The 72,089-nt window shown below is 36.0% G+C and overlaps 1 protein-coding gene across 1 annotated transcript; it reads left to right on the plus strand.

Moving 5' to 3' along the window:
• The first annotated feature begins 2,931 nt into the window (after positions 1-2,931).
• Positions 2,932-50,537, plus strand: TMPRSS11D (transmembrane serine protease 11D). Its single transcript, XM_068541984.1, has 10 exons — positions 2,932-2,970; positions 3,344-3,494; positions 5,383-5,501; positions 23,205-23,272; positions 36,544-36,701; positions 40,009-40,047; positions 42,703-42,880; positions 45,262-45,521; positions 46,637-46,779; positions 50,376-50,537. The coding sequence occupies exons 1-10, from the start codon at positions 2,932-2,934 to the stop codon at positions 50,535-50,537; spliced, it is 1,317 nt and encodes a 438-aa protein (XP_068398085.1).
• The last annotated feature ends 21,552 nt before the right edge of the window (positions 50,538-72,089 follow it).

The following is a 72,089-nucleotide window of genomic DNA, read 5'->3' on the forward strand; positions in this document are numbered from 1 at the left end:
TTAATTATGGCTTGTGAGATTAAGGTCATTTGAGCTCCACACCCTTTGTTTATTGAGTCACATGTCTCATGGTGCTTTTTAGCCATTGGGTTTAATATGTTTTCCATGAACTGAAGCAAAGATGGTTCTAAAGCCATTCCCATGGGAGGCTCATCCAAGCTAAAGCATATGCTGACTCTAGCCTATGGTTTTTCTTTTTTGGTATTTTGGCTTCCAACTTAAGCCTTGTTTTTCAGTAACTTCTCATTCTACACTCATAAATCTTGATACTTCTATTCACCTCTGGAAATACAGTCAGTTTTTTGTTTTTGGGGGTTTTTTTAAACATCTTTATTGGAGTATAATTGCTTTACAATGGTGTGTTAGTTTCTGTTTTATAACAAAGTGAATCAGCTATACATATACATATATCCCCATATCTCCTTCCTCTTGGGTCTCCCTCTCACCCTCCCTCTCCCATCCTTCTAGGTAGTCACAAAGCACCGAGCTGATCTCCCTGTGCTATGCAGCTGCTTGCCACTAGCTATCTATTTTACATTTGGTAGTATATATTAGTCCATGCCACTCTCTCACTTAGTCCCAGACTACCCTTCCCCCCACCCCATGTCCTCAAGTCCATTCTCTACATCTGCGTCTTTATTCCTGTACTGCCCTTAGTTTCTTCAGAACCACTTTATTTTTATTTTTTTTTTTAGATTCCATATATATGTGTTAGCATACGGTATTTGTTTTTCTCTTTCTGACTTACTTCACTCTGTCACCTTATTTTTGATAAAGAAGGCAAGAATATACAGTGGAGAAAAGACAGCCTCTTCAATAAGTGGTGCTGGGAAAACTGGACAGCTACATGTAAAAGAATGAAATTAGCACACTCCCTAACACCATACACAAAAATAAACTCAAAATGGATTAAAGACCTAAATGTAAGACCAGACACTATCAAACTCTTAGAGGAAAACATAGACAGAACACTCTATGACATATATCACAGCAAGATCCTTTTTGAACCACCTCCTAGAGAAATGGAAATAAAAACAAAAATAAACAAATGGGACCTAATGAAACTTAACAGCTTTTGCACAGCAAAGGAAACCATAAACAAGACAAAAAGACAACCCTCAGAATGGGAGAAAATATTTGCAAATGAAGCAAGTGACAAAGGATTAATGTCCAAAATTTACAAGCAGCTCATGCAGCTCAATATCAAAAAAACAAACAACCCAATCCAAAAATGGGCAGAAAACCTAAATAGACGTTTCTCCAAAGAAGATATACAGATAGCCAACAAACACATGAAAGAATGCTCAGTATCACTAATCATTAGAGAAATGAAAATCAAAACTACAATGAGGTATCACCTCACACCGGTCAGAATGGCCATCATCAAAAAATCTACAAAAAATAAATGCTGGAGAGGGTGTGGAGAAAAGGGAACCCTCTTGCACTGTTGGTGGGAATGTAAATTGATACAGTCCCTTGTTGTTGAGGTAGGGGGTCAATCAGTATGAAACTTATTTGGGTTGGCTTGCTTCCAGCTCTTCTTTTGACTCTCCCCTGCTGAGTACCCACTGATATTTACTGAACTTACAAATGCCAAACACTGTGCAACTGTGACCACATGTCATTGGCACAACAAACCCAGTAGGAAACAGAAGAGTAAACTGAGGCTCAAAAAGTCAGCAAGTGTCAATGGGCCAATTTTATCCTACTAGAAAATTACTACAGTTAGTCATTCCCAAATGTTGGACTCTGGACCAGTGTCACTGAAAGTCAGTTTTGATTAGCATAGCAAAATGAACAAAAAAGAACAATGTAGTAAAAAGACATCATTAATCTAGAGCTAAATTATTCATCTAATTTGTTATTATGAGATTATGTCCTTCCTACTTTTATCAATTTAAATGCCCTTTTATTAAAAAATAATATTTGAGCATGGTCAATTTTTGTAATGTTTAATGTGTTTATTCAACAAAATTGAAAGTTGGCAAGTCTATGTCCACCTCCAAAAATCTTCTGAAATGATACTGGTCCCATAGCCATAGCGTACAATGTGCAGGTGGTACAATGTAAAATACCAGGAGATGCCCTTTCATCAGTATGTGAGTTGGGTAGGGCCCAAACAATACCAGGCAACCCTGCTGCGAAAACTAAAGTCTGGGAATCACTGACTCTCAGAGCATTCCCTTCCCACTTATACCAGAATGTTAGCAAAACAAATAGAAAAAATGGAAATCTGACTATATTCTAGCTAAATGTAAGTGCTTTTCAGTTCTGTTAAGGCTTTTAAATCTAAAACACACCCAGGAGTTAACACATACAACAAATATTTATAAATATCATAAATCTATGGACCACCTATATATGCCAGGTACCCTACAAACTGTCAGAAACATATGCATGAATACCATCTTTATCCTCAAGGTTCTCACAGTCTAGTGGATAACCTATTTAATAGAAATATATACTTTATACACTTAACATAACCTCACTGATCTTCAAATTAGCCTTGTGAGGCAAGTATTATTCCCATTTTTTCAGATGAAGAAAATCTCAGATAAATGACAATATGATCTCCAAGCAAACAAGGGATAAAACAGGAATTCACACTCAGCTCTTCTGGTGACCTCCCCAGTGTGAGTGTGTGTGTGGTAGGGAGAGAGGCCATGAGGAAGTACTTGGATTATATGCTTAATATAATACCAGATACTGTTAGTACAAATCTATTGGCTTACACTGCTGTTGATGATTTCATGGGTGAAAAAAATTACGCAAATCCTCTGCTGCTGGTACAGTTCTAATTAATTACAGGTGCTTATTACTCTCCTGGATCTCAGCTCTCAGCCTCTAGACATACCCCCATTTTAATAACCCGGAGAATATTACAGTGAGAAATGCTACTGTTCTGACTCCCTCCACCCCTCTCCCCCTAAAATGATCTCTCTTCAGCACATCCCTGAGGATGGTGCCCAGGTAAGGGAGCTTACTAAAGTAGTGTCCAACATAGGGTCTTAGAAGGAGTTGTAGTAAAACAGAAATAGTTGTTATTCTTGAGAACTTCATCAGCTGGCAGAAGAAGGAAAAGTAATTGCAAACCAGAGGTCAGATTTCCTTATTCTTCTATCAAACTATCTAAATGTCAACATTTTAGTGCTGAAAAATAATTGAAAGAAAAACCATTAAGGAGAGTGTTGTTCAGTTAGATTTCATTTCCAGAACTATATTCCTATCAAGAAACAATCAGTTTTCTATAATAGAGCCATGTGCAAACTAAGAGACTTCTTACACATGGAAGGCAGAAAATGATCATGAGAGCTGAAATGATTGCTTCTCTGAGTGAAATGAGTGGCCTTTGATCTTTTCCCTTGTTCTAAGGCCAACACGGGCGCCATCGGCCTCAAGATCTCTGAATCCATACATAGTATGTTTTGTTGTCGTCGCCGTTGTGGTGATCCTGGCAGTGACCACAGCTCTACTTGTCTACTTTTTAGCTTTTGGTAAGTACCAGAAGATTGGAAATACCACTCTTCACATGAATTAACTAAATGTACTTTCAGATTAAAAGTTTGGCATTCTCACTTTTATTGCCGCTTCTATTTCTTAATACAACATAATTATATATTTTATTCATATACCCCTGAATATATGTTCATGTCTATATTTTCTCTAATTCAGTATTTTTTTCTCTTCTTTTTCTTTTGGCCTTTTTTAGTATACTAAACAACATTAAACCCAGACAAGAATTATTCTAGCCAAGGGAAAAAACTCAATATTTTTCTGATGCTAGAGTTCACTTGTTTTGTTTTTTCATTAATACCATGATTTCCTTCTTCATTTAAAAGTTGCAAAGGACCTTAAGTTTCAACATCTAAAAGTTGGATGTATCTAAATATTTGTTAATTCACGACCTGTCTCCTGAAAATAATCTTAGGGGCAGAACAATTATGATAAGAGATGAATTTGAAGTTAAGAAGTAGAAAGAGGTTAAAAACAAACTTTAAAAAGGATTCTGTCCCTTTTTGTTTCTCTTAGTTTCTTTAATTTTTCATTGCATCATAAAAATAGGAAACAAAGAAATAATATAAAGAATGCATATACCCTGCTCATTCACAAACAACTTAATATCTCAGTGAATATTCTTTCAGATGTTTTAATGTAGATAAAATGTGTCAAATTTCACTACATAATATATGTTATAATCTGTTTTCTTCACTTGAAAAAACACTTTGACTTTGTTTTTTTTTTTTGATTTTGCTATAATCCTGTTAAATTATTTAAATCATTGGGGCAGGGCGGGGCAGAGTGTGAAGGCATATGGGTATGTGTGAGTGTGGAGACTGAGCAAGAACAAATTTATTTATTCCAGTAACTAGGAATAATCTTTTCAGTCAATCTAATTATAAAGTTGTGGCTAAATTTTGCTTCTGACTACATTTTGCTATCAAATCACCTAGAGACAAATATGTCCAAAGTGAATTACGGAAGAAGGAAAAACAAACATCAAGTTTCAGATTAAACTAATGAATTTTCGCTCTTAACGGCACTGTATTGTCACACTTAAACACAAAGTGCGAAGCCTAAGTAAGTCCTCTTCAAAGTGTATACCAGTGACCACTTATGGCTCCAGAAAGACTTGTCCTTCTGCCACAAAGGACCACACAACCCTATCCCCAGGATCTCAAATGCTTTCCCTGATTGAGGTATTTCTCTGCATAAATTATGTATATGAATGATCAAATGGAAGCAGGGAATTTTTTCCCAAGACAGGTTAGGTTATGTCCATGTTCATAATGTTTCTAAGGTAAGGACAAGTATGTTTTAGGAATTTTTATTTCCTTCACATAGCTTAATATATCCATTGGTAGACCCTTTTTGATGGAAATAGTTCACATTGAACAACCAGATTAGCTTTCTTGTCAGAACAGTTATTTTCTAGCTTAATCCAGAGAACCAATAAGTCACTAATTCCTCTAAAAAGAATAGTATTTGAAATAATTTTTAAAACTATTCAGAATTACTTTATTCCTTAATGATAAATGAATAATAGTGTATTATAGACATTAATATTTCCTGAATGAATAAATCTGTAATCACAAATCTCCCTAAAATACAGTAAGAATGAAAATTATGATACTACTGAACAATTTAATTTCTCAAATAATGCTGCTCTGATTTTCATGCATTTTTAACAGTTCCAGCATTGCCAGTCTTTTTAAAAACTGAAAGAAAAGTAATTATAGTTACATTATATTAAGTTTAGAGTTTTCTTTCAAGGGAATCAAATTTTTTTAAATTGTATAACATAGCCTCCCATAATCCTGTATAATATACAGATTAAAGTACTTAGTAATGTGAGATTGATTCTGCCTTTTCTTTGTTTTACAGATCAAAAACATTACTTTTACCGTAGCAGCTTTCAAATCCTAAATGTTCAATATAGTGATGAGCTAAGTTCATCAGTTACACAGAAATACAGGAATTTGAGTGGAAATATTGAGTCTATGGTAAGTTAATATTTGCATTTCCTCTTTATTATATCGTAAAACAATTATGATAATAAACTTAATATTTTGTGATACATTTGCAACTCCTAGATGCTCTGCATATTCTCCTCCCCGAATGGTGAAAGATGTGTTTCGTTGTGCTTTTTCCAAGTCAATTTGCTTGTACACTTGTTCTTGTTCATATTTTCTTACATCATGAAAGTTTTAGGTCATGAGTAAACATATTTTTTATGATTATGACTTCAGATTGGAAGTCTATTGTTTATTCAATTTGAGCATTTTTCCTACCCTTGAGATTGTCTTTTTAAATCCTTTTCATTTTGCCTTCTTTCCTTTTTTCTTATCCAACTAAACATACAGGTAGTAGGTGTTAAAATACATATTAACATAGTTTGGAGAACGTCATACTTTGGTTCAATGATCGACATAGAAAATATACAAAGAAAGCCTGCGCTCTCACTTGACAAGGCCCCCAGGCTGCTTACCGGGAAACCTCATAAGCAGACCCTTAGCACTGGTTTATCATCACAGACCAGGGTTTGGCCTTCAGCCCTGCAGAGTCAGAGCTGAACAATCTCAGGGTTGCTCACTTACCCGTATGTTTTCTAAGATTCCTAAGGTTATAAATTAGTCCAATGGTTCTAAAACTTTAGCAAAATCACCTGGAAAGCTTATTAAAAATAGAGTTATAGGCCCCAGTGTCAGAGTTTCTGAGTCAGTAGTTAGAATTTGCATTTCTAACAAGTTCCCAGGTGATGCTGATGCTATGGTCCAGGGACCACACTTTGGGAACCACTGAGTTAATCTATAATGAGAATTATCATGGCTGGGGGACTGAATCATCTGCTTGTCTAACACCCTTTTCCCCTAGGGGCAAACTACACTAGGAGCCAAGTATTGAGAAAAGTGCTTGGTGAGCATTAAATTAGAGCAAGGGAAGTTAGTATATTATTTAAATGTTTAATCAGAATAAACAGCTGAATCAGAATAATCTGGGAACAGAATCTAGGCCAGGAGGCAGAGGTAGGGTTAATATTGGGGAACACCAGTTTATTATGTCAGAAGTGGGAGCCTCCTGTTCCTTCAATAAACTTTTATTAAACATCAATCCTGTCAAATGCTGTGGACATACAAAAAGTGGAGTAGATATTGGATCTGCCCTCATGGAGCTTAGTCTAACATGGGAGATTAAACAAGCTTACAAATATTTACAATATAAGGTATGCAGTGAGTATGTGACATGAGAGCAACGCAGATGTAAGTTTGTGGTAAGAGGATAAATGATATCCAATTATGGAGATCAGAGACAGTGTCTTATAAAAGATGACTTTTCAGGTTGGCTTTTAGAATGAGTAGGGCACACCACAGCTAAAATATGAGCCAAGGCATAGAGAGGAGAATGTGCTTAGCTAAAAAGTTTGGGTTTTATCTTGCAGAGAGAAAGTCTTGGGCTAGAGGCAGAATGATGCAAACAGGATCTGATAGATTCATGTTCCGAATGTAAAAATTAGACTATAAAGAGAAGAGCCTGCACACAGTAAGGCTAGTTAGAAGCTCATTACGGTGGTCCAGAAGAAAGCCAAGGGGTTAAAACTTGAATTAAGGCATATTCCAGAAAATGTGGAAATGCAGATAAAACTTCCATTTTAGGCTTACCAAAGCAATCCACCTCCCCAACTTCCTACTTTCTCTTCCCAACCTGCTCTTAAAAAATCAATAGGAATATTTAGTTATATCATTTGCATCATGAGAGCCCATTGTTTAGACTTCAAACCAAGAGACTTTTTTTTTTTTTTTAGTATTTAAAGAATATCCTTAAATTTATTCACATTTATTTAAAAATGCCAGTTTTTAAAAACTTTGGTACTTTGTCATTAGTACCACTGACTGCCCACACAGTTTAGATGTTGAAAGGTGCTGATTTATGCAATAATCGGTGCTTGGGTTAGTAATACTACTCTGAGGCTGGACCCCACAAATACACACACAAATGCAAACTACGCAGACGAATACAAAGAGCCTGTGAGTACCTTTGTCTTAGGCAGAGGGCAACCTGCAAATCTGAACAGATTTTCTTGTGATTAACACTGCAAGAGACATTCTTAAATTTCTTGAAGAAGATACTAGAGACAAACATCTCAGGAGGCCAGTCTGAGGACAGTTATTCATAATGAAGTCCTCACATCCACACAAAGACATCATGTAATGTTTCAGCTATTTACCCAGTCTAATAAAAGGAGCAAACTGAAAGTGTGTATATCGAGAATCCCAGCTTCATTATAGGGAATTAGAACCCAGCTATTTGTCATTAAAGCAAGATGCCAGGGCTTCCCTGGTGGCGCAGTGGTTGAGAATCTGCCTGCCAATGCAGGGCACACGGGTTCGAGCCCTGGTCTGGGAAGATCCCACATGCCGCGGAGCAACTGGACCCGTGAGCCACAATTACTGAGCCTGCGCGTCTGGAGCCTGTGCTCCGCAACAAGAGAGGCCGCGATAGTGAGAGGCCCGCGCACCGCGATGAAGACTGGACCCCACTTGCCACAACTAGAGAAAGCCCTCGCACAGAAACGAAGACCCAACACAGCCATAAATAAATAAATAAATGAATAAAAAAAAAAAAAAAAAAAAGCAAGATGCCAGAGACATCCTCAGCCCTAAAGAGGTCACTCAGTTCCTGCCAGACAGATCAGATATGTTAGGTCAGCGCATCCTTCATAGAGCATATGTAAAATTGCAAAAGACTGATATGGAGAGAAACGGCATAAGGCATAAAGCACAACGTACATATTCAACAATGTGAAAAACATAAACTAAGTTTCTTTTCAAAAGCACTACCAGCACATTTGAAAGATATTCAGTAAGTCTTTAAAACCCAATCCCAATGACAAAAAAATTATACAATCTAATTTGTTATTCTTAAATTACTCTCAAAAGTGGTCTATAAATTGTAATGTATAAAGTGTTATCAAAGTGAAAATAATTTTAGTTTTGTCTTTTGTTGTAAAGATAATATAAAAAAGTAGAAAAGTCAGGGCATTCAAGAAATATAAAGAGAAAGAAATATGCACAAAATCTCAATACTCATATATCCACTATTAATATTTTGATGTTCCAAGTACTTTTCATGAAAACTGCATAATCGTCCATGCACAAACACATACTATTTTCTGTCAATGGAATAAGACTATACATGCTTGTTTACTACTACTTTTTTCTCAAAAAATATGTCATAGAGGTATTTTAATATCAATGAAGAAATACGCCATTTTAAATAACTAAATAGCATTATAGTGCACAAAGGTACAATATTTTATTTAACCAGTCCTCTGTTGACAGATGTTCAAATTGTTTCCAGTTTTTCACTATTATACCCAATATTCTGATGACCAGTCTTGTTGATACATCCTTGCACACCTGAGTGATTATATTCTTGGGACATATTCCCAGAAGTAGAATTATCAGAATATAGGGTGTATGCATTTTTTTATTTCTCTCTAGAGATTTTTAAATTTCTTCTTCAATTTTAATAAAGATTTTATTTTAGAAGCATTTTAGATTTATAGAAAAGTTGCGAAGATAATATAGAGTTCTCATATACATCATACCCAGTTTCCTCTCTGATTAACATTTTATATTACAATAGTATATTTATTGCAATTAATGATCCAATATTAATACATTGTTATTAACCAAATTCTGTATTTTATTCAGATTTCCTTTGTTTTTACTTAATGTTCTTTTCCATTTCCTGATCCCATCCAGGATAGCAAATTACAGAGTTGCCATGTCTCCTTAGGCTCTTGTAGACTATGACAGTTCCTCAGATTTTCCTTGTTTTTGATAACCTTGACAGTTTTGAGGAATACTAGTCAGGTATTTTGTAGAAATGTCCCACAATTGGAGGCCTTCTGATGTTTTTTCTTACGGTTAGACTGGGGTTTGGGGTTTTAAGGAGGAAGACTATAGAGGAAAAGGGTCATTTTCATTACATCATATGAAGTGGGGTACATAATATCAACATGACTTACCACTGTTGACCTTGATCACCTGGCTGAAGTAGTGTTGGCCAGATTTCTACACTGTAAAGTTACTCCCTCCCTTTTCCATATTATACTCTTTGGAAGAAAGACACTATGTACAGGCCACACATAAGAAGTGGAGGAGTAACAAGTTATGCTTTGAATATTTAAAGAATATTTGAAATTCTTCTGTTTGTCTAGTTTCTCCACGTACTAATTCAACCATTTGTTTATATCAATATAGTGATCTATGCATTTTTAACATTTATTTTAATTTCTAGATTGCACTCCAGAAGTGCCCCAGTTTACATTCTTACCACCAGTATATAAGTATGCATAGGTATGCTTATTTCCCCCACAGCATTAACACTATGCATGGTAAATCTTATTAATTGTTGCTAATTCAATAGGTAAGAAGTGATATCTCACTATTATTTTGGTTTGCACTTCTTTGATTACTGGTAAGATTTAATCTGTCTCCCTATAGTAATAGGTCATTTTTATAATTTCATTTGTGAATTGCCTGGTCATGACCTTGCCCATTTTTTTACTGGAGGCTTTGTGTTTTTATATAAATCTGGGGGAAAAAATTCTTTCCTTGTTAAAATATTAAAATTTGCCTGTCATTCATTTTCATATATTTCTCTAACGAGATTTGACTTTCAACCTTGTTTATAATCTAGGGTTTTTTTTTTACTACCATATAGATTTAATTTTTTAGGTAGCCAAAATTATCAATTTTATCTTTGATTCACCTGTAATTTATTTTTTAATAAGATAGAGATCCAGCTTTTTCCCCTAAAAGAGCTAGGTGGTGGTACCAAAACAGTATATTAAATAGTGCAATGGATTTATTTGTTGTGCCGTCTTTATCATACACTAAATTCCTCTTTTTCTTTTTTCTGTACTCCCCTCTCTTTCACTGATTAGTCTTTGCCTGTACCAGTACCCAGCTATTTACTGTGGCTTTATAATTAAACATCTGGCAGAGAAAGATTCCCCTTGAAATTCGTCTGATGTATGATTTCTACAGTTAATCTCATTTATTCATACTTCTGTAGAAACACTTTGAATAATACTCTAATATAGTACTTTATAGTTCATAAAGCACTCTTACATATATCATCTAACCTTCAACTCACAAAGGGCATGTAATTTTTATAGATGGGTAAGTGAATACTGTGAGAGATTAAGAAACATGACAAAGGCCATTCAACTGGAAAGTGATAGAACAAAAATTCAAACCAAGGTCTCCTGGTTTCAAGTTCAAGAATCATACCACTTACCAGTGGTACCATGAGTACCATCATTATCCTTGTTCCATAGTCAGCAGTGTTATACTTAATGAGCAGTGGAATAATTCCAGAATTTCTATTATATTAAGCAATTCACTTTTCTGGCTCACAGTTTATTCATTAGTAAAATAAAATCATTGATCTAGATGATTTTTATAGTACATTCTACCTCAAAAAGTCTATGATTATGTGATTTTCACACAAGATATCCATGCCACCCAGTCACCTGTTTTTCTCATCCTGCTTCTCTGGCCACTCCTTCTCCTCTGTATCTATTTATAGATTCACCCTCCTCTACACTGACATTAAATGTTGAAATTCCCCAACTCTTTGACCTATGCACTCCTCTCCTCTCACATTATTTTCTATCTCTAGATGATCTCATCCATGACCATTACTTCTACCAACACTTATATACTAATGACTCATGCTGTCGTCAGCCCAGACTTTTCTTCTGTACTTCAGACCTTTTCCCCCAACTGCCAGCTTAATATCTCTACTTGTCTGTTGTAAAAACATCTCAAATATATTATGTCCCTAAATCAAACTCATGATCCCTCCATACCATACTAGCCTTCTTCCCATAATCCTAACCCCATTGATGATAATACCATTTATTCAGTTTTCCAAACCAGAAACCTAGGATTCATCCTTGACATACTGCTCTCTATCATTCCAAATATCCAATCTATTACCAACCCCTGTAGGTTTTATCCCCTGTATTTCCCTCAGATCCATTCATTTCTCTCCATATTCTGCTACCACCATAACCATCCAAGCCATCACCTCTACACTGAAGTGCCAAAATAGGACCATAACTAATTTACGTTATTTTGCGCCTAAAATTGTTTATCCACATGCAACCAGAGAGATTGTTCTCAAATTGCAAATCTGATTTTATTATCCTCTCATTTAAAACACTTCAGTGACTTCCCATTATTATGATAAAGACCAAATGCTTCACACACTAACAAGACTTTCATGGTCTGGCCTTTCTATATAACTCTAGCCTCCTTGTTTTCTAGGCTACAACTGTCCTGGCCTTTGATTCCTTAAACACAATCTGCTTGTTCCTACCTCAGGACTTTGTATGTGCCATTCACTCCACCTGTGAGGCTTTTCCTTTCTCTTCAACCAGCTAACTCTGATTCTTCCTGAAGATCTCAGTTTCATAAGCATTCCTCTGAGAAGCCTCTCTAATCTCACTGACTGGATCAAATCCCTCTACTATATTGCTGCACTTATCACAGTTATAATTCTGCTTAAATGTGGATGATAATCTGATTAGTGCCTATCTCCCCCATTAGATGTAAGCTCCATGATGGCAAGGACTGTCTATTTTCTCCACCAGTGTAACCCAGTGCTTGATAGAGGAAGCGTGAAGCATAAGAGGTGCTCAAAAGCTGTTGAATGAGTGAAAAAATGAACAAGGTGATTTCGAAATAATGAGAGCATCTGTTTGCAAAATATGTGTATCAAAACTATGAGTGCATTCTGATTGAATGGGCCTCTCCAAATAAAACAAGGGACTTCAATCAGGATTCATACCTAGGATCAATTGAACCACTGAAACTCCCCTTTGGCATCAGGGATGGTATTGCAACAGATTCTGCAAACAATTGCCATTTTTTCCAAAATATACCTAAGGACTGTACCATGAAAAAAACTAGGGCACAGGAAGAGAAAGACAGCAGTATCAATTTGCAATTAATCATATCACATCCCTTTTACCATCAGGGCTTTTAGTACAGCCATTTAATAAGCACTGATTGTTGCCTAATGCCTAAAAGAGAATTTGGTACATAGTTGGCATTCAAATATTCGTTGAATGAATGAATAAATGATACATTCTATCTGTTGGTTCCTGTGCTAAGTGCTAGGGACACAAAATAAAGATGTCATTGCAGTCAGGATGAAGCCCACAATGGTCTCCAAGATGGAGTTGTCATACCAGGGAGGGATTCACAATAATTTTATTGGAGTCATGGAAGAAAATACATAAATGTCACTCTACATGTGTTTTTCTCTTTTACGAAAAAATTTTTAAACAAGAAGAAAAAGAAAATAGGGAGAGAAGGAGTGAAGGAACAAATGAACAAACTTAGCTTTGTTACTATTTAACAAATGGATTGACACTGGCACCTTTGTTTGGTTTTATGTCAAGTAGTTCCACACAATGTGTGTGAAAATATCTTGAGGGATGGGGTGGGCAGTAACACAGTAGAACTGACTGGGCATCAGCACACTTTTACCGGCTCTCAGTAGATTTAAATGATACACAGCTTCCACTGGATTTTAAAATTATATTATCTAGCTCTAAAAGTAAACTAAACCTCCCCAAAAATTAATATGAGGACTGAGAAGAATCCTGCAAAACACAAATAAATTTAAAAACCTGCAATTTGAAGATAACCCTCATATGCAGTAATGAATATGCGATATACAATAATGAATAAGTAAATGAACAGTTAGTAACATAAGAACTGACAATCTTCTATTCCTGGCTAAAGCCATACTGCCAGGTTAAGCAATGCTTCTTAGAAGATGTTTAAACACACACACACACACACACACACACACATCCTGTCCCTTGAAGGTATAAGTGTGAGAAATTAACTGCTTTTCAAATAAATAAGAGAAAACTTTGGAAATACATGTTTAACAATGTGTCCAGCATTAGGTGATTGAGTTCAGTTGTTTTGTTTTACTGAAAATTAAGGGCTTAGACATGCACACATAAAAATTTGGGAGACAAAAATTACCTACCATGTTTGGTTGATTTTGAACACATTTCTTAAAATATGTATATAAATATAATGAAACTCCTTTGATTTGATTTGAAAGGGTAGCCAATTGAAATCAGGGAAGATGGAAAGTCACTTGCTGAATTTCAACAAAACCCTTGCATGATTGGTGGGACTGACAACTTAGTGTCATGATTTATTAAGTTCTGCTAATGAACTTCATGCATCTGGAGCCACATAATTGTGTGGAAACTTCTTCAGTGCTTCAGACCAAGTGTTTAGATTAAACTTAGAATCATACCTTTGGGTCATTTTATCACAGTGTTTCAAAAATTATAAATTCTATCCAGTCATATTGTTAACACTGAATATATTGCTATTAAAAAATAAATGGAATAAACTACCTAAATGTTTGTTCTGTAACTCAGCCTTTTTAATTTTTAACTTTGGCAATATTTTATAATTCATATTGTTAGTAGAACAGTATTATTACATGTGTATAATTTATAAACGTGGTTTGGCCACACATGCACAAAATGTATTACCCATAAGAGTGCATAATCAAAAATATTTGAAGAGTATTGTAGTAATAGATAGATTATATTGCCATGTATTTTATCTTTTTCTTGAAAACTGAGTTTCCAGATCTTCTGATTAAACAGAAAAGAAAGTTTGTAACTGAAGGGTGACTGAAATCACAAAAACAACATTATTACTATTATTCAGCTCATGAATATTATGAACAAAACTGTAACTATTGAGAAATGTTATGAGGTAGGTATGTGAGAGATGCTTCCACCTCATCAGTTGTTCATGTAATTTCATCATTAAATACTAAAATACAAGACAAAACAAAAAATATACCTACCAAGTAAGAAGGTACTGAAAATAAGAAGGTGATTTACTTTCATGGGGTAGCTAATAAGATCTTTTCCCCCTCAAGATGAAAAATATGTGACGATTATAGACATTCTATGTGTAATGTCTTACCCTTCATATGACCTCATCTATTAACCGGTTTAATGATGGTTACTTTGTTAGAATTTACCTAAATAATCCATGTCTCACTTCAATTCTTATCGATTATGAATATTATTGAGGTTTGAGGATTCTAGGCCATTCTAGAATTCAAAGATAGTATTGTCAAGAGACCTTCAAGATGGCAGAGGAGTAAGACATGGAGATCACCTTCCTCCTCACAAATACATCAAAAATACGTGTTCATGTGGAACAACTCCTACAGCACACCTACTGAACGCTGGCAGAAGACCTCAGACCTCCCAAAAGGCAAGAAACTCCCCATGTACCTGGGTAGGGCAAAAGAAGAAAGAAAAAACAGAGACAAAAGAATAGGGATGGAACCTGCACCTCTGGGAGGGAACTTTGAAGGAGGAAAAATTTCCACACACTAGGAAGCCCCTTCACTGCTGGAAAAGAGGGGTGGGTGGTGGGGGAAGCTTTGGAGCTACAGAGGAGAGTGCAGCAACAGGGGTGCAGAGGGCAAAGCGGACAGATTCCCGCACAGAGGATCGGTGTCAACCAGCACTCACCAGTCTGAGAGGCTTGTCTTCTCACCCGCCAGGGTGGGTGAGGGCTGAGAGCTGAGGCTCAAGCTTCGGAGATCAGATCCCAGGGAGAGGACGGGAGTTGGATGCGTGAACATAGCCTGAAGGGGGCTAGTGTGAAACAACTAACTGGGAGGGAGTCCAGGAAAAAGTCTGGAACTGCCTAAGACTCAACAGACCATTGCTTTGGGTCACGTGAGGAGAGGAGATTCACAACACTGCCTAAACGAGCTTCAGAGACGGGCACGAGCTGCGGCTATCAGCGCAGACACCAGAGATGGGCATGAAACGCTAAGGCTGCTGCTGCAGCTACCAAGAAGCCTGCGTGCAAGCACAGTCCACACCTCCCCTCCCGGGAGCCTGTGCACCTCGCCACTGCCAGGGTCCCGTAATCCAGGGGCAACTTCCCTGGGAGAACACACAGCGGGCCTCAGGCTGTTGCAACGTTATGCGGGCCTCTGCAGCTGCAGGCCCGCCCTGCATTCCGTACCCCTCCCTCCCCCAAGCCTGAGTGAGGCAGAGCCCTCTAATCAGCCGCTCTTTAACCCGCTCCTATCTGGGCGAAGAACAGATGCCAGAGGGTAACCTACATGCAGAGGCAGGGCCAAATCCAAACCTGAACCCCAGGAGCTGTGCAAACAAAGAAGAGAAAGGGAAATCTCTCCCAGCAGCCTCAGGAGCAGCAGATTAAATCTCCACAATCAGCTCAATGTACCCTGCATCTGTGGAACACTGGAATAGACAACAGATCATCCCAAAATTGAGGTGGTGGATTTTGGGAGCACCTGTGGACTTGGAGTTTGCTGCATGAGACTGATTAGTTTCTGATTTTTATGTTTATCTTAGTATAGTTTCTAGCACCTGTTATCATTGGTGCATTTGTTTATTGGTTTGGTTGCTCTCTTCTTTATTTTTAAATTACTTTTTTTTTACTTTAATAATTTTTTTAATTTTTATTTTCATAACTTTTTTATTTTATTTTATTTTTTTCTTTCTTTCTTTTTTTCCTCCCTTATCTTCTGAGCCCCGTGGCTGACAGCATCTTGGTGCTTCAGCTGGGTGTCAGGCCTGAGGCTCTGAGGTGGGAGAGCCAGGCTCAGGACATTGGACCAGCAGAGACCTCCCAGCCCCATATAATATCAACCGGTGAGAGCTCTCCCAGATATCTCTGCCTCAATGCTAAGACCCAGCTTCACTCAACGACCACCAAGCTCCAGTGCTGGACACCCCATGCCAAACAACTAGCAAAACAGGAACACAACTCCACCCATAAGCAGAGAGGCTGCCTAAAATCATAATAAGTTCACAGAAAACCCAAAACACACCACTGGACGAGGTCCTGACCACCAGAAAGACAAGATCCAGCCTCATCCACCAGAACACAGGCACCACTCCCCTCCACCAGGAAGCCTATAAAACCAACTGAACCAACCTTACCCACTGGGGGCAGACACCAAAAACAACAGGGACTACGAACATGCAGGCTGCGAAAAGGAGACCACAAACACAGTAAGTTAAGCAAAATGAGAAGACAGAGAAATATGCAGCAGATGAAGGAGCAAAGTAAAAACCGACCTAACCAAATGAATGAAGAGGAATAGGCAGTCTACCTGAAAAAGAATTCAGAATAATGATAGTAAAGATGATCCAAAATCTTGGAAATAGAATGGAGAAAATACAAGAAATGTTTAACAAGGACCTAGAAGAACTAAAGAGCAAACAAAAAGTGATGAACAACACAAAAAAGGATATTAAAAATTATCTGGAAGGAATCAATAGTAGAATAAATGAGGCAGAACAATGGATAAGTGACCCGGAAGATGAAATAGTGGAAATAATTACGGCAGAGAAGAATAAAGTAAAAAGAGTGAAAAGAATCGAGGATAGTCTCAGAGACCTCTGGGACAACATCAAATGCACCAACATTCGAATTATAAGGGTCCCAAAGGAAGAAGAGAAAAAGAAAGGGACTGAGAAAATATCTTAAGAGATTAGAGTTGAAAACTTCCCTAATATAGGAAAGGAAAAAGTCAGTCAAGTCCAAGAAGTGCAGAGAGTCCCATACGGGATAAATCCAAGGAGAAACACACCAAGACACATATTAATCAAACTTTCAAACATTAAATACAATGAAAAAATATTAAAAGCAGCAAGGGAAAAGCAACAAATGACATACAAGGGAATCTCCATAAGGTTAACAGCTGATCTTTCAGCAGAAACTCTGCAAGCCAGAAGGGAGTGGCAGGACATATTTAAAGTGATGAAAGGGGAAAACCTACAACCAAGATTACTCTCTCCAGCAAGGATCACATTCAGTTTCGAAGGAAAAATTAAAACCTTTACAGAGAAGCAAGAGCTAAGAGAATTCAGCACCAACAAAACCAGCTTTACAACAAATGCTGAAGGAACTTCTCTAGGCAGGAAACACAAGAGAAGGAAAAGACCTATAAAAACAAGCCCAAAACAATTAAGAAAATGGTAATAGGAACATACATATCGATAATTACCTTAAATGCAAATGGATTAAATGCTCCAACCAAAAGACATAGACTGGCTGAATGGATATAAAAACAAGACACATATATATGCTGACTACAAGAGACCCACTTCAGACCTAGGGACACATACAGGCTGAAAGTGAGGGGATGGAAAAAGATATTCCATGAAAATGGAAATCAAAAGAAAGCTGGAGCAGCAATTCTCACATCAGACAAAATAGACTTTAAAATAAAGACTATTACAAGAGACAGAGAAGGACACTACATAATGATCAAGGGATCAATCCAAGAAGAAGATATAACAATTGTAAATATTTATGCACCCAACATAGGGGCACCTCAATACATAAGCCAAATGCTAACAGCCATAAAAGGGGAAATCGACAGTAACACAATCATAGTAGGGGACTTCAACACCCCACTTTCACCAATAGACAGATCATCCAAAATGAAAATAAATAAGGAAACACAAGCTTTAAATGATACATTAAACAAGATGGACTTAATTGACATTTAGAGGACATTCCATCCAAAAACAACAGAATACACTTTTTTCTCAAGTGTTCATGGAACATTCTCCAGGATAGATCATATCTTGGGTCACAAATCAAGCCTTGGTAAATTTAAGAAAATTGAAATCATATCAAGTATTTTTTCCGACCACAACGCTATGAGACTATGTATCAATTACAGGAAAAAAAATGTAAAAAATACAAACACATGGAGGCTAAACAATACACTACTAAATAACCAAGAGATCACTAAAGAAATCAAACAGGAAATCAAAAAATACCTAGAAACAAATGACAATGAAAACGCAATGGCCCAAAACCTATGGGATGCAGCAAAAGCAGTTTTAAGAGGGAAGTTTATAGCAATACAACCCTATCTCGAGAAACAAGAAAAATCTCAAAAAAAAAAAAAAAACAACATAAACTTACACCTAAAGCAATTAGAGAAAGAAGAACAAAAAAACCCAAAATTAGCAGAAGGGAAGAAATCATAAAGATCAGATCAGAAATAAATAAAAAAGAAATGAAGGAAACGATAGCAAAGATCAATAAAACTAAAAGCTGGTTCTTTGAGAAGATAAACAAAATTGGTAAACCATTAGCCAGACTCATCAAGAAAAAAGGCAGTAGACTCAGATCAACAGAATTAGAAATGAAAAAGGAGAAGTAACAACTGACACTGCAGAAATACAAAGGATCATGAGAGATTAATACAGGCAACTATATGCCAATAAAATGGACAACCTGGAAGAAATGGACAAATTCTTAGAAAAGCACAACCGTCCAAGACTGAACTAGGAAGAAATAGAAAATATAAACAAACCAATCACAAGCACTGAAAATGAAACTGTATTAAAAATCTTCCAGCAAACAAAAGCCCAGGAATGGATGGCTTCACAGGTGAATTCTATCAAACATTTAGAGAAGAGCTAACACCTAAACTTCTCAAACTCTTCCAAAATATAGCAGAGGGAGGAACACTACCAAACTCATTCTACGAGGCCACCATCACCCTGATACCAAAACCAGACAAAGATTTCACAGAAAAAGAAAACTCCAGGCTAATATCTCTGATGAACATAGATGCAAATATCCTGAACAAAATACTAGCAAACAGAATCCAACAGCACATTAAAAGGATCATACACCATGATCAAGTGGGGTTTATCCCAGGAATGCAAGGATTCTTCAATATACACAAATCAATCAATGTGATATGCCACATTAACAAATTAAAGGATATAAACCATATGATAATCTCAATAGATGCAGAAAAACCTTTCGACAAAATTCAACACCTATTTATGATAAAAGCTCCCCAGAAAGTAGGCATAGAGGGAACCTCTATGCACATGCACATATGGTCACCTTATCTTTGAGAAAAGAGGCAAGAATATACAATGGAGAAAAGACAGTCTCTTCAATAAGTGGTGCTAGGAAAACTGGACAGCTACACATAAAATAATTAAATTAGAACACTTCCTAACACCATACACAAAAATAAACTCAAAATGGACTAAAGACCTAAATGTAAGGCCAGACTCTATTAAACTCTTTGAGGAAAACATAGGCAGAACACTCTTTGACATAAATCACAGCAAGATCCTTTTTGACCCACCTCCCAGAGAAATGGAAATAAAAACAAAAATAAACAAATAAGACCTAATGAAACTTAAAAGCTTTTGCACAGCAAAGGAACCCAGAAAGAAGATGACAAGACAGCCCTCAGAATGGGAGAAAATATTTGCAAACGAAGCAGCTGAGAAAGGATTAATCTCCAAAATATACAAGCAGCTCATGCATCTCAATGTCAAAAAAACAAACAACCCAATCCAAAAATGGGCAGAAGACCTAAATAGACATTTCTCCAAAGAAGATATACAGATTGCCAACAAACACATGAAAAGATGCTCAACATCATTAATCATTAGAGAAATGCAAATCAAAACTACAATGAGGTATCACCTCACACCAGTCAGAATGGCCATCACCGAAAACTCTACACACAATAGATGCTGGAGAGGGTGTGGAGAAAAGGGAACCCTCTTGCACTGTTGGTGGGAATGTAAATTGATACAGCCACTATGGAGAACAGTATGGAGGTTCCTTCAAAAGCTAAAAATAGAACTACCATACGACCCAGCAATCCCACTACTGGGCATACACACTGAGAAAACCATAATTCAAAAAGGGTCATGTACCAAAATGTTCATTGCAGCTCTATTTACAATAGCCAGGACATGGAAGCAACCTAAGTTGCAAATCAAAACTACAGTGAGGTATCACCTCACACTGGTCGGAATGGCATCATCAAAAAGGGAACACTCTTGCTCTGTTGGTGGTAATGTAAATTGATACAGCCACTGTGGAGAACAGTATGGAAGTTTCTTAAAAAAGTAAAAATAGAACTACCATGTGACCCAGTAATCCCACTACTGGGCATATACCCTGAGAAAACCATAATTCAAAAAGAGTCATGTACCACAGTGTTCATTGCAACACTACTTACAATAGCCAGGACATGGAAGCAACCTAAGTGTCCATCGACAGATGAATGGATAAAGAAGATGTGGCACATATGTACAATGGAATATTACTCAGCCATAAAAAGAAACGAAATTGAGTTATTTGTAGTGAGGTGGATGGACCCAGAGTCTGTTATACAGAGTGAAGTGAGTCAGAAAGAGAAAAACAATTACCGTATGCTAACACATATATATGGAATCTAAAAAAAAAAAAAAAAATGGTTCAGAAGAACCTAGGAGCAGGACAGGAATAAAGACGCAGATGTAGACAATGGCCTTGAGGACACGGGGAGGGGGAAGGGTAAGCTGGGACGAAGTGAGAGAGTGGCATGGACATATATACACTACCAAATGTAAAATAGGTAGCTAGTGGGAAGCAGCTGCACAACACAGGGAGATCAGCTCCGTGTTTGTGACCACATAGACTGGTGGGATAAGGAGGGTGGGATGGAGACGCAAGAGGGAGGAGATACGGGGATATACGTATATGTATAGCTGATTCACAGAAGAAACTAACACAACACTGTAAAGCAATTATACTCCAATAAAGACGTTAAAAAAAAAACACACAAAGATAGTATTGTCACCCTCAATCAGGAGGGAAACTTAAAATAGTTCCTTTTTCATTGTTTACTTGATTTTTTGTCCATTGTAATAAAAGGGTCAATAATACAGGTTACAAAATCAAAGAAGTATGAAAGCAAACTCATCCGACCCATTAAACAAGCATCAATAATAAGTTTGAAGGGAGTGAAAAAGCCCAAAGGTTACATGTAAAGCTCAATGAAAGTAGATGCATAGCCTCTGGGAGTTGCAGTAGTCAAGTGTGTACAGAACAATTTTTTAAACACACTTTGGACTGTTTTCCTTTTACAGATGAAGAAACTGAGAGGAAGAAAGTTCAAAAGATTCGTTCAAGTTCTCATAGCAAGCTAACTTTTCTCTGTGTCCCCTATCTACCACACTTTCCACTCTCCTATTGGCTTCCTCTTCAAGCATCTGCTCACTGATTTTCTACTAAGTATTTGATAAGTTCTAATGAAAGAGACTACAAAATTTTCACCCACTCTATGAAATACGGATTCTTATCCATAGGCCTCTTCTTTTATCCTTGTATATGGATATCAACCAATTAATCAACTTGCTTTCTTCATGTTGCTTATTACCTTAGTCCTCACTAAATTACATCAATATTTTCCACATAATAAAAATGTCATAATTAAATTAGATTTTTAACATTTTGGTCCAGTGTAGCCCATGCTGATCTAAATTTTAGCAATTCCTTCAGTTTTAGGTCAGTTCCTTTCACTTCTGTTAAAGTCAAGTAAAATTAAACATAACAGTTTATTAAACTCCCTCCTACAATATACCATATTAATAAACACATTAAAATCTATCCTTCTACATAGTTAACTAGAATATGACTCACCAAATGATTGCATTCTATAATTCTAGATCATAGAATTTTGAGTGACTTTTGGCTTTCTTCTTAACACTTACTAGTCCTTCTTGAATTTTTTAAAAAGGAAATTATTTTGAAAAACTAACAGCCTCATAACTCTTAAAAATGTTCAAGGCCTCTAGAAAGAAAAACAGTTATTTTGTCTCACAACTGGTTGGTCTGATATCAGCCTAAAGAATGGATACTGAAAAAATAAGATATAATGCAGTGTAATAGAGATTGCATAAACTTTACAGTCTCAAGAAGAACTGGCTTCAAATCCTGGCTTAATATAATATTCAACATGCTACTTAATTTCCCCATCTTCACCTTTTCATGTTCACCCCCACCTTGGTCCAACCTCACAGTACAAGCCAACAGAATCCACTCTCCATTATGAAAGCTCAGTACATCTCACCCTGCATCTTGGCAGAACTGTTCCAGTCACAGAATCACTAACTACTAGTTTACTGCAAAGCTAAACCTTATACCTCAAGAGGACCACCCTTGCTGGCACTGAGCAATGATTCAGGGGGAAAGTTAAAGTTAGGTCAGGAAATACCAACTGATGCTAAAAATAACTTAGTTGCTTAGGCATTAATCAGAAACAATAAGAAAAAGACTGCCCTTTACTTCTTTTCCTCTTTCTCATCAAGCCCTCCATTGCTACTCATTTTAATCTGGTTTTACCCATTTAAGAACCATTGTTGCAGGATCACACACTGTAAATTGTATCAGTGGACTCACCTAGTGTTGGGTTGGCTCATGCACCCATCTCTTTGGGAACAGCCACCAAATCACATAACGTGGGCTCTCATTGAGCAAGACATCTGCTATGTTTAGAATGGCTTCTAGTGAAGATGCATCCTGTCCATTATCATCTTTGTGTAATAGATGAAGAAACAGGCACTGCATCAGAAGGTTATTAACCTGCCTAAATCGCTCCCATGTGTTCTGAGATGGAACTGAACTAAACTGAACTCTCTATTCTTCATTAACATAGTCAACTCCCCATTAACAACCATGTTGCAAGGTTGGGCAGAAAGAGGAAGCAGAGAAAGAACAGTAATTACAGAGAGGTTGTTTTTTCCTTTCTTTCTACAGATTACTAGAACATTCAAAGCGTCAAATTTAAGAAAACAGTTCATCAGAGCTCATGTTGTCAAACTGAGGTGAGTGGAACTACAACAAAAAATATCTATAAGCATAGATACAACTTGGTGCATTTATTTTGTTCACAGCATAGATAATGAATGAGACGTTCACACAATGTGTTGCAATATTATGAAAATAGTATCATGGGCAGTTTAAAAACCAATGACAAAAAACAAAACATGTCACATACGGTCTACTTACTAATGTAAATAACCATATTACTTCAGTTCTTGGTGGGAAAAGGAGGAAAGGGTAGAGAGAGAGTTGGGTGAAGGTACAGCAGCAGGGTTATTCTATTATATAACTCCAGGGGATACTATTCACGATGCAGTCTATGTAGCAAACAATGCCTTGTGGAGATGTGCAATGTTTTGGTCCTGGGCACGATTGGAACACTAAACCAACACCAAAAGTGGCTTTTTGGGTTTTGTCTGCCTGGAATGCTATAATATAAAGGATGCTGTGGCCAAATACAGACGTGTCTGCTATGAATTAATAATTCATATGAATAATGCTAGAAGTAGCAGCACACAAGCTAGTTATTTGCCGTTCTTACCTTAGTTGAATATGGACTTATCCTTGTGATGTGATGTGATATCCCTACCAACTAAAATAGCCACCCTTGCTGACCCTACCATAAATGTCTCAAATGTCCATATTGCTCAATCCTTCAAATAATATACAAAAGCTCTTCAGAAGGGAGAGAAATTATACTAATTCTTTCTCAAATACTAATACCACAAGAAAATTAATTTTTCTTATTCTCGGAAGAGTCACCTAGTTAAGTACCCAGGAGCATAGAGCTCTGGTCAGTTAAGTTTTGCTGAGGAGTTCAAGAAGTAAGAAGAATCCATAGGAAGAGCATTTTCCAAAACGCATTTCAGTCAGTTCAGTGCACCTTCACCTTAGTACTTTCTTGAGAAATTCTCTGTACCAGCCACTAGCTTGCAATACTTGTAGGACTGAATCTGCATTTTTTTTCTCCTTTTGTTCACTTCCCACTTACTTCTCATTTCACTGCAGTCTGGCTTCTGACCTCACCACAAAATAGTAATTGCTCTTGCCAAGTTCAGCAATGACATCTGGATCACAAACTCCAAAGAAATTATATCAGTCCTCTTCTTGGACCTCTCAACAGTATTTAACACTGTTGAGTTTTCAATCCTTTTTGAAATAGTACCATCCCTTGGTTTCTATGACCCTATACACCCCTGATTTTCCTTTTATCTCTCAAGTTATTCCTTCTCAATTTTCTTTGTTAGTTCTTATTCCTTCCTTTTCTCAAATGTTGTCAGACTGTGCTGTAAGCCTCTCATCTTCTCAGTTCACACTGAAGCTCCTTTTAGGGGCTTCATTGCCCCTATATGCTAATTATTATCAAAGTTGTACCTCTGGGCCAGTCCTCTCTTCTCATCTCGCGATGTGAATATACACAGCCATCTACTTGATATCATCATATGGCTATCTTGGACAACTCAACTTTAATAAGTCCAGACCAGAACCTATCATTTCTCCCCCACCAAATATGTTACTCTTCTAGTATTGCCTAGCTCTGTCAATGGTGTCACCTTCAACCCAGATGCTCAAGAAAGAGTTATGAGTTATCTCTAAATTCCTCTCTCCCTCAACCCACACATCCAACCTTCACAATTCTATTTCTTAATTATGTTTAAGATCCATAACTTCAAACACACTGCCCTCAACCATCTCTCTCCTTGCCTATGAACAGCCTCCTAATGAGTCTCCTTTCCTGCAGTCTTGCTCCACTCCACATTCTACATAGCAACCAGAAAGATTTTTTGAAATGAAAAGCTAAACATAGTATTTGCTTAAAGTTCTTCTAACTGCCATTCGTTACTCTTATGATATGTCAAATATCATATATAAACATGAATAATATATGTGCATCAAAGATATATGTATTCTTGATATATATATATATATATGTCTCCTTTCATATATATATATATATATATATATATATAAAACAAAGTTTACTAAACCTTCCTATATAGGGTTTTCTCCTACCATCTCTATCGCTGGGGTAGTCTTTTACTACTCTCTACTTTGTTCTTTACTCACAAGTCCCACTAGACTGTTTTCAGTTCTTCACCCTCTCTAACCTCAAGATCTTCTTACATAAGCTATTCCCTCTGTCTGAAATACACATCCACACACACACACCACTTTTTTTCCCTTCCCCTTCTGTTTTAAAATATACTGCATCAATAGAAAATTTGAGGTACAGTAAGGCCAACAAATCAGGAGATGATGACTTTTGAAAAGAGAGTTTGTTACTCACAGTTCCCAAGAGGAAGGTACATGACTCTTTGATAGAGTTGTTATGAAGATCAAATAAATGAAGTATAAAACACCGTCCTGTTTAAGTATCTATTTACATGTTTATCATTCACTAAAGATACCTCTTCTTTGAATTGCATATTCATCTTTTCTGGTTTTTTTCTATGATTTGTCTTTTCCTTATAGATTTGTAGGAGTTCTTTGTCTATAGGAGGTACCAAACATTTGTTACTTTGAGTTGCAAATATATTCTCCCTGTCTATAGCATTATCTTAACACTTTGTATATGCATCTTTTGTTGTAGAAAATCAATTGTAAAATGTCTTACTTAAGAAATCCTTTCTCCTCTTGTATATAAAGAAAATCTCCCATATTTGACTATAAATTTTAAATTTTTGCTGTTCCTATTCAAGTGCTTTGTGTGTGACATGAGGAAGATTTTTAATTTTTTACATGAGTTATTTTCCTTCAGATTTGTGATACCACTTCTATAGTATATTGTTTACATATGTCTATGAGTCTGTTTCTGGATTCCTATTAGACTTAATAATAGGAATTCTGTTCCTTCCAATTAAGCTTAGTAATTGTCATTCAAATAAAACCTACCACTATGGATTTGCCTATTTCTCCTTGTTCAATATATTTTGAGCACATATTATCAAGCACCTATATGTTTAGAATTATTATATCTGCCTCATGAACTATTTCTTTTAGCAAGGTATTAATCCTTTTTATCACTAATTAATGTCTTTCGATCTTAAAATCTCTTATATCTGACACTATTATGCTACACTGACTTTCTTATGGTTCTTTTTTCAACATACCTTATCTTCATTTTCAACATTCATATATCCTTACAGGTTAGATTTTTCTCCTAAAACAAGAAGACACCTAGATGACATTTTCAAATGCATTCTGACCATCTTTGCCTTTAACTAGAGAGTTTAGTCAGTTTCAATTTATTGTGATGACAGTTACATTTGTATTTATTTCCTCCATATTATCTTATGTTCTTCATCCTGGTTTTTCTAATGCTTTTTCCTATTATCTTGCCTTCCCTTGTATGATTGTATTTTCATTTTCTTTTTTCCGTTTACTAATTTACAAGTTCTACATTCCATTTATCTTATTTTAGTGATTATTCTTAAAAATTCTTACAAACAAGGAGAGTTGGTTTAATCCACTACCCTTCTTCCAAATAATACAGGAAACTTGGAACAGTTATACACATATTACTGATGTCTTAGTTCCACCTTATTTGTAACACCTGCAAATAAGTCACTGTAATTATACTGTCAATATCATTTTATTTTTTTAAGTAAACATTTTATTTTGGAATAAGTTTAAGTTTACAGAAAGGTTCCAAAGACAGTACAGAACGTTTCTACATACACTTCACCTAGCTTCCCCTAATGTTAACATCTTACATAACTATGGTACATTTGTCAAAACTAAGAGATTAACATTGGTACATTATTAGACTCTGATTTACTTGGTTTTCACCAGTTCTTCCACTAATGTCCTTTTTTTCCATTTCAGGATCCAACCCAATATACCACATTACATTTAGGGTGGGTTTTTTTTTTTTTTTAACATCTTTATTGCAGTATAATTGCTTTACAATGGTGTGTTAGTTTCTGCTGCATAACAAAGTGAATCAGCTATAGGCATACATATATCCCCATATCTCCTCCTTCTTGCGTCTCCCTCCCACCCTCCCTATCCCACCCCTCTAGATGGTCACAAAGCACAAAGCTGATCTCCCTGTGCTATGCAGCTGCTTCCCACTAGCTATTTTACATTTGGTAGCGTATATAGGTCAATGTTACTCTCTCACTTCGTCCCAGCTTACCCTTCCCCCTCCCCGTGTCCTCAAGGCCATTCTGTATGTCTGTGTCTTTATTCCTGTCCTGCCTGTAGGTCCTTCAGAACCTTTGTGTTTTTTTTTTTTTAGATTCCATATATATGTGTTAGCATACGGTATTTGTTTTCCTCTTTCTGACTTACTTCACTCTGTATGACAGACTGGGTCCATCCACCTCACTACAAATAACCCAATTTTGTTTCTTTTAATGGCGGAGTAATATTCCATTGTACATATGTGCCACATCTTCTTTATCCATTCATCTGTCGATAGACACTTAGGTTGCTTCCATGTCCTGGCTATTGTAAGTAGTGTTGCAATGAACACTGTGGTACATGACTCTTTTTGAATTATGGTTTTCTCAGGGTATATGCCCAGTAGTGGGATTACTGGGTCACATGGTAGTTCTATTTTTACTTTTTTAAGAAACTTCCATACTGTTCTCCACAGTGGCTGTATCAATTTACATTACCACCAACAGAGCAAGAGTGTTCCCTTTTCTCCACACCCTCTCCACCATTTATTGTTTATAAACTTTTTGATGATGCCATTCCGACCAGTGTGAGGTGATACCTCACTGTAGTTTTGATTTGCGTTTATCTAATGATTAGTGATGTTGAGCATCTTTTCATGTCTTTGTTGGTAATCTATATATCTTCTTTGGAGAAATGTCTATTTAGGTCTTCTGCCCATTTTTGGATTGGGCTGTCGGTTTTTCTGACATTGAGCTGCATGAGCTGCTTGTATATTTTGGAGATTAATCCTTTGTCAGTTGCTTCATTTTCAAATATCTTCTCCCATTCTGAGGGTTTCTTTTCATCTCCTTTATGGTTTCCTTTGCTGTGCAAAAGCTTTTAAGTTTCATTAGATCCCACTTTTTACTTTTGTTTTTATTTCCATTTCTCTAGGAGGGGGGTCAAAAAGGATCTTGCTGTGATGTATGTCAAAGAGTGTTCTGCCTATGTTTTCCTCTAAGAGTTTAATAGAGTCTGGCCTTACATTTAGGTCTTTAATCCATTTTGAGTTTATTTTTGTGTATGGTGTTAGGAAGTGTTCTAATTTCATTCCTTTACATGTAGCTGTCCAGTTTTCTCAGCAAAACTTATTGAAGAGGCTGCCTTTTCTCCATTGCATATTTTTGCCTCCTTTATCAAAATAAGGTGACCATATATGCACGGGTTTATCTCTGGACTTTCTATCCTGCTCCACTCATCTATATTTCTGTTTTTGTTCCAGTACCATACTGTAGTATTGTATGATTGATTACTGTAGCTTTGTAGTATAGTATGAAGTCCAGGAGACTCATTCCTCCAGCTCCATTTTTCTTTCTAAAGATTGCTTTGGCTATTCAGGGTCTTTTGTGTTTCCATACAAATTGTGAAATTTTTTGTTCTTGTTCTGTGAAGAATGCCATTGGTAGTTTGATAGGAATTGCATTGAATCTGTAGATTGCTTTGGGTAGTAGAGTCATTTTCACAATGTTGATTCTTCCAATCCAAGAACATGGTATATCTCTCCATCTGTTTGTATCGTCCTTCTTTCATCAGTGTCTTACAGTTTTCTGCATACAGATCTTTTGTCTCCTTGGGTAGGTTTATTCCTAGATATTTTATTCTTTTTGTTGCAATGGTAAATGAGAGTGTTTCCTTAATTCCTATTTCAGATATTTCATCATTAGTGTATAGGAATGCAAGAGATTTCTGTGCATTACTTTTGTATCCTGCTACTCTACCAAATTCATTGATCATCTCTAGTAGTTTTCTGGTAGCATCTTTAGGATTCTCTATGTATAGTATCACGTCATCTGCAAACAGTGACAATTTTACTTCTTTTCTGATTTGGATTCCTTTTCTTTTTCTTCTCTGATTGCTGTGGCTAAAACTTCCAAAACTATGTTGAATAATAGTGGTGAGAGTGGGCAACCTTGTCTTGTTCCTGATCTTACTGGAAATGGTTGCAGTTTTTCACCATTGAGGACGATGTTGGTTGTGGGTTGTCATATATGGCCTTTATTATGTTGAGGTAAGTTCCCTCTATGCCCACTTTCTGGAGAGTTTTTATCATAAATAGGTGTTGAATTTTGCCAAAAGCTTTATCTGCATCTATTGAGATTATCATATGGTTTATATACTTCAGTGTGTTAATATGGCGTATCACATTGATTGATTTGCATATATTGAAGAACCCTTGCATTCCCAGGATAAACCCCACTTGATCATGGTATATGATCCATTTAATGTGCTGTTGGATTCTGTTTGCTAGTATTTTGTTGAGGATTTTTGCATATAATGTTCATCAGAGATACTGGCCTGGAATTTTCTTTTTTTGTGCCATCTTTCTGGTTTTGGTATCAGGGTGATGGTGGCCTCGTAGAATGAGTTTGGGAGTGTTCCTACCTCTGCTATAGTTTGAAGAGTTTGAGAAGGATAGGTGTTAGCTCTTCTCTAAATGTTTCATAGAATTTGCCTGTGAAGCCATCTGGTCCTGGGCTTTTGTTTGTTGGAAGATTTTTAATCAGAGTTTCAATTTCAGTGCTTGTGATTGGTCTGTTTATATTTTCTATTTCTACCTGGTTCAGTCTTGGAAGGTTGTGCTTTTCTAAGAATTTGTCCATTTCTTCCTGGTTGTCCATTTTATTGGCATAGAGTTGCTTGTAGTAATCTCTCATGATCCTTTGTATTTCTGCAGTGTCAGTTGTTACTTCTCCTTTTTCATTTCTAATTCTGTTGATTTGAGTCTTCTCCCTTTTCTTCTTGATGAGTCTGGCTAATGGTTTAACAATAGTCTTTATCTTCTCAAAGAACCAGCTTTTTGTTTTACTGATCTTTGCTATCGTTTCCTTTATTTCTTTTTCATTTTTTTCTGATTTGATCTTTATGATTTCTTTCCTTCTGCTAACTTTGGGGGTTTTTTGTTCTTCTTTCTCTAATTGCTTTAGGTGTAAGGTTAGGTTGTTTATTTGAGATGTTTCTTGTTTCTTGAGGTACGACTGTATTGCTATAAACTTCTATCTTTGAACTACTTTGCTGCATCCCATAGGTTCTGGGCAGTCGTGTTTTCATTGTCATTTGTTTCTAGGTAATTTTTGATTTCCTCTTTGATTTCTTCAGTGATCTCTAGGTTATTTAGTAGCGTATTGTTTAGCCTCCATGTGTTTGCATTTTTTTACAGTTTTTTTTCCTGTAATTGATATCTAGTCTCATAGCGTTGTGGTCGGAAAAGATACTTGATACGATTTCAATTTTCTTAAATTGACCAAGGCTTGATTTGTGACCCAAGATATGATCTATCCTGGAGAATGTTCCATGAGCACTTGAGAAAAATGTGTATTCTGTTGTTTTTGGATGGAATGTCCTCTAAATGTCAATTAAGCCCATCTTGTTTAATGTATCATTTAAAGCTTGTGTTTCCTTATTTATTTTCATTTTGGATGATCTGTCCATTGGTGAAAGTTGGGTGTTAAAGTCTCCTATTATGATTGTGTTACTGTCAATTTCCCCTTTTATGGCTGTTATCATTTACCTTATGTACTGAGGTGCTCCTATGTTAGGTGCATAAATATTTACAATTGTTATATCTTCTTCTTGGATTGATCCCTTGATCATTATGTAGTGTTCTTCTTTGTCTCTTATAATAGTCTTTATTATAAAGTCTATTTTGTCTGGTATGAGAATTGCTACTCCAGCTTTCCTTTCATTTCCATTTGCATGGAATATCTTTTTCCATCCCCTCACACTCAGCGTGTATGTGTCCGTAGGTTAAGTGTGTCTCTTGTAGACAGCATATATACAGGTCTTGTTTTTGTATCCATTCAGCCAGTCTACGTCTTTTGGCCGGAGCATTTAAGTCTTTTGCTTTTAAGGTAATTATCGATATGTATGTTCCTATTACCATTTTCTTAATTGTTTTGGGTGTGTTTTTGAAGGTCTTTTCCTTCTCTTGTGTTTCCTGCCTAGAGAAGTTCCTTTAGCATTTGTTGTAAAGCTGGTTTGGTGGTGCTGAATTCTCTTAGCTTTTGCTTGCCTGTAAAGGTTTTAATTTCTCTGTCGGATCTGAATGATTCCTTTCTGGGTAGAGTAATCTTGGTTGTTTTTCCCTTTCATCACTTTAAATATGTCCCGCCACTCCCTTTTGGCTTGCAGAGTTTCTGCTGAAAGATCAGCTGTTAGCCTTATGGGGATTCCCTTGTATGTTATTTGTTGCTTTTCCCTTGCTGCTTTTAATATTTTTTCTTTGTATTTAATTTTTGAAAGTTTGATTAATATGTGTTTCAGGGTGTTTCTCCTTGGATTTATCCTGTATGGGACTCTCTGCACTTCCTGGACTTGACTATTTCCTTTCCCATGTTAGGGAAGTTTTTGTCTATAACCTCTTCAAATATTTTCTCAGACACTTTCTTTTTCTCTTCTTCTTCTGCGACTCCTATAATTTGAATGTTAGTGTGTTTAATGTTGTCCCAGAGGTCTCTGAGACTGTCCTCAATTCTTTTTATTCTTTGTTTTTTTATTTTGCTCTGCAGCAGTTATTTCCACTATTTTATCTTCCAGGTCACTTATCCATTCTTCTGCTTCAGTTATTGTGCTATTGATTCCTTCTAGAGTATTTTTAATTTCAGTAATTGTGTTGTTCATCACTGCTTGTTTGCCCCTTAGTTCTTCTAGATCCTTATTAAATGTTTCTTGTATTTTCTCCATTCTGTTTCCAAGATTTTGGATCATCTTTACTATCATTACTCTGAATTCTTTTTCAGGTAGGTTGCCTATTTCATCTTCATTTATTTGTTCTACAGGTTTTTACCTTGCTCTTTCATCTGTAACATATTTTTTTGTCACTTTTTTTTTTTTTTTTTGATGGGTGGTGCTGTTTTCCTGTTTTTCTAGTTGTTTGGCCTCAGACCTCCAGCACTGGAGTTTGCAGGCAGTTGCATACAGCTGGGTCTTGGTGCTGAGATGAGGAACTCTGGGAGATCTCACTCCGATTAATATTCCCTGTGGTCTGAGGTTCTCTGTTAGTCCAGCGGTTTTGACTCGGAGCTACCACCATAGGAGCTTGGGCCTGACCTCTGGCCTGGGAACCAAGTTCCCACAAGCTTTGTGGCACAGTAAAAAAAAAAAAAGAGTGAGAAAAAAGAAAAAAAGGGGCAGTACAATATCAAAAAATAAAAATCAAAATAAAATTAGAAAGATAAAAAATATATTAGGAAAAATAAAACTATAATGGAAACAACTGCAACAAGGTAAAATAAGATAAAATAAGACCACAACAGAAAAAAGGAAACAAAAAGTGGGCGGGGGAAGCAAGCCAGAAGGAGAGAACAATAACAAAGTATAAAGAATAAGATAAAGTTTGAAAAATAAAAGATTTATTAGGAAAAATTAAAATATGAAAGAATCAACAACAATGAATCAACAAGGTAAAACAGAACCCCAATCTAAAAGAGGAAAAAAGAAAAAAAAAAAACAGAAAAAAGCCTTGGCTATGGGGGTGGAGTTTAGGTGGGGTGGAACTTAGGCAGGGGCGGGGTTCAGTGTGGGGCAGGACCTAGGTGGGTGGGGGGGTGACGTTTGTGTGTGGGGCAGGGCCTAGGCTCAGGACCCACGTAGCTCGAAAAAGTCCTGGGGGCGGGGCCTAGGCAGGGCAAAATTCAAGCATGGGGGCACAGTGGGTCTCTGCTTAGGACCTGTGTGGAAGGGAAGAAGCAGCACATGGAAAGGAGGGTCGCCAGAGTCTGGGGTTCTGGAGTTTAGAGGTAGGCCCCTGGGTGAGGGAGTGTGGGTGGGGTTTAGGCCCAGTGCGTTGGAGGGGGTCTCAGAGGGGGTCTCCGAGTGTAGAGGTGGGGCCCTGGGTGGGGGTGTAGGAGCAGGGCTTGGGCTCTGCGCAGCAGGAGGGAGGCTCCAAGGGCAGAGGATTAGGCCCGGGAGCCCAGCAGGCTCCCCAGCTGCTAAGCAGACAGGGAAAGCACTGGCTGTGTTCCCTTCTGTTCCTTCGCACCCCTCCCCTACCATCTCCCCCAGGGTCTCCCCCGTCGCCGCTGGACCCCTAACCATGGGTGGGTCCCGCTGGGTGTAGGAACTCCTCTCCTCCCCCAGCCACCTCTCAGGGGTTCCAGTCCCATAGGTCTGGCCTTTACTTTTGCTCTCCCTTCCCTCCCTCCCACTCCCTCAGGACCACATGGCTAAAGGGGGCCTCGGTGGGCAGAGGATCAGGCTTGGGATCTCAGCAGGTTCCTGGGGGCCCAAGTGGGCAGGGGAAACCTAGCCCTTTTTTTTTGATCCTCTGCCCTCCCAATGGTTCCCCAATTTCTCCCTTCAAGCGTAGGATCCCTTCCCCTTCCCCAGCCACCCCTCAGGAGTGCCAGTACCATCCCGCCTCCACTTCTCCTCCCCCTTCACTCCCCCCAGGCCCCACGTCCTACCCAGTCCCTGGGGGTTCCTACTGTCCCATTAGGTATCCACAGTCCCCCACCAGTGCCTGGTAGGTGCCCAGTTGTACAAGACGCGAATTCCATGTCCTCCTGGTACGCCATCTTGACTCCGCCCCCATCAATGTCTTTTTAGATTACCAGTTTACCATTTCCTTTGTTTCCTATGTCTTCCTGTACCTAACAAACACCCTTCTTCTGGGTTCAATTTCCTTCTTACTGAAGTACTTCCTTCATAAATTCTTTAACACGAGTACAGGAACAATAAACTACACATTTGTTTAGTTTTGTTTTTGTTGTGATGCATGAAAGGTCCTTATTTTAGCCTCATTCTTGAATAATACTTTAGTGTGGATACAAAATTCCAAGTTGATAGCAATTTTCTCTCAGCATTTTGAAGATACAATTATATACTGCCTTTTATCGCTGCTATTAAGCAATTGTCCTTCAGTCAAAACTTTCTTTGGTAGTTAGTTTTTTCTCTATTGTTTGAAAATCTTCCATTTGCCTCTGGAGTTCAGAGTTTTATTATGATGTATCTGTGTGAGTGTTTTGTTTTATTGAGTATGCTTCAGACTCATCTCGATCTGAGGCTTCGTGTCTTTATTAATTCCGGATAATTCTCATTATCTCTTGTAATACTGCTGCTCCTTTATTTTTCTGTGCTCTTTAGCATTTCACTAGGTAAACTTTGAGATGTCTCCTGTCTCTTAGCCTCTAATTGATCTTTTTCATACCTTTATCTATGTTACATTCTGTGTGATTTCTTCATCTCTTTCAGTTAACCAGTTTCTCTTCAGCTTTGTCTACTATTCTGTGTAATTCATCCATCAAGTTTTCATTTCAATTAAAAAGTATGTTTGACTATGTTTACCTGTTTTGAAAAAGTACTATACTTTTCTTATATTTATAATTCCCCTTTTATGTCATTAGTCATTTCAAATTTACTTACCTGAATATCTGTTAATTTTATTATGTGGACTTTTTGAGGATGCTCTTCTTATTCTGATTTTAGCTCATGATGTATTGTTTACCATTGAGGTTGTATGCTTATCTTTAATCCCACTTTGTAATTGGGATCCTATGCAGTCTGGATTTAACATACATACCTCCAAAGCATTTGCTTCTATCAGATACTCTAGGAGGATTGGCATCACATGGACCATTTTTTGGTTAATTTCTTAAAGTGTCTGGGACCATGCAGGTGGTATTAATGTAAATCCAAAACTTTCAGGAAGTCAGATTCATGATTATGAATTCTCAGGAGAACCTTTTTTCCATCCAGACCAGGACCTCTGAGACAACTAAACTTCTTTTTCTTTTATGATGTGAGTAGTTCTTCTTTCTAATCTATGCTTTCACTGAATGCCTAGTTCTTTGAGAAACCTAGCCTTATTCTGAAACCTCCTGTCCATCTCCCTATTTTGTACTAGCCCAAGACCTCATCTCCAGTATCTATTAATGCTGAAACACAAAACTATTGGAATTCTAATGCTTAACATGTAATATTCATATTCTTCTTTATTTTTAGTCTTCTAAGATTTCCCTTATTTTCACAGGAGCCCAACTTTGCATTTCAAATAGAATTTATTATATTTTAGCTAGCATTTCTGGTTGTTTTATATGAAAAGCATTTTAAAATTATTTAGGTTTTCATGTTGCTAGAAATGTAAGATGTAATTATTTATTCAGTGTCTGCTTCTTCATCTAAACTGCCCTATTCATGAGAATGGCAACTGTGAATCTTGGTTATAGCTAATTTCTGAAACTAAGAATAATGCCCAGCACAAAAAAGATGCTTATTTAGTATTTACCTAGTAAATATTAAATTAATATCTGGGGTGAATATTATGGCAAAATCAGCAATTGAGATGAGAGGAGGCAGCCTAGAGTGAGTATGAGAGCATCAAAACCAAATGTGCCTAATGCACATTCATTTTCAGAAAAGGAGAGCGCCAAAATTAGGTGGAGGAAGTGATTTACATGGTAATTTACATGGGAGGAAATGGATATTATCTCGATTTTAGAGAATTATAACCTTTAGCCAAATTATCAAGGTTCTTGTGAGAAGTATCAACAGTTAATCGAAACAGAGATAAAAATCTTAACGTATGACTACAGAAGTTAAAATTTGCTTTTGTAGCCAGATAAGGGGGTGTAGGTACCAGAAAATTAACTTGAGCTTTTAAGTCACATAAACTTGGAAGTTCATCCCTTTATAAGTTTGTTTAATGAGATGAGTGGGGTTTTTTGAAGATCTGTGAAGTCTAACCATAGCTAATACTTACAGCGTACTTACTGTATGCTATGTACTCTTCCCAAAAGTCTTACATATGTTAATTCATATAATCTTCATAATAACCCATTTTAATGTGAGGATACAGGTACAGAAAGATTAAGAAACAAAAAACTTACCTAAAGTCCAACAGTAAATGGCAGAGCTGGTGTTCAAACTCTGGCATTCTGACTTTAAAACAAGCTATCCTGAATGGTGGGTACAGTGTACTATGCACTGAAATCTAGTGTTTGTGGGATAGCATTGTGATATATCATTACATACAGAAACACTGTTAGGTGAATCTGTTCTAACGTTAAATTTCTTAAGTAATGTTTTTAATGCTTAATCAAGAAGAGTATATAAAGAGAACGACAGAAAATTATCATAATTATACATTTTTAAAAATATCTTTATGGTTTTTCAGGCAAAGTGGCAATGATGTGATAGCAGATATTGTCATGAAATTTAAATTCACCAGGAATAACAATGGACCATCAGTGAAAAGCAGAATTGAGTCTGTTTTACGCCAAATGCTGAATAACTCTGGAAACTTGGCAATGGACCTTTCAACTGAGTTAACACGCAAGTATCATTTTTTTTAGCCATTTCATTTCAATATATCTCTCTACCAGTTCTAATTCATGTTTCGATTTAATGAGAGACTGACTTTTTTCCCTTGGAATTAAACTTTATGAAAACAATGTATTATGAAGCTAACTATAATATATAGCTCTCCAATATAAAATATCCTAAAGTTTTAAAGAATCATTTAGCATTCATGTAGTAAGTTTTATTTGCTAAAAATTCTTTATTGTTTTTCCCTCTCAACCCTCCTTGTAAGGGATGTTGCTGTCAGATGTTCAATTTGTAGGTATGTTATAAGAATGGTAAATAGCTGTTCGAGTTCAGAGAACAATTTAATTAAGGATCTATCTCCCTGAGAAAAGAGCATGCAATTGGAAGGTGTCTGGTAAATACTTGTAGCATTAAGAAGGAAATTAGAAGATTTAACAATATCCCTACCTCCTCTCTGAAAATCCTCTCTACTTCTGCCTAGAATGGAATCTATTTCCATTGTTTTTCATCCCTATTGCTATCACTCTGGTCTAAGCCAACATCATTTCTTACTTGAACTACAGCACTAGCCTCCAAGCTACTCTGCTTCTATACTTTCTTGGCCCTTTCCAATGTGTTGTCCACATACTGATCAAGGAAATATTTTAAAATATAAATACAATCTTGCTTAAAAGCCTCCCATGGCTTCCCACAAAACAAAACAAAAATAAAAACAAAACATAAACACCACACGTAAGAAGAATACCATATTTCCTGGTTTACCCAGGACAGTCCTGGGTTCATGCCAATTGTCCAAGAACCATTATTAATATTAGTCTTTACGTCTTCTGGTTTGGACAATAAATGATATGGTGATCTCATCTAAAGCACTGTATGATCTGGTTCATACTTACCCCTCTAGCCATTTATTATACCATTCTCTTCCTCATTCACCACAATCTGGCCACACCTTCACTTTCTCTGTTTGCAAAAATTCTCTCCTTCTTGCCTCAGGGCCTTTGCATACATTATTCCAGTTTCTTATAACACAGGTTCTATCACCCCCTTGCATCTGTCAAGTATCATCTGAATCATTTCTTTCTAATGTAAGTCTTTTCTAACTTCCAGTACTAAATTATTTACCTCTGTCATACACGCCTTCATTTTCCTTTACAGCATTTATCACAATTGAAACTACAATATTATTTCTGTGTCTTCATCCTACTCTGTAAGTTTTCTAAAGGCAAGGACCAGTCTGCTTTGTTCATCCTACTGTCCTTCTACTGCCCAGTGTCTAGCACATAATAAGTACTCCATTAATATTTTTGCATGACTTTAAAAAAAAAAGGAATTACTTAATATATGCATAGAATTTAAGGACACTCCTTCAACTTTGTCATGCACTGCTAGCTTAAGAAACCATGATTCCCCTCATAATAAGCTCACAATTAAGGGATTTTGGTGGTTCCCACATTGGACTGGTAGTTAATCAGCAAATACCTGTTACAGTTTTACTAGTTGTTAAAATATTGAAATTCTTTCCTATCTGTTGGTAAATAACCACTGCACCAGCCCTACAAAGGTGCCTCCCCAACCCCTCCAAATTCTCCCATCCCCACCTTGGACTCCCAGCTCCTCCCCTTGCAACTACAGCATTAATGCTTAGCACAGCAAGGACCTCCAAGACACTGATCCAGCTCCATAGGTGGCTGTGTCCTTCCTGACTGGCTGGTGCTCATGCATTACAGTTTGTTTAATCCTCACAACAACCACATGTTATAGATCCTTCTATTGTCCCCACTCAGAAACGATAGATAATTGCCCAGGGCATACAGACAGCATGTAGGGGAGCCAGTATTGAAATAAAGTCTTTTTGCTCAAAGAATGAAAAGGAATGGTCAGCTCTTTTTATTTCCTTTCTCCAAAAGGATGTTTTGCCTCCTCTAACACTTACAAAGCGGTGTGATGTCCAAGCCCTGTGAAACTTCTGGCAGCAAAAAAGTTTGTTTAAGTTGACTTTAGAGAACATGAACACCTGTCTGAGAGGTTTAGATTTATCTTATAGGAAATAAGAAGCTGATTTCTCATTAAAAGATTTCAAGCAGAGAAGAATATACTCTGATATGATCTACATTTTTAGAAATGTCGGTCTGGTAAAGTAGAGGTGGATGCATTAAAAAGGGCAAAAGTGGAGGCAGGGAATAGGTGTCAAATGATGAAAGCATGAACTAAAGTAGTAGCCAAAGGGAGGGGGAAGACGGTGCTAATGCAAAGGATGGTTAGAGGCTAGAAGGTACAAAATCTGGAAAGCAATAAGATGTGGGAAATGATGAGAAAGGAGGAGTCAGAGACCATTTCAGATTTCTAGCTATTGGTGGAAATGGTGTCATTTACTAAAGGAGAAAATATAAGTAGCAAATTTGGAGTAAAATTTGGTGACATTGAGTTTGAGATGGCTGTAGGACATGCAGAGAAAACTGTTCTATAAGCAGACATTAAACTGGAATATACAAACTGTCACTATCTGGTACCAACATATTTGCCTTTCTGTGCTCTCCCACCACTTCCCTACATGCAACACTTGTATTAGCTCTACTGACTTTATTGTTCCACAAACATCTTACACCTCCATGCATTTGTGCCCACTATATTTCTCATCTGGAATGCCTTTTCACTTCTCACCTGCCTGAAAAACTCCTTTTAGGTATTCAAAATACAACTCAAATGTTATTTTCATCATGATAACATCTGTGAACCAGAATCATTAGTAACTCTCTCCTTTATCCTCTCTACTTCACACTTAAATTTATTTCAATGATTTCTTGATCAATTTCTACCTATAAATTATGTGATGGCAGACCCCCTATATTTTGTTATACCTGCAGTACTACAAATAGTATCAGTAAAGTAATACAGATATAGTTATATGTACATACATATATATTAGAAAAAAATGAAAAATTAACTTCTCTTATAGCATTTACTACATTGTATCTCCATGATTATGTTTGTTTTCCCAAGTAAACTGAGTGACTTGAGAGCAGAAATATCTTTTAAATAAATTTTAAGTATCTTTTAAGCGTTTGATGAGAAATTAAAGCACAAACTTTAGTGTGCAAACAATAAATTGAGGGAATATTATAAACAGTTTTCTGAAGGCCATGACTCAGATTCTTTCAGCAGGTCTGCGATGTAGCCAAGGAGTCTGTATTTTAGCAGTCCTCTAAATGATTCTGATTATGGTTGTCTGAGGACTACACACTAAGAAATTAAGGTCAAATGGTATACAGTCCTTTTTGTATTGATCTTACTCTCTCTCTCTTTTTAACACCAGCAATAAGTGACGTGGATACAGAATATATTTTAACTCAAGGTAAGCTTTTAAATTACTTTGTAAATGTGGTTTACCAAAATAAAAACAGTAAATGTTCAAGCGATTTGTAGTCTTTGCCAAGGCAGTGTCTATTGAGATGGTATCTTTATTCTTAGTTCATTCATGTGGGTTGTTGTTGAGATAAGATATTGCTGATTCTGTTGGCCTGTGAAGTGATGTTTAAGTTTTCCCCTCCTTTTAGAAGGAAGAAGTAGCAATGCCACTCCACCACTCTGTAAAAGTTTGGTCTCATTAAGGTTTTCTTGGCAGCTTTGGGAAGTTTTTCCTGCCCTGGTTCCATGGCAGCATTTCAGTAGACTTGTAAATTATGTTTAGTTGCATCATTTATATGCCTTCTCCTAACCACCAGAAGAGCTTGCTTTGTTGTGGATTTAAGTTAATCATAAAGTATAATAAAAAAAATTACAAAAAGCAATATCAGTTTTATGTCTATAACATATTAGAAAAGTCACTGCTTTCCAATGTCCTTATGTATACTCTCAGGCTAGGATAGCAGAAATATAGCCCCTAGAAAACAGCAGTTTACTTCTCTGGCTAATAAAAGGTAGTTGGAAATTAGTTCAATATATCTTGATGGCTGGTCTATCTCCCATACTTAAGTGATGTTATAAGTTAATGCTTCCTCTGTGGGTGTTTTTCAATTTCATTATATATTTAATTCATGCTTCTTTTTCATTAAAATGTGCTTAAATAATTTACTAGAGAATTTGGTTGGAGAATGTAGCAAAGGAACCTATATTCCATGTATATTCTTAACAGAAGTCTAGTCCTCCTCTATCTGGGAGATCTGTTAGAAAAAATGCCTTTGGATGGTGTCCTATTGAAGCAATGTCACTACTTCAGAGCTGGTCCAGCAATAGAAACAGTTGGTGGTGATTTACCTCTAATTTCTCAGTAATAGACTAAACAAGAGGAAATAAACCATGGGAGTGGGAGTTAAGAGGAGTTGAGTGATCCAGCCCACTCCAGCCCGTTTCAGCTTTGACCATTGGAGAGTCATGGGCTCTCTTAAAATGTTTAAATAAACCTCATCTAGATACTTAGAAACCTTCAGTTATCCTCGAGAATATTCTGTGGACCTAAAGTAACTCCTTTTCCAGGGCACATTTGGTAAGATAGAGTCAGTTACGGATGTGGACTGAACTGTCCACAATGAACTGAATTACCACTACAGAGCCTTCATGATGAGAGCAGTTTCCCTCCAACTTCACTGTGCACATGAATCACTTGTTAAAATGCAGCTTCTAATAAGTTCTGAGAACCTAATGCCCAGCTTGGTGACTATAGTTAGTAATATGGTATTGTACACTTGAAAGTTGCTGAGAGTAGATCCTAAGTATTCTCATCACACTTACACACACACACAAAAAAGAGAACTATGTGAGGTGTTAGATGTGTTAATTATCTTGAACTTGGTAATCATTCTACAATGTATATGTATATCAAATCATCGCACTATATACTTTAAATATATATACATTGTATCAATATTTGTCAATTATTCCTTAATAAAGTTGGAGGGGAAAAAAACGCAGCTTTTGATTTGTTCCCTGATGTGGGTCTGAGAGTCAACAACTTTTTTTTGTCATTGTTGTTCATCTTTACTGTGGGACAACTGACAAATAAAATTACAAGATATTTAAAATGTACAATGTCATGATTTGATACATGTATACATTATGAAAAGATTCCCCTCATCCAGCTAATTAACACATTCATCACCTCATGTATTTATCACCTCCCTCCCTTTTTTCTTTTTAGTGAGAACTCAGCAAATTTGCTACTCTCTCAGCAAATTTCTATTATACAATACACTGTTGTCAACTATAGTCACTAGGTTATACATTAGATTCTCAGACCTTATTCATCTTACAGCTGTAAAAAAAGTTTACACCCTTTTACCAAACTCTCCCTATTTCTCCAACCCGCTGGCCACCACTTTCTACTGTTTCTAGGAGTTCAACGTTAATTTCCACATATAGGTGATACCATGCAGTATTTGTCTTTGTCTGGCAAATTCCCTTAGCACAATACCCTACAGTTTCATCCCTGTTGTTGCAAGTGACAGGATTTCCTTCTTTTTTAAGGCTGAATAACATTCCTGTGTGTGTGTCCATGCTTGTGTGCATGCTTATGTGCACATATATACCACTATTTCTTGATCCACTTATCTACTGACAGACACTTAGGTTGCTTCTACACAGAGCCAACATTTCTAACAAGGTCCTAGGGGAGGCCCGTGCTGCAGATCCACAGACCACACTTTGAGTAGCAAGGCTACTGAGAAGATGGAAATTTCCCAGAGAACCTGTGGCCTGAACTGGTGCCTCCAGCACTGACCTATCTTAACCCCCACTCATGAGGAATTCCAGAGAACTCTGAAGCTGCTCCGGAATTTGAAACCTCCATGCCAATTAAGTTCAGCAATGTTCTCTAAAATGCAGTCTATAGGCAACAGTCACATAAGTACTCTAAAAATATAACAGATTGACCATGCTTTTGGAAAGTCTAGCATGTCCTGCGAAAGAATACATAAGAGACCTAAAAGTCATAAGTGATGATGAAATTCTTAAAGCTTCTGCCAAGTGTAAGAATCACGACCTTCTCAGCACATTAATTCCCTTTTCCCATTAGAATGTGGGGTCCGTCCAGACCTAATAACATTGTCTGCCGAGAGAATCATAGGAGGCACTAAAGCTAAGGAAGGAGACTGGCCATGGCAAGTCAGTTTACAGTGGAGTGGTGTTCACCACTGCGGAGGTGTCTTGATCAGTAAGAGGTGGATCCTGACAGCAGCTCACTGCTTCAGAAGGTAAGACCACAGTTACCTACCCATCTTGGCATACCTTAGTCGTCTCAATTAATACTTACATCTGTGTTAGAGGGTATCAATCAATCACATTTTATGCATAAAAAATTGATCATTAGCGATATTAGATAACTTGCCCTGAATAACACTGCCAATATGCGACACAGCCAAGATTCAAATCTAAATTCAACTGGTTCCAAAACCATGCTCTTATTCATTTGCTGAAAGAAAGGAAAGGAAGGGAAGGAGGGAGGGAGGCAGACAGGGAAGAAAGAAAGAAGAGTATCTTTTAAAATCTTCACAATAAAGACCCTGAGGCAAAAGAAGTTTAATATAAAAAATTCATGTATTTTCTTGTTGTCAACTATTTTTTCTTTAGAATTTTTAACTAGCATTTACTCTTTTGCAAGCTACTGTACCTCATGAAAGTATCTCCTGGATATATAATTTCTATTTTCCGTATAACTCCGCTATCTAAACTCCACAAAACCATCAAATTATTTGGTTACATTTTGCTTTTATTCAACCTTAAAAGCATGTTGCATTAATCAACCTTCCAATTCATAGATCCTTATTTTCATCAGTTTGTACAAGACCTTTTATTTTTCTCCTGTCACACATGTATTCCACTTCTACTACCTTCCCTGCCCCCCATAGGCCTCACACAAATATTTGACATATGTCTTTAAATATGCAATTACCTGCAAAACCTTTGGTGTGTGTGTGTGTGTGTGTGTGTGTTTAAATTATATGAGTAGCATTGTGTATAAGCCTCATATTTCCTTACTGTTTTTGCTCAATCCTGGGAATTTTAATCTGGTCCACCACTGCATCCACCATATCCCTTCATCCAGCTAGGTTGCTCCAACTTCCCACTGCCACAAAGCAGCACATATACACTTTCTCTCATGCCTTCATATGTGCCTCTCTATAAACCTTCAAGAATTTCTCTGACATACATACCCAGAAGTATATATACAGTGTGTTAAATACACTACAATGCTTTCCAGAATTTTACAGCTTCACATGTAATGCAAAAGAGTTCGAACTTCTTTCTCACCAACACAATACTATTCTTTTTCAATTTTTTGTCATTCTTATGAATATGCATTAGATGCTCATTATTGTTATAATTTCCATTTCTCTGCTTATTAGTGAGTTTGAGTATCTTTTCATATGTCTACTGGCTGTTTGGGCTTCTCCCATGAAATGCCTATTAATATTTTTTGCTCATTGTATAATGGTTTTTCCCTCCATTTATTGCTGGTTTACAGACTTCTGTATATTCTACAAAAATTTTAGATATTAAACATTGCAAGTCTTTTCTCATTCATCTGATAAATATGTCTATGGTACAGTTAATTTTGTTTTCAGATTTTTATGTCTTTTCTTTTTTACGCTACATACTTTTTATTGAAGTATAGTTGATACACAATATTATATATTATAGGTGTACAGTATAGTAATTCACAATTTTTAAAGGTTATACTGCATTTATTATAAAATGTTGGCTATATTCCCTGCATTGTACCATATCCTTGTAGCTTATTTATTTTATATATAATAGTTTGTACCTCTTAATCCCCTATACCTATCTTGCCCTTACCCCCTTTCTCTCCCCCTAGTAACCATTAGTTTGTTCTCTATATATGATACACTTAATTTTGATCTCATGAAATTCATCCATTCTTAACTGTGTGGTTTGTATTTTGGGAGTTTGGCTAAAAAGTCCCTATTCCTAGGTCAGCAAGATAATGCCTTATTTTTTTTATATTAGTGCACTCTCTTTCTCTCTCTCTCTCCCCCTCTCATGCGTGCTCTCTCTCTCTCTCTCTCTCTCTCTGTGTGTGTGTGTATGAATATATACGAACACACACACACCCCAAAATCTTCAAGAAGCATCACACTTAGTACAGAAAAATCATTCATCAATTAATAAGACAAGGAGCCCTTTACCATCACTACTATTTAAATGGAACTTCTGGCTAAAGGAAAGGAAAAAAATAACAGTTGGAAGGAAAGAGTTAAAACTAAAGTGAACATTATTTCAGACTCCTTAGTTGCTTGAATGGAAGGATGTAGAAAAGGGAGAAATCAAAGAAAAGTTTTGTGTTATACTAGTGTTCATCAAAGTATCAGTATATCCTTATTGGAATAACGGAACACCAGGACGTTCATCACCCCAAGATATGTTTTCTAAAATATTTCTATGTTCTTTAGACAAATGATCACTCATTGTGCCAGTAAAGAATTACAGAAATAGATCACAAAGAAATGTTAGTCAAATACTTCCTAGATTGGGGGTGGAGGGGACAAACACAAAAACCAAATATTTGAAATTCTCATAAGTTCTCTATTCAAATAACATGTTTTCATATTTTTAGCCACTCTGATACTCGTCAATGGACTGTCACTTTTGGTATCTCCACAACATTTCCTAAAGAGAGAAGAGGAGTAAGGACTATTTTAATCCATAACAATTATAGACCTGAAACTCATGAAAATGATATTGCACTTTTACAACTTGATAAAGAAGTCGCCTTTACCAGAAATATCCATACGGTGTGCCTCCCAGAGGCTAGCCAGAATATTCCACCTGGTTCCACTGCTTATGTAACAGGATGGGGATCTCAAAAATACACCGGTGAGTATCTCAGGAAAAATAAAACAAAAACAGCAGCAATATCTCCTGGTACTTGCTAGTACGCTTTTTTTTTTTTCATTAAGGAACACCTGAAGGGTAGGTTCTATGGACAGAACCATCCTACAGTCTGGTCATCCTGAGATCTAACTAGAGTTCCTTCAGCAAATCAAAGCAATGTCCCTAGAAACTATACAGAATTCTCACACACAGTAGTAGGAAAATGTAAAAGCAAGTGATACAGAAACATGAGTTCTTCCATGATCCAGAGACTCTACAGACTTGAATGGCTCCCCTATAAAGAAAATTTTAAAAATTTATAAGAGGATTTAGATAGGTATTCTCTAAGGGTTTTAAGGTATTCTGAACTGAAAGAAATCCTGCCTTCAGACCAAGAAACTCTGTGTGTACATAAGTATTGTTCACACTTATTTATGAAGCAAATAAAATGAGAAAAAGAAATAAGGGTGACATGAAAGAGCAAATATAGCCAAGGGGAAAATGAGTATCAGCTAGAGAGTGGAAGGATAGCATTAACAATATCCATGGGTTTCTAACTATGTTGTAGATCATGTCTCCAAGAAACAAAACAAAGGCTGAATTGTCCTAGAAAATATTTCATTGTGTTTTCATGGCCCAAAGTAATCTGATGTAGTAAATAAAATTTGTGCCAATCACAAAAACGGCAGTGCCATATTGAAGGAATATCAATATAAAATAAATTCATTCTTTAGCCATGAAACAAGATTTGTTTCTCTTTTGTTACTATATTAAAGGTTAATCAATATGTAATTTTCTAATTCAAAGTTAATCAGTGGATATTTCAAAATCTACTAGTCAATTTTAAGTAAGCAGATTTTTTCCCCCTCTTAAGGTCTAAGGGGCACTGTATCACAAAACTAAAGCAAAAAAAGAAAAACACAGATCTATGTAAAGGGGTAATCCATCTCTACTATGGAAATCTTTGCTGAGAAAAAGCTACTAGTACATTTTCAATAGCCTTCTTTGCTGGATAAGAGATAATGTTTGGAGTACAATTATTCCTTCCTATATTCACCATAGAATCATTAATTTATCTACCCTGAAGTCCATTTTCACTCTGCTTTTATACTTAACAGGCAGCACAGTTTCAGATCTACAACAAGCACGGGTCAATATAATAAGTAATTATGTATGTAATGCACCATCTAGTTATAATGGAGCCATCTTGCCTGGAATGCTATGTGCTGGACTATCTCAAGGTGGAGCGGATGCATGCCAGGTAAGTTCAAGACAATGTTATCCACGTTATCAGCCAAGTTTATAAGCACTTACTAGCATGTCATATTGTGATAGACATAGAGGTATCATTATAATACACAGCCCTGATCCTCTAAAAATGTATTGTCTAGATTTTACAGATTCTTATATGAAGTTGATCTATCATGAAACACTGATTCTGAGAAGCCAAGTTGCAAAGTGGTTAACTATCAAGCTCAAGAACCAGACAGACCCGGGTTTAAATTCCTTAACCTCTATTACCAATGCTTTTATCTATAAAATCGGGATAAGAATAGTATCTAACTTTTTAGGTGCCACTAAAGATTAGATGGAGATTAAATATGTCAGGCGCGCACTAAGCAAGAAAGAAATCTCAGCTATCTCAGCCATTTCTACTGTTGTTGTCAACCTAGACCATGATCACTGACATCAATAACTTTCATCTCAACCTTCTACTATGAAGACTTAAATAAATCACTCATCTAAGAGTTGTAGATAATTGATTTTAAAAATATAAATAACACCTGAATATCAGCACCTTGAAGATAAAAAACTTATACAAAGATCTTAGTTACTTGAGTCACCATAGCTCCCACAATTGTAAAACAGCACTAATGAAGGAAAAAAAAAACAAAACTATTTAGATCTACTTTGTAATTTTCAACCAAATATAAAAACACTAACAATAAATATGAATTCTTACTCTAATGTAATTAGAATAAGATTTTTTTTTGGAAGGTATGTTGCTATTTATTTTTCATAGATCTTTACTGTAGTATAATTGCTTCACAATACCGTGTTAGTTTCTGTTGCACAACAAAGCAAATCAGCCATATGCACACACGTGTCCCCATATCCCTTCCCTCTTGAGCCTCCCTCCCATCTTCCCTATTCCACCCTTCTAGGTCAACGCAAAGCACCAAGCCGATCTCCCTGTGCTATGCGGCTGCTTCCCACCAGCCAACTATTTTACATCTGGTAGTATACATATGTCGATGCTACTCTCACTTCGGCCCAGCTTCGCCCTCCCACCCCATGTCATCAAGTCCATTCTCTATGCCTACCTCTTTATTCCTGCCCTGCAACTAGGTTCACCGGTACCTTTTTTTTTTTTTTTTTTTAGATTCCATATATATGCGTTAGCATACGGTATTTGTTTTTCTCTTAGAATAAGATTTTAATACTAAATTTGTAATTAAACTATCTAAACAACTGATGTGGTTATATTTTTTAATAGATTTTATTCCTATGTCTGAAACCCAACCCCATATAGTAAAAGCAACAACTACTTAGTGTCCAAAATTACATTTTTGGAATTAAGAAAAATCAATCTGTTTTCTTGATGAATCTGCTACTGCTTTCCTGACTGAATCATAAGCAGAAAAATGAGGTCTATTCTTTCCTCAAACATTGCTGACTTTTATATTTAGTGCTTACATTCTTGAAAAAGAGGATAAGTAGTAGTTCTTACATAGTTTTGGCAAAGACCCCAATCCATGAGCACTTTCCCCAAAATGAAACATTTTTCTTAACTACAAGCTGTGTGGGGGTGGAGGGGAATTGTTTATCAATTTTCAAGACACTGTTAATTACCCACTGGTTTTTATTCACTTTAAGTGAAGATGTCTCGATGGTAGGGAATGCTTCTTGTTCCCCTTCCCATTTTCTTCTTTTCTATTGTTAGCCCTGTAACAACAAATTCTCAACTTTCATAGTAGTTTTACAAAGAATTCACCAATCAAATAAGCAACAAACCTCTACACGATAATTTCACATCTCCTAAGAGCATTAATTAGAACTGACTTAAGGATATACATGAGATATAAAAGGGTGTTTATTCATGCTTTACTCATGATACACTTTACCTTCTGCATATACAGATTCTGCTCTTCCTCCAAGCTCAGTTCAGGCCATAACTCACCATGAAACTTTCCTGTGTGTTCCACTCTGGGCCTCACTGATTTTCAGCTGAAATACTATATATAATGCATAGAGTTTATGCCTCAAAAAAATAGCACTTTACATAAGAGCTTATGAGATCCTATTTGTTTTTGTTTATTCATTTTTTTTAATTGCATTATTTACTTTTTATGTGCCAGACTCTGTGCTTACACAGTATCACCTGAACTCAGCAAGTCTATGGTCTAGAAGAGAGACCACAGGCTCAGATATCTGCCCAATCAGGCAGTGAAGCTGCCCAGATACAGGAAAAATTACATGTCCCACTTAGTTTAATATTTGCTTGCCCACTCTTGGTAAGACATTATGCAAAGAAATCTCTTACTATAGAAGAAGTAGAAGAAAAACACAATGATGGGAGAGTGCTGAGAACTGGTAAACTGGAGCACATGTGCAAGATCTAAAGGAGGCAGATGCCAATCACTTCCATGCAGTGCTTGCCATCAAGCTGGTAATTCAGACACTAACCCTTCTCCCCATCTAAACCAGTAATTAAGTAGGCATGGAAGAACTAGCTACTATTAAGAGCAGTCAAATGAATAGCAAACTATTCTAGAAGCACACTTGGTAATAACAGCTGAGTTTTATTAGTACTATTTACCAGGCTATACTCAGATTGCTACGCATGTTAAACTCATTTAAACACATAAAAATATTATTTACAGATGAGGAAGCTGAGGTACAAACGGCTATTAAGTAGCTTACTGAAAATCATATAGCTAGTAAGTAGAGGATTCAAACCTAGGCTAACTCCAGAACCCACAGACTTAACCCATTATACAGCATGTAAGATATCCTAATTTTTCTCCCCAAATAGATTATTACATGCACAAATATTTAGTTGGTTGGCTTACTATTATAATTTGCTGGTAAATATTTCATAAGGAGTGTTTTACTCATTGCCATATAAATTTCTATTATTCACCAAAAGAATACTTTTTGATACACTGTATATCAAACACCATGCATTGTGCTATGAATAGGAAGATAAGTGAGATTTCTAAAAACTTATTCATTCAACAGACATTTTCTTAGCATTTCCTTTGGTCTAGAAGCTTAGCATATAGCAGTGTCCAGAATATGTATGCCCCCCCTTCCCTTATGGACCTTACAGTAGAGCCTGAAAAACAGACACTGAACAAGTATCATAAATGCAATGAGAGTTGCAGAGATGTGCAGCTGCTACAACGAGGGGAGCTGATCCAGCGGGAGTAAGTTCAAACAGGCACACAAATGTGCATGTACAAAATAATGAAGCAGCATTATTGTGAAAGTACCCACAGGATGTGAGAATGCAGGCAATGAAAAACTAATCTAGCCCAAAGCTGGAAGTGGTGACAGTGGGGAGGAAAGGTGCAGGCGAGGGATGGCCCCCTGAAGGAGGTGAGCCTGGGATGGGTAGCAGACTGGTGGAGTCTGGAAAATATGCTTCTCATCTTCTCACAGTTGCTGAAGGAACAACACGTGTACTTGGAAGATTTTGTTAATTTTCGCATGACTTGGTATTTAGTATTTCAACAGGAAATGTCAGACTAACTTTATTGTCATACTGGATGTGACTTCTACTGCCATAGAAGTAAACTCAATACTTTTGCATTGTTTTCACACTTAAATAATCAATCACTCTGTTTCTTTCAGGGGGACTCTGGTGGCCCACTAGTACAAGAAGACGAACGGCAGCTCTGGTTCCTCGTGGGGATAGTAAGCTGGGGGTATCAGTGTGGTCTGCCAGATAAGCCAGGAGTGTATACTCTAGTGACAGCCTACCATGACTGGATAAAACAACACACTGGGATCTAGTGCAATAAATAACATCTCTGTTGCAGAGTCTGAATGCAGATATGCCTGTCTAAAATTCTAAAACTTTTCAGCTGCAAAAAGAAACAAAGTGTCCTATTTTAACATTCTGTTACATAAATACTAAAGATTAAATACTATTTAACTTTTAGCTGTTACTATGGGTTTTATATTTTCTCAAGAAAATTATATGAATGTTGCATAGTACTGTGCCAGGGGAAACACTGTAAACTAGTTACAGAGGTAACAATTATACTATACTTGTGATAACATAAATGCTAGTAGTGAGAGAAACAGATACCCTGAGAGTGGAAACTAAAGGAAACTGCACAAGTCTGCAAGGTCAGAGGAGTTTCCTCTGTGGAAGTCTCATCAAAGCTGATAAATGGGCAAAGTATACAAACTTGCAAAGGAAGAAGTTGTAGATAACATTTAAGACAGAACAGTATGAGGCAAGAAAAATACTATATTTTGAGAAACGAAATTGAGTTATTTGTAGTGAGGTGAATGGATCTAGAGTCTGTCATACAGAGTGAAGTAAGTCAGAAAGAGAAAAACAAATGCCATATGCTAACATATATATACGGAATCTAAAAAAAAAATGGTTCTGAAGAACCTAGGGGCAGGACAGGAATAAAGATGCAGACGTAGAGAATGGACTTGAGGACATGGGGAGGGTGAAGGGTAGGCTGGGACGAAGTGAGAGAGTGGCATGGACATATATGCACTACCAAATGTAAAATAGATAGCTAGTGGGAAGCAGCCGCAAAGCACAGGGAGATCAGCTCGTTACCTTGTGTCTACCTAGAAGGGTGGGAGAGAGAGGGTGGGAGGGAGACTCAAGAGGGAAGGGATATGGGGATATATGTATACATATAGCTGATTCACTTTGTTATACAGCAGCAACTAACACAACAATGTAAAAAGCAATTATACTCCAATAAAGATGTAAAAAAAAAAAAAAAGAAACGAAAAATACTATTTTTTTAAATTTCTGGTTACTTAATATTTTATAGGAGGCGTTACATCCTAAAAGTACAAGTACGAAGTCACTGTACAGTCCTACAGCAATCTTAATTACCCTGTAAGAACATGCTCTCATAGGAACTAACCAATGAATTTCAGGCATTTACGATCAAAGCTAGAATATTCACTCCTCACCAGAGACCCAAAGAATTATAATTTTCATGATAACTTTTATTTAAAATATTCTTTATCTATGTGAATGAGAGAATTTATCGCCTCCATGGGGGGGTGGGGCAGGGGGAATGGGAAGAGTTGGTTTGCAAAAACAAAAGCAAAAAGTTAAATAGCTTAATTTCAATAAAATTATCTTAATGAAGAAACTTTTCTCTCTCTCCTTCTTTCTCTTTCTCTCTCTCTCTCTCTCCTGCCCTCCCTCCCTTAAACACACACACACACGCACACACACACCAAAAGAACACAAATAAAATTTATTAACATTTAATGGCACAGCAATTTATACAGTCTGAATTATGATTGTTACTGAATTTTTACGGGACTCTAGCAGAGCTAAAGTTTGCTTATGCATGATCATCTATGTGTCAGAGCTTCCTCATTCTAAAAGCTAACTTATGACACCTGGGTATCAGAACAACTACATGCATTGTGATGAAAACGTCTTGTATTTCCTCATGTAAAACTGTGAAGAGACCTACACTGAAGTCACTTACTTTACAGAAGTTGAAATTTTAACCAACTCTGTGAAATGTACAAAAAAATCATTGGTATACCTTCAAATAACTAATACTTCAAATAAACTATTTTAAAATCATTTCTCTAAGTATTTATGGAAGTTATGACTTTTGAAGGAAAATCCAAAACAATTTATTTAACTGGTTCTCAAAAGAATGGCCAACTAGATTCTGAAGGCTTGGCACTTTCTGCTGCCTTATAATCAAGCTCTGTAACTAAGGCAAGCATCCAGCTTGAAACTCCCTGGCTGCGCCCTGTGAGGACAATATTAAACTGGCCATTTAGAGTAAGTCTCAGGGGAGTGTGTTTGTGCATCAGTGTGTTGGTGTGTTTGTATGTGTGTGCATGTGCCTTCACATAATCATAAACATACTAGTTTATTTCTACACATTGAAAGCTATATAAAGGAAAGTACTTATTTAGCAGAAAATAGAGCAAATTCAATTATTTATTGAAAATAAAATAGTAAATATTCATAGTTTTATGAAAAGATATTTGAACACCAGAAGAACACCTATTTTAAGAGATTTTTTTAATGTTCTGATGAGATCTATCTTCTTGATAGCTAAGTAACTCCATGAAAGCAATTTTGAATATTTATGGAAGGGGTGGTGATTCATAAATCTTTTCAGTTCTTAAAAAATCATTCTGGAAACTCTGGAAGAAACATTCTAGAACCTTAATTCAGCGCCAGGAAGAGTTATTAATACCAGGGAGAATCCTTTTCATCATAGAGAAAACACACAGATGAACCAATTTTTTAAAAATGGCAAACAAAGTGAATATTTGATGTTCAAACTGAATACTCCTGAGTTTAAAATAGTCAACAGAACTAATAAAAGAATTATTCAAGAAAGTTTACAGCAAGCAATTGACTATTTCACTTCTGGGAAGTCTTAATTAAAGAGTGTAGATCATTCATTTGGCAAATTTATTGAGCCCTATATATTTCAGGCTCTCTACTATAATACTCTCTACTATACACTAATGAAACTAAGATAAACAAGACATAGTCCCTGTGTTTAAGACATTCAATATATTGTATGACAAACAGAAATATAATGGAGGCAATGATAAAGAGTAGGATATTTATTATAGGATAACAAAAAAAGGGGGTAGTTCTAGAAGACTCAGGGAAAATATCTTATAATAATATCAAAAGTGAGTCTTCCAGACCATCCATTTGCCATGAACGATACTAATTACTGTGTGGTTAGAGAGACGGGAGCTAAGAACTCCTCAGGTTATTTATTTAAATATGTCACAAGCTCTAATTTATACAATTCAATTCCTATTTGCCAAACATTAATCTTCAAACAGATCCAAAATACAATTTTTTATATTTTTTATGTCCACATAATCCAAATCTCAAAATCCAGTCCATTCTGCTTCTAATCAGTTTAATTAATCTCCTTTGGGGAAAACAGATCATCCCCACTCCCCTACATTTCTAGTGATTCATTTCTGTAAGAATCAGCTGTCTTTTGAAGGAACAGTTTTCTTATCATGAGAGATATTTAAGCAGAAGCTGGATAATAACCTGAAGAAATGTTTTAGAAGATTTCTGCAATGGGTCAGGCTTAAAAGCAGATTATTTCCATGGTGATTTCCAGACTAAGATTCTACCCATGATAAGCAAATAGTTTTGAGGGAGCATAACATCTGAGAAAAAGAAGAATTTCAGCATATTAGGATATCTGTTTGTTTAATCTGGTGCACAACCATGACACAAATCATCCAGAGCAAAGAAATCAAACTGATCAGAATTCAAATTAAGTAGAAAACCATTCTGGAGAAAAAGAGAACTGAATGAAATGAGAAATTAATTCAAAAAGCAGACAGAGCTCAGGCATTTTCCTACCTCCAATCATACAACTTAGACTGAAATTACTTATGCAATAAAAATCTGTTGATATAGTATTAATAAAGGGTTTTTCCCTGCAAAATTCATCCATCTAACCATTCATTTTTTTACCCATTCATTTGTTTATCAATAGCTTTTGAGCACTGACAATTTGCCAGGCACTACTGTAGGCTAGCCAAGTCAACTTCAAGGAAAGAACAAGAAAGGCAGAGGAAGAAGCAAGTGTAAAAGTCCTGAGGTGACTACAAGTTTGTGGGTTTGAGGAACAGTAAGAAGTCAATGTGGCTAGAGCAAAACTAATAAAAGAGAGACTAGTGTTAGAAGAGGTTGAAGAAGTAAGCGTGGGGGCCACCTAAAGAAGTTTTGATTTTATTCTAAATGTGAAGGCAAAATTCTGAAGGGAAATTATATGATCAATTTTCTATTTTCTAAAGATAAAACTGGTGAAACTAAGGTTAATCATCAGTTAGATCCGTTAAACCTGTAACCTGCCTTCACTAATCAAGCTCCCTTTAATTGTTACTACAAAAATGTGCATGCCCTCCAAGTGTCATGTAACCTAAACAATAAGATGTTTGCCCAAGTTGTGTCCAGTTCAAGCTCCAGCCAATTAAGACTGGTTGGGACCACTGACCCTCCAACTGCGCATGCCTGAATGACCACTTGGTGACCTTTTAACGTCAGAGGGCTAGGTGTTCTGGCACCCTCAGAACATGCCAACACCACCATTTTCTGACCATGAGTTCTGTGAAGAAGCCTGTAGCTTAGTTACACTTGTGCAGCACCACGATTACCTCACCTTTTTCTTATTTCCAATCATCTTTCCCCATGCTCTCCACACCTCAGACCACCCTGCTTCTCTATCCCATAAATATCCCAAGCCTCTCCCTCCTTCCTTTGGGGAGGCCGATTTGAGATTTTGTTCTCCCATCTCCTCACTTGGCTGTCTCATGAATATGAAACAGTCCCCCTAAAGCTGGGTTCCTCTGCTGAGTTTATGATTAACCTCTCTATCCAAAACTTGTTCCCTTTTTTGCCCCATACCTATTCCCCCTCAAGATTGAGAAGTAACAAAGAAAATGGGGGATTGACACTGAGAAGGACCCTATGGGGTCCTCCTAGGCACAAAAGTCTTACCATGTCCCCTCTGTTTCTTGCTCATAGGCCTTCCCTGATTTCCAAAGAGCAGATTCAAACAGTTACTAATTAGGAGGTGAGGGAATACAGAAACAAAGGAAAAGCAGTGAAGAGTAAACTGTGCAGTGATAAAGCAGAATACTAGTTCCTCCTCAAAGTATATACACAACAATCTGATACTTTTCTTTGAGTTCTTTGACAGGAACTAAAGCCCTCACCCAGGTGGAGGGTGGTAACTTCAGGCTGAGCATAAGCACATTGACCCCAGACCAGTTAGAACCAGAAGGCTGATGACTGAGATTCCTGGACCACCACCCTGTTACCTCACCACCAACCAATCATGCATCCTGCAGCCCTCCCCCTGAATTTGTCTTTAAAAATTCTTCCCAGAAGACTATTGGGGAATTTGGGTGTTTTGAGCATGAGCCTCCCATACTCCTTGCTTGGCCCTTGCAATAAACCTTTCTCTGCCTCAAATTCCAATGTGTCAGCTTGTTTGGTCTCACTGTGCATCAGGCACACAAACTTGAGTTCAACAACAAATACACCCTTTCTCTGCTGCAACCCTCTGCAATCTCGACATTTGACTTGCTGTGCATCAGGCAAATGAACTTGGTTTGGTAACACTGGCTACCCTAAAGAGAAAGAGCTACAAGAGGACAAAAGAAGGGAGATGAGTCAGAAGACTAATGCAGTAATCCAGGGAAAAAATGGGACTGACTTGGATTAAGGAGCTAACAGTGAAGATGGTGACAAACAGTGGAATTCAGAAAATATTTGTAGGGAGAAACAATAGGAATTTCTAATAGACTAGATTTAGGGACTGAGGGAAAGGAAGAGATCTAGGTTGACTCAAATTTTGGGCCTGAACCACTGAGATAGGAAATTTGGGAGGAGCAAGTTTGGGGTGTGGGGAAACTATAACAGTTTCTTTCTGAATCTGTTACGTTTGAAATTTGCAAGCAATAAGGTGAGGTAAACAACTATAAACACACATCTGTAGCTCAGAGGAGGGATTGAGACCTGAAATATCTATCTGATGGCATTTACAATTTCAGGGAAGTAGGAGACAAAAGCCATATTGGATGACTAGAAGAGGGAGTGGGAAATGTAGCTTTTAGAAAATATAAGGAAATATCTTAATGATCAAGAAATATTTTGATATCTAAAGAAGATGAAAGAGTGATTTTAGTATCAGAACAAAAAGGGATTTAAAGGCAAGTTAAATTTGATTTTATTAAAATTAAGAACTTTCTATTCAAAAGACACTATTAAGGAATAAAAAGGTAAAATGACAGAGTGAGAAGATATTTGCAATACACATAACAAATACCTTGTATCTAGAATGTGTAGGGAATGATTACAGATCAAAAGGAAAAAGATAACTCAATAGAAAAATGGACAAATGATTGGAACAGGCATATCAGAACAAAAGGGAAATTTAAATGGCCAATAAATGTAAGACAAGGGGCTCAAGCTTATTAGAAATAAGGAAATGTAAAATAAAGCCACTGTAATGTATCACAACTACACACTTACCAATGGATAAAAATGGAAAGTCTGAGGATATCAAGCACTGGTAAGGATGGAGGAGTGTAAATTGCTTTAACTTGGAAAAAAAATTGGCATTATCAAATAAAGGATATCATATGCATATCCTATGATCTAGCAAGTCTACTCCAAAGTGAATACTCTAGAAATGGGTGCACATGTGCAGGAATATTCAAAGCAGCATTATTCTTCATAGCCAAACAGTGGAACAACCAAATGTCCATCAACACTAAAATGGATAAATAAATCTTGTTATATTCATACAATGGAATACAATACAGCAACAAAAATGAATGGACTAGAGTCACACCTAACAACAAGGCCGAACTTTAAAAAAACACAAAGTTAAACAAAAGAAGCCAGTCACTAAAGAATGCATACTATACTATTTGTTTAAAGGTCTACATTGTTTAGGAATTCATTCTTACTCATTAAAAGCTATTTTTTTAAAAAAGCAAGTAATTTATTACCAAAAAATACAAGGCTATATTTACCTTTAGAGGAGCAGGGTAGAATTGTAATCATGAAGGGAAAGGCTGGTTTCTTAGCAAACTTCAATGGATATATGCTTTATAGCAAGCCATTAAGTTGTACGTTTATGTTTTACATGCTTTCCTAAATGTGTATTGTTTCTCACATCTCTGATGCAGAACATCTGTGGGCATTCCAAACATGGTGAGGGGAAGCAATCTATAATTCTCAGGTCATTCAGGAAAGAATCTTTGAAGGAAATATATGAAACTCTTTTTTTAAGGTATATATCATGATAGACAGCAGAAAAAAAGCATTTTCTTTCTGTTCATGATCCACACTAATCTTTTAAAACTTGTTTTTATTTGAATTTTAAACAGCTAGCAGGATCGCCTATTAGTGTTAACATTGTTACTATACTTAAACATTTCTAATGTGCATGGTACTATTCAAATATCTGATTTTATTTCTTCCACAATTAGTTAATTTTCCTAAACTATAAGTTTTTGAGGGTAAAATAAAAAGATACATAAAATCCCATTTTGTAACAAGAGGCCAGATCAAATGATTCAGAGTTAAATTATTCATGTTAAATGATTCAGGTTAAATAATTGTACTTGAAATAATAAAAATGGTTTAGTAAAAGGTTGTGTGTTTTGTTTGTTTGTAAACAGAAGATTTCTTGAACATTTCATTCAGCTTGTACTAATACACCCCTTCCTTAAAATCTCACTGAACTCCTTATTATAATAAAATTGTTCTTCCGTTTTGGGCCTTAACTCTTATAAGAGTAGACAACCCCAGGGACTTGATACATCCTCTGAACTCCCCCTAGCCACTGCCGCCAATAAAACTCCCTTGATGGAAGGAAAGAAAACTAAAGCTTCCATACATATCAATGCAGTGAAAGCAGATGCTGAGAGGGAAGGTACAATAGGTATTGGTAAAATCTTCTGGGTTTCAAGTGAGTCAGCCAGAAGTCGTGTTCTGTTACAGTTTTTAAACTACTGTAGCTTTTTCTGAATTTTTAAACTTCCTTTCTAGTTCTAATGCTGTCCTAACTCAATACCTCTCATACTCGTATGGGCCACTTGAAAAAAAACCCTGCCTTTTGCTCCTTTTGTGATGATTTTATGCATCCTCACAGGGTAATTTCACTGACATTTTGTCGTCCTGAACAGGCTTAGGATGCAACCTTGTTTCTTTTCAACCTTAAATATATCACCTTCTCTCTACTTTTGACAGAGTAATTTTATGAGAAAGACATAAATTTGAATGAACTGTCAAAATCATACGCAATAAAAACAGGATTATAAAGAACTCATCAACACTAGCTCCAAAGATGTTTATACCACATACTTGGACGAATTAAAAAAAAAAAAAAAAAACTTTAAAATCATCCTACAGATGTTAAGGTCTATATAATTATATTATTCTGGTTAAAAAAAAAGAAATCTCCATTTGGTTTGTAGCACTTATCAGAATAAGAAAACTTTTTTCTTCTAAAACTCTGAAGATTTTTACAATCCCTTCTCTAAAACTTTTCTCTATAGAAGACTTGTCAAGCATGTCTTATATAAATCTACTGTAACGTCATTATTTTTCCAAACCTGGCTCAGGAAACATCAATTGCAAAATGAAATGCCCTTAACTTTAGGGCAACACTTACCCATGGTGTTGCCGGCAAAGCCCACTGGGGTCCCTGAGAAAAATTCGATGGAACCGAGGTGATAAGGTCTACCTTCTTTTGCGCTTAGTCTAGTTTCACTTGTCTATAGAAGCTGCGTGCAGAAGTCTTGCACCTAACACGCTGGGTTAGCACTCCCAGCATAAAAACGCTGTGCCGGACACTTTGGCGGCTGTACGCAGAAGCACGGCACACGACACCCCAATCCAAGATGGCGGCGGAGGTCCGTGTGCAGAGAGGCTGCGCCCGCCCGGCACTGTGATCTGGGCGTGAGCAGCACAGCTGCGCCCACCTCGCGAGAACTGCGCCCACCTGAGAGAACTCTGCCGGCCTGTGAGAATCCTATAAAGCAGCCCTGATGCCGGCCTGTCAGGGAGAGTGGTATACTCTAGAGCTGGAGCTCGAAACTCTCCGTTCTGGGATCTTAGAATAACGCTTTCCTTTGCTTCTGAACCAAACTCGGTCTCATTATATTGGTGAGTAAGACATCGGTCAGGAGGACCCTTGTTGGGGCCTGACTCCAAAGGGTCAGTAGCAATGGCATGAGATTGAAATGAAGACTTCCTTTCTAGATACCCAGATGTAAGTGTGACTTTCATTTCTCTGTAGATTCATGTAATCTGTTAGATAAATGCCAGCTTAGAGATATAATTGTAGGACTCAACTCAAGGCAAACATTAAGAAAGTTAGAATAACTCTTTCAGAGAAGGACCCCTCTAATTAGAGGGATTCTTCTACCCTGACTCAAAAATAAGATTTTTTTTTATTATACTCCTCTAAAATACGTTCTTAGATTTTAAAACTAAAATTGAAAATTTTTAAATAATAATTTAAAATTGGACCAAATAAACAGGCTCATAAATGAGACAAAGAAAAAGGAGGAATAAGAACTAGAGGACCTATAGTCTATGAGAATATTCTCCAGGATAATATTTGCCTCAAGCAGACTTGATATCCAACACTTAAAAGAAAATATTTACTAATATGTGAGTATATATTTCAAATTACTTACATACATATGGAAAAGTTTAATAGGATCCTACATTTTGACATATTGGATTTTAATTGTTCAAGTACGTTTTTAACATTTAAGAAAGCAAGATGTGTGTATGTATATTTACAGGTTAGGTTTCTTATGGAACTCAATAATAGTGAATGATATAATCATTAGGACTGAGGAAACAAAAATATATAGCAATTAACCTTATGACCAGTTTATGTCACAGGTTTCTCATGAGATTTACACAATCACACAGCAGATGTACACAGACTTTCCACAAAATTCTTACAGCATTTAAATTTTCAATAAATTAAGACATAGTTGCCTTTCATCTCAGAAATCCCATCATGATGCGTAACAGATAACAGACATTCGTTGAATGTTTGTATACATGAATGAATGAAAGTTCAAATTCAATGGCATTGAAGGAAAAATTAACTTTTTTTCTCAAAGTGGATGGAGATTGTAGCCACAAAAAATTTTATCTTACATGCAGTCATTTTTTTTATTATGGCCTCCAAACTCAAAGTACATTTCGAAAAAAAAATCTAGAATACATTTGTTCTAAATTTTAATAAACATTCTGTCAAAAATTTTCCAAGTGTGCAGCCTGAGTTACTAAAGGTTACAGAGCTAATGGATGAGACAAGTACATACAGAGATACAAACACAGAGACATAGATACTTTCAAACATATACAATTATGGAACTTAAAGGAATTATATATATTCATAGCAACACAATAATATGAACATTAACAAAAAGATCAAAGAAAGTATTCTCAGATAAGAATAGAGAATTTGACTAATTAGTTTTTATGAGTTAAACAATTTTTACAAAATTAGTTAAAATAAGAATTATCAACAGTGAGTATACACAATATATATTCATTAAGAAAATCCATAATACTGTTTTTCAAATCATGAATTGCATGTATTCCAGGATTACCTCTTAGACTAGCCCTCATCTAAGGTGTTCTAAATAAAAATTTTTGCATAGAACAGTATCTTTGAAATGGCTTATTTATTAAATTTAAAAACCAATAAAATTTATTCTTTCCCAAGTACTTTTTAAAGATTGAAATACCTTTATGTTTTATCCTTTGTGATTTTTCAAACTTTCCCTTCATTAAATGTCTTATATTTGAAAACTAGACAGAAAAGTGCATAACATGTATTTTATACTTATTTTTAAAAGAGATCCATTTTATAAAGCAGAAACTAACACACCATTGTAAAGCAATTATACTCCAATAAAGATTTTTTTTTAAAAAAAGAGAGAGATCCATTTTAAAATTTCACCTGAAATGTTAAAATTGGCTATACATGAATAAGTCATAATTTTTAAAAATATACACTTTAAAAGAATGTATTGTGTAAACAACGTTATAATAATGGAAAAGAATGAAAAGCTTTAAAAAAAATCAGTGACTGCTAATAATATCAATTTTCACTTTCTCATATTCTCTTCCACTTCTCATCCAAATATATGTATAATTTTACTTAGTTTGTAATCATAATTTTGGTTCCCAAACTGGCCTCTGTACACAGAAGGAAAGGACAGACTGAAGAAAGAGGCAGAACAACTCAGACTGGTAGGTGGCAATTTTAGTAAACAAGAGAACTTACACTCAAGGCTTGTCTTGGGTGGCCACAAGAAGAGCAGATCTCCACACCTGTCCACCAAAATCTTTAAAGTTTACAGTATTTAGAGGCCTTAACTGAGCTCAGTCACAGATACAGTCCAGATGATCTCAGCAACAGATTGCTCTCTCAAGGCTGCGTCCTTGAAAATGGCTCCCACTGTGGGAATAGTGGGCAGAACATACATCCCAGGGACAGGAAAGGGGCAAGGAGCCTCCAGTTGCCCAGGTCCATCTTGTGAGTCAGCTGGTAGTCATGTCCTTTCCATGACCTCCTCCAACAATACAGAACAATTTTGTATTCTGCCTTATTCACTTTATATTTTATCTTTAACATTAGTTTATGCTGTTTCATGATAATTATCAAAAGGTTTTAGGTTTTCACTTACTTTATATGTCAATGCATCCATTAATATTTACTTAAAAATTCATTTTTAAATAATTCTCATCTCAATCCAATGATTGATTGATTTTTAATGATAGCTTTTAAAGTGGACACTTAGATTTATAATAAGAAAAAAAGAGATACTTTTAGTTTTTGAAAGTGTTCTAGTGTACATCATCACAAATGTTAGATATATAGAGAAAACACTTTCAAACACATAAAATTATGGCATTTAAAAAGAAACTTAGAGTTGTAACTTCCATATAGCCCCTTTCTATGGAATCTTTCTTCTATATAGTTTTTTAAAGCTATGACCCTATGTTTTTCCTTGATGCTCATTGCTTAAAAACTAATACTTTTATGAAAACCCCCGTTTTTTGCTTTTTAAAAAAATTTTTATTGAAGTATAGTTGCTGTACAATATTATATAAGTTACAGGTGTACAATATAGTGATTCACAATTTTTTAATTAATTTTTATTGGAGTATGGTTGCTTTACATATTCACAATTTTTAAAGGTTATACTCCATTTATAGTTATTATAAAATATTGGCTATATTCTCTGTGTTGTACAATATATCCTTGTAGCTTATTTTACACATAATAGTTTGTACTTCTTAATCCCCTACCCCTGAATTGCCCCTCCCCTCTTTCCTCTCCTCGTTGGTAACCACTAGTTTGTTCTCTAATCTGTGAGTCTAATTCTTTTTTGTTATATCCACTAGTTTGTTGTATTTTTTATATTCCACGTGTAGGTAATATCATACAGTATTTATCTTTCCCTGTCTGACTTATTTCACTTAGCATAATACCCTCCAAGTCCATCCATGTTGCTGCAAATGGCAAAATTTCATTCTTTTTTATGGCTGAGTAGCGTTCCATTTTATATACATACCACATCTTCTTTATCCATTCATCTGTTGATGGACACAGGTTGCTTCCATATCTTGACAATTGTAAATAATGCTATGAACTTTGGGGTGCATGAATCTTTTCAAATTAGTGTGAAAACCCCTTTTTGTATAACTTAAAATCTGCCTTTTAAAGCTCATACTCAAACGTGCTTCTTTAGCTGGTATGATATTTTCTTGCCATAAACTTAAGTACACCCCCCAGAAAAGTAATTTTCTTAATTATATCTCTTTCAAACTCCCATTCTGCCTAATGACTTCAGCTGTACACTCTATTTTTGGTAGATTTAGCCAATTCAGGCTTTTCTTAGGCAGTCTGGGGTTTTCTCAAGCGAGTTACCATACTCCTCCCTCTTCTCTAAGTTCCAGGCGACCCAGCTTACATAGTATCAAAGCACTGGGTTGAGGGGGCTGATCTACAGTCATAATCTGTCCAGACTGTCACCTCACTGGCACAATCTACAGGTCAGTCAGCTTTCTCACACGTTCATTTCTACACAGTGCTTAGAAGCATAGAATAAATAGCATATTATCCCTCACTCTTCTCAGTCACCATCACACTCAGCAAGGCTACCTCCGGATCTCACTGCCTCAATACACTGTGAAGTCTCTCTATTCAAGGAATTAAACACCATGATGGCACAAAGAACTCAGGAAGATGCAAGATCCCATGACTTTATGAACTTCAAATGATTAAGCAGTATATTTTGAGAAGCTCGCATGGAAAAACTAGGGACTGACCTAATCTTAAATGATGAATAGATTTACATAGACAAGTGAGTGAGAAGAGCATACTAGATATTTTGAAGAAAAGTGCAAAAGCCTAGCCTAGAATGCTCAAATAAATACAATTAAAGTAGAAATTGTTAAAGAGTGCAAATGTTTCTGATTCAGGTCCTATTAATAATTGATACGAGAACCACCGTTATGGTTTTTCATTCTGATACAAATATCATTACTCTGATGACCTTTACCTTTACATGTTTGGGAGGAAAAAAAGAGGGGAAGCACAGGTTAGAACAATGATTCTACTCGACCATATAAGTTTGAATCTCTTTAACAAAGACTGTTACCCAAGGAAGCCTTCTCTCCCAGCATAACTGGATTTTCCCTTACTGCTGGTCCCTGGCCTCTGGCAAATTCGTTTTCTTCCAAGTGGCTAAACATTAGAATGTGTCAAATCTAGTCTCCGCAACGCTATCTAAATTTGCTGCTAAGAATAAGAATGCTGTCTAAAAATTTGAAAAATTGCTCGTTAAACCCATGTATACTTTTAATAAAAAATCAACACCCTTTGGATTTCAGAGAATGAAAAATTCTTTAATGAGTGCTAGTATTAGGGTAGCAGTAAAAATTTCAGGGAGGAATTCAGAAAGGATGATATGAGTCAAAGGAGACAAGAGTTATGAGTTGGAGAGCATTCAGGTTCTGGTGGAGGGTGAGAACTTGGAGAGCCATTGGTCTTCCACCAAAAAGCAATAAAAAACTGCCACAATCTAGGGAATAAGAAGGGCAGCTGCTCTCTTTAGATTCACAAAATGCAAAACTAAATAAAGGCTGACTGTCCTTCTCAAACCCCATAACCTTATTGTTTCCTCAGTCACAACAACTGAGAGTTTTAACTTGGGTCATATGATTATTATTTATGGAACAGCATATATACAGCTCATGTTTTACTAATGTACAAATAGGAAATGCTCAGAAAGTGCTTTGAAGATGAAAAGTTGTATGAGTGCTAAGTATTATCATTACACCATTATCATAAAACACATAAAAGTCACAGTATCTTGTAAGCTAAATGGGTGGAGAATGACTGTGCTGCACAGCACTCGGGGAGATGATGGCAAAGGGACAACCTCTGTGGAGAGAGCAGGCATGGACACCACCACAGAACAGGTGGGCTTAATGGGCTGGGCAGCAGGAGGCTTGCCCTTGCTCCTCAGGGAAATTTTATGAAGGGACCAAATTCATTAAAGTAGCTTCATTTGTATTTTATAGTCTCAAAAATGAACTTTATATGGAAGAAGGAACAATGTATATTCTAAATAAAAGAAAAATAAGAATGATTGATAAATTTTAATCATTAGAGTCTGTTTTGCTTGTTAGTTTTTGTGAGAAATATTTCCATCACAATTAAAACATTCATGAGAAGTATATGTATAAATTGCTGAAATTTCTGAAGTAAAGTTGGGGCTTTCTACTTTTTAAAAGATAATTTCACTTTGAAAATTGAAAGAACACAAGATAGTTATATGTATCTATTCTTGATGTGTGTTGCTACAGAGACATTAATATTTATGTTTATAATATGCTATTTTACCTATAGGAAGTGGTAGATAAAAGTTTAGGTCTTAATGTTAATCATTGAAACATCACAGTGTTTCACTGCTATACATTTTTACTGGTGTGATTTAATAGTTCAGTTGGAAACAAGAACAAAAAATTTTATTTCTTTCCATTAGCAGTGCCACATGCTTAGATAGCAACTGTCCCAAAAGTTAAAGAAATGTGCTGACTGGTTCCATGGCACACAGATGGACAAATATTTTTTGATTCTTAAGCTAATCAAATTAGCACACAAAGATAAATGTCCACGTACAAATTACAGTCCTTCCTGTCACTCCAAAATGCACACCTTGATAAACCCATTGGGCCTGACCCATGTTTTTAACAATTTTTAAACAACTTTTCTGGTTTTGATGTTGCCAATGTCTAGATTCTAGGTGAACAGTTTAATATTGGGCAGAATATAACTTATTCAATAATCAGTCACTTTATACATTCACATAAATATTTAACTTAACTATAAGAGTACCCCTGAAATCTTTTCCATTAAATGGTGACTGTTAATCCTTATGATTTAATTAACAAAAACTAGTAAAATATGTTTGGCCTTGTCTCTAATTAATGTGTTTTATTTCCAAGTCAACTTGCTCAGTTCGTTAGGCTTCATAAATGATATATGAGAAATAATGTATAGACAGACCCTGATTTCATCCTTTCAAGGAAATAATTTTTATGTAAAACTCATCAGCAAGCCACACTTTCTAAAACTGCTAAATCATTATTACACCTTACCATTATTACATCTTACCTTTATCACACCTGAATGGCTTCAAGATACACTTGGTGAATAAATAAAACTTCGGAAAATTAAGGCATGTTGCAGAAATCAAAACAAGTTTTTCTATTCCTCATGTCAACTCCCACCTAAGACCCAATTTCTGTTGAATAAGTAGTCTATTTTTCAACTGACAGTTCACATAATAACACTTTGAGAAAGTGGAATTTAAATGTCTCGCATTGTTCTTAGAGAATAAAGAATCTGGATGTTTACAAAGTTTAATTTTTCTTTTGAATTTAAAGATACACACACACACACACACACACAGACACACACACACACCACACTCACACAGAGGATAACTACTTTCCAAATCAATAAAATCCTTTGTAAGTAGAAAGAACATCTGCACCTTTGAAAACTCAAGTGAGAATGACAGAAATACACACTTAGTTCATTTGCCTTTAGAATTAACTTTTATTCACTAACCATAATTTTGCATTTGTGAATCAAGATAGTTAAGTCACTGTAGTGATCTTAGATTTTGGCTGTAAGATAAGTAAGAGTTGCAAGTTAGAGTGCCCTATATGATTTACTTTTCCTTCAGGAGATCGGGAAAGAATCCTAATCCAAATTCAAACCCTAACCTAAATATGCTGCTGATAACCAAAGGAGAAATCTCTACCTAGAATGTTTGTCTTCCCTAGATTTGAAAGGTTCTAAAGAGAAAATATTGTACTACAATTTCCACTTTTTTAAAATAAGGAAACAAGAATGGGTGATTTGCAAAATCCCTGCCATCTCCAAAAGGCCATGCATCTCTCATTTTAGGAAATTTACACTGAAGAGAAGTTTGAAGTCAAACAATCTCCCTAGTAAACAAGTTCTTGTTTACAAGAATCACTTTTTTGTCACCTTATAGACAAATAAGAAGAAACAATAAATTAAATGTATCTGAATCTATAGGTTGAACTGTTGTAAAATTGACAATATTCAATTTTTTGATCTACAAAAGCAGCATCTTTATATAGCTCAATCTGTTAGAAAAACACAGTTGAGATAAATAGAAAATATACTCCAAGTATTTGCCACATCAAATTTCACACTCCATTTATCACATTTTCATTGAAGCTTATTCCATGGCAAGCTGTATTGAAGAAAACATACAGACATATACCTTTGGGTATGGAAGAGGATGCTTTAGTATAATATACTAATCCAGAAGAATTTAAGTTATGAGGCTTTTACCATATCATTTAGTCTTTTCTTTTTCCAAAAACTTTATATTATACATTGTTCTAGATTCAGTAAGTGAATTGGTCCAATTGAAAAGTGTTTTCCTCTAAACTTTTACATAGTGAGGTGTCTTTTAGGGTTTTTTATTTTATTATAGATCAAAAGAGTTCATTAACATCATACTTCCATGGAAATATTGAGATATTAATTTTTATGTGCAGGATGCAAACATAACTTTGACAAATAATATTTAAATAGTCAAAGTCAGTTTTCTTTTTAAGTAAAAGGAAATTTCTAAAAAGCTTAAGATTTGGAAATGTATCTGCTCTGGGGATCTAGTAAATATTTCTTCAGGGAATATTACCTTTCAGGGAATGACTGTTAACTAAAAAATAAATTTTCTGATATATATTTGACTCTGTTTGCAAATAAAAATCAAACTAACATAAGTGTTTTTAAACCAATCAACATTTAGCATAGTCATTTCAATGAATGTTGATATATATATCAGATACATTTTTCACACACACAAACATACAAGCATACCTGGAATATTGTATGTATGGGTATATACTATATAAAATATATAATATAAATAAAATATATATATTCTGTTAGTAATATAAATATGAAATATTTATATTAATATATATAAACCAAACATAAAATACAAAAATATGGACTGAACTGTGTCCCCTCAAAATTCATATATTGAAGTCTTGACCTAATACCTCAAAATGTGATTGTATTTGGAGATAGGATCTCCAAAGAGACCTTAGGTTATGAGGAGGTAATTAGGTGGGCCCTAATCCAATGTGACTGGTGTCTTTATAAGAAGAGGAAATTAGGACACAGATATGTATAAAGAGAAGACTATGTGTAGACACAAGGAGAAAAATTCATCTATAAGCCAAAGAGAGAGGCCTCAGAAGAAACCAAACCTGCTGAAACCTTGATCTCAGACCTCTAGCCTCCAGATGACTTCTGAAGGCTGTTTTGATTAAGGCATTAAAAAGGCAGACTTGAGTCCTAAAATACTAATAGTTACTTTAAAGCTAAATAGCCTAAATATACCAGTAAAAGACATATATTAACAGAATGGATTGAAAAACATAATCCAGTCATATGTTGTCTACAAGAAACTCACTTCAAATATGACAATATAGGCAGATGAACTGTAAAAGAATGGCAAAAAGGCCTATCATGTAATATTATTTAAAACATTACTCAAAGGAAAGCAGGAGTGGCTAAATTAATATCAGATAAAGAAGTAGACTTCAGAGCAAAGAAAATTACCAGAATGGGACATTGTATAATGATATAAGAGTCAATCAACCAAGACAACATACCAACCCTAAAAGTGTATGTACCAAACAGAGAAGCAAAATATGTGAAGAAAAAAAACTGAAAGGAGAAATTCAAAAGTCAAAATTACAGTTGTAGACTTCAACACCTCTCTCTCAATTGTTGAATATCTATGCAGAAAAACAAGATATAGAATAAACAATGCCAGCATCAACAGGACCTAGTCAACGTTCATAGAAAACTCCAACAACAGCAGGACACATTCTTTTTAAGGACCCATAGAACATATGCCAAGATATATCATATTCAGTGCCATAAAACAAACCTCAACAAATTTAAAAGAATTAAGAAATCATATATAGCATGTCTTTCAACCACAGTGGAGTTAAACTAGAAGTCAATAAGGAAAAGGAGTATCTCAAAACACTTGGAAGCTCAACAACACATTTCTAAGTAATCCAGAACTCAAAGAGAAATTCTCAAAGGGTGTTTTAAAAATACATGGAATGAAAATGAAAATAAAACACATGAAATTTGTAAGACACAGCTAAAACAGTGGTGAGATGGAAATTTATAGCATTAAAAGCATGCATTAGAAAAGAGAAAAAGTCTCAAATCAATAATTTAGGCTCCCAGGGAGCTTCCCTGGTGATGCATTGTTTAACAATCCACCTGCCAGTGCAGGGGACACGGGTCTGAGCCCTTGTCCAGGAAGATCCCACATGCCAAGGAGCAACTAAGCCCATGCACCACAACTACTGAGCCTGCACTCTAGAGCCCACGAGCCACAACTACTGAGCCCACATGCTGCAGCTACTGAAGCCTGCATGCCTAGAGCCCGTGCTCCACAAGAGAAGCCACCGCAATGAGAAGCCCACGCACCGCAACTAAGAGTAGCCCCCACTCCCCCCAACTAGAGAAAGCCCGTGTGCAGCAATGAAGACCCAACACAGCCAAAAATAAACAAAATAAATAAATTTTTTAATAATAATTTAAGCTCCCACTGCAAGAACTTAGAAAAAGAAGAGTAAAGGAAACCCAAAGCAAGCAGAAAGATGGAAATAACAAAGATAAGCACAAAAATTAATGAGATGAAAAAAGAAAAAGAAAAAAAAAACAATGGTTCTTAGAAAAAAATCAATAAAATTAGCAAATCTCTGGAAAACTGACAAAGGAAAAAAAGAGAAAAAATGCAAATTACCAATATCAGGAATGAAACAGGGGATATAGGTACATGTAGACATCAAAAGGGTAAGGGAATACTACCAACAACTCTACACACATAAATTTGACAATTTAGACAAAATGGACTTATTCTTTGAAAAACACAAACTATCCCAACTCAAACAATATGAAATAAATCATTGGAATAGACTCATAGTTATTAAGGAAATTGAAATTGCAATTTAAAACCACACACACACAAAAAAATCCAGTGAGGTTTATGCCAGAGGTGCAAGGCTGGTTCAATATTTTTTTAAAAAACAATATAATCCACCATATTAACAAACTAAAGTAGAAACATTACATATCATTGGATGTAAAAAGGTATTTGTCAAGATTCAACACTGTTTCATGACAAAAACTCTAGGGAAAATAGGAATAGAGAGAAACTCTCAACTTGAAAAAAAAATCTACAAAAAACTTAAAATAATGGTGAAAGACTAAATGCTTTCCCACTAATATCAGGCACAAGACAAAAATGTCCACTCTCATGACTCTTATTTAACATAGTGATGAAGTTCTGGTCAGAGCAATCAGATAAGTAAAGAAAATAAAAGGCTTACAGATTGGATAGTAAGAAATAAAACTGAACCTATTTGCCAATAGGACCAATAGGGCATGATTGTCTACATAGAAAATCCCAAGGAATCTGAAAAAAAATAAAAAGCAACTTCCTAGAACTAAAAAGTGAGCCCAACAAGTCACAGGATGCAAGATAAACTGCAAAAATTAATTGTATTTCTATATAATAGCAATGAACAGTGGACTTCTAAATCAAAACATAAAACTATTTACAATTGCTAAAAAAAAAAGAGAAAGAACTTAAGTGTAAATCTAACAAAATATTTATGGGATTTGTATGCTTAAAACTGCACAACACTGATGAAAGAAATGAAAGACGATCTAATTAAATGGAAAGACATGCTATGTGGATTAGAAGACTCAGCATAGTAAAGATGTTAATTATCTCCAAAATTGATATAGTGTTTTACAGCAAAGCCTATCAAAATCAAAGCAAGGTTTTTATTTAGATATACACAAGATTATCTAATCTTTATGTGGAAAAGCAAAGAAACTAGAAAGCTAAAAAAAATTTCACAAAGAAGATAGTGTGGGAGGAATAGTCTACCTGATTTTAAGACTTACTGTATAACTACAGTAATGGAGATTGTGTGGTATTGGAGGAAAAAAAGACATAGATCAATGGAACAGAAGAGAACTCAGAAATAGACCCATATAAATATGCCCAACTGATTTTTTGACAAGAATACAAAAGCAATTCAATGGAGGAAAGACAGACGTTTCAGCAAAAGGGGCTGGAGCAACTAGCAATCCAAAGGAACAAATTAACCTCAACCTAAGTTTCTTACCTCATGTAAAAATTAATTCTAAATGGATCATAGCATAAAATGTACAAAATTTTTATGAAAAAATATAAGACAATCTAGGTCAAGGCAGAGTTCTTAGATTTGACACCAAAAGTGTGGTCCATGAGAGAAAAAATTGAGAAATTGGCCTTCATCAAAATTTAAAACTTTTGCTTTGTGAAAAGACTGTTAGGAAGGTAAAAAGACAAGCTACAAACTGGGGGGAAATTATTTGCAAAACACAAATTCTACAAAGGACTAGTATCTAGAATATATAAAGAATTCTCAAAACTCAGCAGTTAAAAAGAACAATCCAATTATTAAACAGACAAAAGATATAAACAGACATTTCAGAGGATAGACATATAACAAATTAGCACACATGTAAAGATGTTCAACACCATTCATCAATGCAAATTAAAACTACGGGGTACCTCTCTATACCTATCAAAATTGTTAAAATTAAAAATCATGATAAATGTTGACATGGATGCAGAGGAACTGGATCACTTATATATTGCTGGTGGAAGTATAAAAGGTTGCATCCACTCTGGAAAACAGTTTGGCAGTTTCTCAAAAATTTAAACATACAACTACCATATGTCTCAGCAATTACACCTCTGGACATTTATCCCAAACAATTGAGGACATGTTTGTGCAAAAACATCTATGTATATAGCACCTTTATTCCTAACAGCCAAAAAGTGGAGATAGTCCAGATGTCCTTCAGTGAGTAAATGATTAAACAAACTATAGTACATCTATACTATGACTTACTTCTTAATATAACTGTTTTAAAAAAGAACTGTTGATACATGCAACAACCTGAATGAATTGACAAAGAATTTTGCTGAGTGAAAAAGCAAAATCCAAAAATGTTTCATATTTATTTTCCATTTATATAACATTCTTGAAATGAGATTATAGAAAAGGGGAATAAATTAGTGTTTACCAGGGTTAAGGAGGGCAATGGTACTGGAGGCAAGTGAGTGTGA

This window comes from Eschrichtius robustus, chromosome 4 (assembly GCF_028021215.1).
Source record: "Eschrichtius robustus isolate mEscRob2 chromosome 4, mEscRob2.pri, whole genome shotgun sequence".
In the NCBI taxonomy this organism is placed as follows: Eukaryota; Metazoa; Chordata; class Mammalia; order Artiodactyla; family Eschrichtiidae; genus Eschrichtius; species Eschrichtius robustus.

What these genes read in the sequence shown, in the direction of transcription:
- TMPRSS11D (XM_068541984.1), top strand. Translation starts at nt 2,932, where the DNA reads ATGATCTCTCTTCAGCACATCCCTGAGGATGGTGCCCAG. An exon ending in CCTTTCAACTGAGTTAACAC is followed by an intron (nt 36,702 to 40,008) that starts GCAAGTATCATT and finishes TTTTAACACCAG; the next exon opens with CAATAAGTGACGTGGATACA. An exon ending in GTGGAGCGGATGCATGCCAG is followed by an intron (nt 46,780 to 50,375) that starts GTAAGTTCAAGA and finishes TGTTTCTTTCAG; the next exon opens with GGGGACTCTGGTGGCCCACT.